The sequence below is a fragment of the Rhodamnia argentea genome, chromosome 5 (genome assembly GCF_020921035.1).
Source record: "Rhodamnia argentea isolate NSW1041297 chromosome 5, ASM2092103v1, whole genome shotgun sequence".
Classification (NCBI taxonomy): Eukaryota; Viridiplantae; Streptophyta; class Magnoliopsida; order Myrtales; family Myrtaceae; genus Rhodamnia; species Rhodamnia argentea.
Genome location: NC_063154.1, coordinates 23,943,387 through 24,015,475, shown reverse-complemented (window position 1 = coordinate 24,015,475; position 72,089 = coordinate 23,943,387). Strand labels below are relative to the sequence as shown.

General features: G+C 39.3%; 2 protein-coding genes and 1 pseudogene across 2 annotated transcripts; 2 read left to right on the top strand and 1 right to left on the bottom strand.

Annotated features, from left to right (window-relative positions):
• The first annotated feature begins 40,467 nt into the window (after nt 1–40,467).
• On the top strand, nt 40,468–42,456 carry LOC125315257. The gene is made up of 6 exons (XM_048279711.1): nt 40,468–40,546; nt 40,709–40,838; nt 41,305–41,474; nt 41,558–41,831; nt 41,922–42,076; nt 42,311–42,456. The coding sequence occupies exons 1-6, from the start codon at nt 40,483–40,485 to the stop codon at nt 42,454–42,456; spliced, it is 939 nt and encodes a 312-aa protein (XP_048135668.1). The 5' UTR covers nt 40,468–40,482.
• Nucleotides 42,457–50,150: 7,694 nt separating this feature from the next.
• On the bottom strand, nt 50,151–53,637 carry LOC125315256. Its single transcript, XM_048279710.1, has 10 exons — nt 53,564–53,637; nt 53,140–53,308; nt 52,980–53,042; nt 52,748–52,853; nt 52,489–52,593; nt 52,321–52,397; nt 52,103–52,217; nt 51,235–51,307; nt 50,924–51,025; nt 50,151–50,485 (listed from the first exon to the last, which is right to left on the bottom strand). Exons 1-10 carry the CDS (start codon nt 53,635–53,637, stop codon nt 50,317–50,319), a joined length of 1,053 nt encoding a protein of 350 aa, XP_048135667.1. The 3' UTR covers nt 50,151–50,316.
• A 277-nt stretch (nt 53,638–53,914) lies between these two features.
• LOC125315255 lies at nt 53,915–55,289 on the top strand (annotated as a pseudogene).
• The last annotated feature ends 16,800 nt before the right edge of the window (nt 55,290–72,089 follow it).

Sequence of the window (72,089 nt, the reverse complement as noted above, 5' to 3'; positions counted from 1 at the left end):
GGCTCTACCCTTCGTTTACGTTTAGCCTTTTACTTAAACGTTGCTTTTAAAAAGAAAAAAATAACAAAAAATAATCGATTTTTAATGCTGAAAATAAACGGCTCTAAACCCTTATTTTTGCCATTAGCAATAGTTAAAACCTCAGTTTTTCATCAACATATTAAAGACTTCAATTAATGAAAGAAAAGAATGGAGAAATTTTCTAAACCCACTCTACCTTGCCCCTCTTGCAAGGATTATTGTCATATTGTGGAAATACTATCATATATTATATGCGTAAACATTTTAAGATATTTCCACTACTCCCCATAAATTGCGAGAGTATATTTTTTAACTGACTGCTTTTTTTCTTTTTAATCCTAATGGAGATAACAAAAGAGAATTTTGTTGGAATAAGTGAACGAGGAAGTTCCAAACTTCCAGAAGAATATCCCAATTTAATTGGCTTTCTTTAGCTGGTTCTTTTGTTTTCTCTAATAGTAAAAGTATTAGTATGATTTTAGTGTTAGTATGAAGATTAAAAACGCACGTCTTCTAGAGTATCATAAACCGTCATCCGTATAGAAAAAGATTATGGTCAGGCTGACGCAACCCTTGATTTCATAATTGGCTCCAGCCCAAGATGAGGGAGAGAGTGGTGATCCGATTCCGAGGGGGTCTATCAAAAGAGGAATATATGATGAACAAGTAAACAGCCCCTCATCAACTTCAGCCAGACTCATGCAAATAAGTTGAATTCGGTTCTGCGAATAAAATAAGAACAAAATAAATTTAATGTAATTTCAACCCGACTCAATTCGTAAGTGCAAATGTAATGAATAATCTAATGTTCAGAACCCCGTGGACCGAATCTCTCTCTCAGGATATAAAGCTTCTTTTTTAAGTCAAACCCCGAAGGACTACAGCAAGACCAGTTAACAAACGCACGAATACTAGGCAACTTCTTCTTTTTCTTTTTCTTCAAACTGGTGTATTAACTGATGTGGTAGAGTGTAAGCAATCCTTCAAATAAGTTTGTCGTATTTAATGTCCAAAAAAATATGATTTACTTTATCAATGTACTGAATAAAGTGTAAGAGCAACTTCAATTTAACAAATGAGAGATATTTGATGTTTAGGAATGTCTATCGTGTCATAGAAGTTACAGATAGAGCGCATTGATATTTGTATATGACAATAATTCGATAAAATTTGATGTACATTAAATCGAGAAGAACTATAATTGAGTTTCCAAACATTACTAATTAGTTTTGAGCCCAGCTAGCCAGACAATGGGGCTTTTGCGACGGTAGGAATGGTCAAACTGAAAGACTAGTTCCACCGATTAATAAGGCTGCGCATGGCTAAGTTCAAAGCTTTCCACAACATGACATTACCAAGACAAGTCGGTCACACATTTGGGACAACTTGTGCTCTTCGCGATAAAGATATGGCCATCAAACGAAAAAAGCAACCCACAAAGAAGAGAAAGCAGGTAAATTAAAAGAGGAATTGTATGATGAACAAGTCAACAGCCCTCCTCAACTTCAGCCAGACTGGTGCAAATAAGTGGGATTCGGTTCCGCAAAAAATGGGGTCTTCCGAGGCTCCTCCAACAGAACAGGCCCTACTCATTCAAATCAAAGCTTATCGTACCTTAACCAATTCTGTTAAATCCGCAAAGATCAAGCGGAATAGGCCGCAAGGTTCTCTCTCCCTATTACCCTTTGCTCCTTGCTACTCGCTTGACATTAAATCATAGTAGAGAGCCAATTCGTTCACGTGTGCGTTTCAGAACAATTCATCCTCTTCTCTCTTGCGTTCTCTGACCCACCGATGCCTCCCTCTCCTCCCTTCGCGACGACAACCTCGACACTTACTGGCAGTAGTCTCCCTCACTCACTTTTTTTTTCTCTCTCTCTCTCTCTAAATTCTCTGCTTCAGGGAGAATTTCGAGAACGTTAGGTTTGTTTCTTTGGTGGTTTTCTTGGGAGGACTCAGATCCAATGGCGCGCAACCTCATCTGGTGAACGTTCAGTTCCAGAAGAAAGTGAAGCTCCAGGTTTGATTCTTCATCAATTTTTTTATTTTTATTGACCAAAATTTTCTGCTCGTTGTCATTGGCGATACGTTGCTTTTGAAAGTTACAAGTGTAAATTGTGCTCTTTGGGTCCGTGGATTTTAAGCTTAATGAGATTTATACGGCCAGCAAATTCCAAAATCTGAATTTTTTTTTTTTTTTGTGGGTGAGGAGATTTTGAGCTTGTCTTAATTGATTATGGGTAGTTACTTCAATGAGATGTTATTTTGATTATTAATATGCTTTGCCGGTAAATGTTTTTGCTCTATCTGGCGGTGAGTTCCGAAAGCACATGTCATGTTCCTCTAATTATGCAATGCTAGTCAATAATTCATTGCTTTGTCTGTATGATTTGATATTAATACGAGATCATGAGACGCAAGCATTTTCAAATAAATTTTAGATTGGAAGATAGGGTGTAATGTCCTGGAACACCTTTCTGCTGGTGGTTGTTGTTGGTGCCAAGCGTTGCCATGTAGAACTATTTGACCATGGTCTCTTTTATTGTCATGTGATGTAGAACTATCTCACGATAAGCCTAGCTACACATAATCGCCATGAACTTGTGGAAGCTCAGATACTTATAATGCCGATGATGAATGTGACCCATTCAGGTGAATTCTAATGCCATTTTCTCGTGTTTTAAATTCCGATATCGCACGCCGTTTACTTGTGACGCTTAAATTCGAAACTCGTCATTTCATTGACATCCCTATTATATTTGAATTTGGTGTTTGACATGTATGCTATCTTCTCATTGAATTTTGAATTTGTCAATGTCGTTCTCTCGTTATGTGCGCATTCTTGCCATGCCATTTTAGTGTCATGTTTTTTCCTTATCATATTGAACATGAATTTGCTATGTCGTTGCCACATTTGGACATACTTAGATTGAATTTGTATGTGGCATCTGGAGTTGACATTTTATTTGCATCAACAGTCTCTCACGCATAAATCCAACACCACAAACTAGAAAATGGCCTTGTGATCGACAACGATGTTAAATAAGTGTTTTGGCAGCGCCTGAAAATCTGGAACAAAATCGATGCCCGCTTGGGAAATTAAATCATGAATAAATTTAGTACATTAGGTAAAATAGAGCTTCGATACTTAAAGAATGCCATGAAGTACATCTTATAGTTAACCAAATCCTCAGATTTAGAATATCTAGTTTTTTTATTTTTTTTCACACTAACACTTGGAGGTAGCTGACTTTTCAATTATCACTTAAGTATGGTCATGTCTTTTATGATTACCTATTGGTTATAGGTAGCCATGGTAGTTAGGAATTAGTTCTCCAAATAGCCCGACTTCGACTAAACCATCTCGAATATGTTCTTCCATATTTATCTCTTTCAATTTTGATCTTTCATTGATTTTGAATTATAGAAAGGGGGGCGATGTTTCTACTACTAATTGGTTTCATCCACCCCTAAACATTTAAAAGGACATAACTACCCAAATAATGGGTCCCACTGGCCTCACCCTGGCTTCATGTTTTTCTTCCTCGTGACCTCTCTCTATCTCTGTCTTCACTACTCTCTTCTATAGCCAAATATCACTCTTGCCACCTCTTTTTCTTTAACCTCAACTTAAAGAACAACATGTGCGGTTCTAGGATTGTCCTATTTTTGGAACAAATTGGGACAAAATGTGTGGTTTCCAAATTGTCCTATTTTGGCAGAAAAAGGTTGCCATGTCATGATGCTTGCATTAAATAGGAAACCGAATTTTTTCAATTTATCTAAAGAGAGAGAGGGAGGCGGGGCTGTTTTAGCCTGAAACAAAGCCAAATGAATCCCAATACAGCGTCTCCGCTTGTTCATCGGGATGATCCTCGTGCTGGCGAGATCATGTCCAAGTGGAAAAAAACTACATAAACTCTTTTCTTAAAATTTCCTCACATCACGTCCCACCTGGATGTTGCCCACATGTTGAGGAGGAAATAAGGGGCTGGCAGAATTGGAGGCTGCTGTTAACATTAAAAAACCCGAATTTCAGGAGAAATACGAAGAGTTCAAATTTCTCTTCGACTATAGCTCACGAACCTTCAGGTCCAACATTGAGCAAATTGCCTCCATCTAGTCTTACACAGGAAGCAAGAAATGCAAAAGTCTAAAATTGTGGGTGATAAGTCGGTGAAGCTTGCTTATAAATAACAGCTCTTCCTTCCATTTTTAAGAACGATTGATGTCTCCAAACTCAAATAAAGAGGTGTCAAATCTAAAATAAGTACATGAAGAAGTCGTAAATACGAACTAACATAGATTATTAAAGGTGAGTTGCGCAATACGTCATCCTTAGGGACAATGCCAAATTAAGTTGTCTTGAAAATTTGCTGCTAATAGTAGACACAATGTTCATATCACTAGCAAAGCTCTGTGCTTTTCACACGTGCAGAGCCGTAGCTATAGTGTTGTAGCCGACACTTCTTGGTTGCTACCTAGGCATTCTAATTTCACAGCTATTAAGTCATGTAAGATGGCATTTGTTCCCAGCTTAGTGCTCACTGCTATCATTAGAGCTACCTTTAGATTCGGAAATGCAGTATTCTCGGAAGATTTATAATCTTCTTTTTGGGGGCATTCTAGTATGTCCTCTCAAGTAGGTCAATATCTTACTGTAAAAATTTTCTTGCATAAATAGAGTAATCTTAATGTGCATAACAATCAAGATGATTACTCTATTTATGCAAGAAATTTTTACTGTAAGATATTGAGCGACTTGAGAGAACGTACCATAATGCCACCAAGAAGAAATGGACATCTTCCGATAATACTGCACTTTCGAATTTTAGGGTAACTGGAACGATTGTAGCGAGCACCTGGCCGAGAACAAACCCCATCTACATGATTTAATAGTTGTGAAAATTAGAATGCCTAGCAACCAGCAAGTGTTAGCTACGATGCTGTAGCTATGGCACTGCATGTGTCAAAAGCATAGCGCTAATGATCTGAACATTGTGTCCACCGACCACTATGCCCGAAGAGGAGCAAGTCCGATGTTATTAGAAATTGTAAGCTTGCAGCCATATCTCATGAACATTCATGAGGGACAGCTCACTGCTTCTCTTTCAACAATCTAAAATGTTGGTCTCAAAGTGCCGTGACTTCTAATAAAAGAACAGTCTATTCAATTAATTCCGAGGAAATAATTCAGTACTAACTATTGAGGACAAACCATAAAAACCTGCTAAGATTTTCATTATCTACTTTGCCTAGCGTGGCAACTACGCCGATGACATCCTTCGATAAATGCAAGAACGGGAGCCTGAGTGCCGTCCGCAGATTTGTCATGCTTCGGGATTCGCTCCCTTGTTTCCTCCTCACCTCCATTGGAAAGGCTATTAGCTTCAGTGCTAGATGTTGCAGAAGAAGTCAGCTCTGTACTTTGTGGGGTTGTAGAAGTCTCTGGAGAACGTGCGTTGCCAGCTTGAGGAGAGAGGTTGCAATTAAGGGCCTCAGGCATCGCCATGGCTTCCGTCATCAGAGCAGACGAAGGAAGCAGCGACCAATTTGGCCTCTCCATCCATCAAGCAACCCTTCTCATCGTGAAGTACCCAAGCCGTCACACCTACCGTCGCTCCCGGGCTGAGGCTGAATTCAAGGTCTAGCCTTCTGATTTATTTTTACTTGTATATTGTACCACAAATGACCATATTGCAAGGTAAGACGCCCATATTTCAACCTCCGTTTAAAAAGCTCTGCAAGGTGTCATAGGCATTCACGGGCAAGGCTCTGATTTCAGATAACATACCTTACTTATCACTAATACAGTCCTCTAACATGTTTTTCAGAGCCTTCAGAAATCCTATCTTGTCCGCATGCCGTCTGATGTTTAGACCAAGAGAATGTAGATCACCTCGAAGTCTCTACAAAAATACAGAGGAATGTCAGTTGGATTGCCCAGTCCAATCCAAAATAAGATCTCATCCCTGTATTGATATGCACTAAAGTCAATAGAGACTGAGCGAGAAAATCATTGCGTGAGATGTAGATGAATGTTTGATTTATAAGACTCTCCAAGAACCTTAGAATTGTTAACTGACGTATCTGCCGGTATAGCACCTCTACTTAGCACATGACCACCAACCAGTGATGCCAATGTCATGCAGATTCTTCATTCTGACCACCAGCCACCGATGGCAATGACTCTGCAGATCCTTCAGTGTGATCAACGGAAAGCTGGAAAGAGGTGAACATCATCAACCATGAGAGGAAAAAGAACGATGGTGGCTGAGGAAAGTGGAACTTGGGATGTACAGCCAATTATCTGTTGCAGTGATCCGCCATGGAAGTTTGTTCTTGGTCGGTTGAGAATTTTAGGGACAAAGAGCAGTTTCAGAAAGAGATCTCTATAACCTCCTCTGCCCTTTTTTGTCGACGTCCACAAACATTTTTGGACCAAAGCGAAGGACGCCCTCCATCTCCCCTCTCTTGCCTTGCAGCCGCCAGCCTCTTTTCTTCTTTTTGCCCAAAAGTTAGAAAACCTAGGATTTACTCGGGTTTTGTGCCGTCGTGCCAAGTTGCATGATCTTGAAAGGCAAAAGCTTAAATCCTACGATATCAAGCATTTACATGATCGATCGACTTTTGAAATGAAATTTTTTTAATCGGACCCTGGATTCTAATTTTAAATTTTTATTTTCCAACCAAAGGTTGAATTCTTCGGTTTGGCCAAAAGATTAGCCTTCGACCAATTTTGTGAAAAATACGATATTAAAGGCCTGATTCTTATACCTATACTAAATCGACACATTCATGCAGTTGAGATGCTAAGTATGCTAACCTAATTTTTTTGGGTCGAGAAGCGAGATCGTGATCAAGGATCTTGAAGTTGCTAATTTTTAACCGTTTGGAAAATTTAGGTGTCTAACGGTTTCGAGAGAAAAATCTCATTTCTGTGTATATATCCTCCTCTCCTGCTGTTTACCTCAGGCTTTATGCAAAAGGAATTTTTTTCGACTATGGATTGATTTTTCAGTCAAAATCGGCCATAAAAGTCAACTCAAAAGACAATATTTTAGATTTTCTTGAAATTTAAATGCAAAAGAAGTGCCAAAGATAATTTTAAAGCTAAATGACACCTTTTGGCAAGAAAACATTTTGGATTTTCTTGAATTTAAATGCAAATGAGATGCAAAGGAAGTGCTAAGGCTCATTTTAAACCTAAACGACACTTTTTGGCAAGAAATGGGTTTTGCGCCCCAACTGCATCAAAAAACCGATTCTGTTAAGAGTCTCCTTGATCGAATTGATCCCCTTTTATTTGGTTATTACTTGTTTATTTATTTATTTCTTATTTTTAAAATAGCCAAAAAATTGTTTTGTTGTTTTTCTATCATTTATGTTTTGACTAATTAGTTACACACGCATCGTGGACCAAGTTGTACTCCCGATTTTGTGTTTCTTATAAAAAAAAAAATTTGTCATTATCTTATGTTGTGTCTATTTCTTCTTTTATTAATCTATCTTTAGTTGCACAAAGTATAAAATTTGGTCAAAACCGGTTATCGGTAAAATAATGTCGACATATCATGAAAATATTGGAGAAGAGGTACACAACAACGTCAATATCGACATATAATATGATTTATGATGGTCTCTCCCCTACCTCCAAAACTTATTGTCACGGCCCTTTGATGTACTTCTAACTTGTGTTCAAATTGCTTGCACTACTATTTAGACTGAAAGTTTAAGAGACTATGATATAACGGGAATTAAGATTAATACACATGCATGTCATACAAAGAAAAACGTAATTTGTACGACGAAACCAATACATTTTTGTTTTTTGTTCTTTTATTTTGGTCATGAGGAAATTTTCATTTCACATAAAAGAAAGGTACATGATATATCAAGACACAACATATCACAAAGCGTTATAATCCAATGCAAATCTAAAAAATAGATCAACTTGGTATAAGCTACAGCAACTCCCTCCTTTCATAGGAACAGATTTGTCATAGTATCATAGCAGAATCAGCAGCCGATCACGAAACTCAAATCATCAAAACCAAGACATTTTTTTTATTTATTAAAAGGTAGTTTTAGTCCTAGTAATGTAAGTAGGAATTTTAATTGAGCATATTAAAATAATAATCTATTTCTTTTAATGTTAGTCATTCAGTTCTCCACACGCAAGGCGATATTTTCGAGCTTTGAGTGTCAAGGGCTTTCGATTTTGTTATACCTCAAGGTTTTTCCCGAGAAAATCGTTTGTTGTTGGCAGATTTTTTTTTTTTTTTTGTGAACTTGGTAAAATCTTAGTTAGAACAATAACTTCAAATAAATGAAGTAGTAAATTCTACTTAGCATCCGTAAATCTCAGTGTTTGCCTTTCGTTTTCTCTAACTACATTGTTGATTGCAATTAAAGTCTAGCTTCCCTATTCGATTTCTACCGTTTGTCGTTGGTGAAAAATTCCATGTAATTTTGCCCAAAAAAAAAAAATAATGCGGCTAATGTGTTGATCATGTTAATTTTCTCTAATTATTCTCATTGAATTTGTATAAAAAATCAAATTGAAATTCTCAACTTGCTCCCCTTTTTTGGAGTTGTCCCTTCATGTGGCTAATCAGGTTATATGTTTCGATTGCTTCCTTAACCATTCACTCAACGTACCATCAAACTTAGCAAAAATGGTGACTACAATTGCTATGTCAACAAAACTGCTGGAGTGCTGCGAGCAACATGGCTTGTTACTTGCCAGCGGCCGTGGACAGCCAGATCTCAAGAGCCGGTCAAAAAGACATCTGAACACGAGACCGCCGGGCAGATCCGGAGAAAAGAGTGGCTGGAGAGGAAGAAGAGAAAAATTATATTTTTATTTTTTGAAGGCAAACTCAGTAAACACATGTCACTCAAATATTTTACTTGAGCAAAAAATGGAGTCCACGTCAATTACTGTGCCGCTTTGCATTTTACAAATTTAAGGAGAGGGGTGGTTAATTCATGGGTCCTTCACATGCGTTGAAGGGATCAGCACCTCATTTTGGACTTGGGAAATAATTCGATCCTTGAACTTCCACATTACACATGGAATTCGAACTTCGAACTCTATTTACAATTCATTATTTTTATCTCATTGGCCCTTTTGGACAAGAAGAAATTATAAAAACAGGAGGATTCGCTTGACCGACACCTTTGCAAAGTAATTTTTTTCAAAAAAGGCGAGTCAATTGGAATTATGTCAAGAAAGAAGAGTTGTGTAATTGAAAATATTAGAAGAAATTTCTAGTATCTTATACTGAAACAGATTGAATTACAATGGAAATATAATAAATATTTGCAAACTTTGTATAATCAATTTTTCCAAAATTATTCCCCATATTTCCGTTCAGTTCAAATGTCAAAGAGAGTAGTTCAAAACCCTTAAAAGGATTTTCTCTTTTAGGTTGTTTTCAATGCCGAGAAACCAGCTCAATTTGTCCCATAATGAAGCCGTAATGATAAATTTCTGATACTAGCCACAATTTTCAATAGAGGAAAATGGGAGATTGATTTGACCGGATTCAAAAAAAAAAATTTCACTTACCATTCTTTCTTTGAGATTCAAAACACCACCCCCACGACCAAAAATAAAAATTTTGCAAGATTTAGCAAAGCCCCAACAAAATCAAGAGCCCCATAAAAATCAAGAATCTAGCAAACAAATTAAAAACAAAATTCAAGTGCACCCGAAGAGTTCTAGAAGGTTTGAAAGCAACAGTGGAGGGTGAGCATGGTGGAATAGAGGCGATCGGCAACAGCTCGTCTCAGCAGCTGGGGCGGCTTCTTCACTAAGGAAGATCATAGTCATGAAACGCCCACAACTCAGGCATTGTTAACACCGCCATCAAGTTGGGGGTGCCTCGAGCTATTCGTTGACAGGGGCTGAAGAAGGTGAACATGAATGCGCTTTGTCGGAAAAATTGTAGAGAAAGTTCTAAACTTATTATGTGGCGACCAATTCAATTTTATACGTTTCAATTCAGCCAACTAAATTCCAATTTTTTTTTTACAATATTTCAATATAGTCATTTCGGAAAATTTTTCCCCAAAATCGCTACCATTACAATCTAGTTAGCAAAGACTATCCTATGTGGTATGGTTGGAGCTGAAGTGGATGATTTTTGCAATTTTTGAAAAAAAAAATCCGAGATATCTTCTTTTTTTTTCCTTTTATTAGAAAATAATTATTGGCCGACTGTAAAGGCTGGCCTTGACAATGACTAGCGACTAGCCATAGTTGAAAAGGAAAAGATTAAGAGAAAAAATATAAAAATAAAATAAAAGAATGAAAATGGAAGGAAAACGAAAGAAAAATGAATCAATAAAAAAACTTAAAGAATTACAAAAATTTTACACATGAGCGCCTTCAGTTGTGTTATGTCGGGGACAATGCTTGCATTAGCGATTTTCAACCTAAATTTTACACATTAGTGCCTTCAGTCGCGTCGGAACCCTCATTCGGTTGGAGCCGTAATTTACATGAATCCTAAATCAATCAGATGCAAACACAGAGGAGATGCATACCTTCTCAGGAAGTGTTGATGACAACTGACCGATGACTAATGATGGCGAAGGAGCGACGGCGATTAAGCTCGCGGGACCGATCGATTGAGGAGAGCGGATCGAACGACTATATTCGCACGAGAGAGGCACACCGACGAACGAAGAAGAAAGTGACTGATCGGTGTCGTTTTGGGAACTCACTATTACCCAACGTCATCATTTTCCCCATTCTTTCCATTCACAAGCCACGTCAGATGTCCACCGTGGCATCCGCTCTATAAAATTTTGCCACATCGGGTAACAAATTTAATTGTAAAATCCACGTAATTTTTTTTGCCGGATTTTGGCCAGATTGGCACTTAAATGAACGATTTTCTCCGAACTTAGCACTAAAGTGGTCGTTTTGAAAGTTTTTGCACTAAAGTGAGCGCCGTACACAAGTTTTGGCACTTGCGCTGTACTTTGGCCTCAAACTACAGATAAAATAGTAACACCGTAGTATATGTACACAAGCAGAATTATTCAAATTTGATGACAATCAAAATTTCCCACGCTCTACTAAAGATAATATCTCCAATGAGATTCCTCATGGCGTAAGGCTCCCTTACAGGCTCGAAACACTCGTGCATCACATCAACGGCAACATTCAGCTTGGAGTTAGTATCTATCGAATTAATCGGCACCAGTAGACCTTTATAGGGGTACATATCAAGTTCTCCACGCCCACCTGAATTGGCTTCCTCAAGAGTTTATTAAGCCAAAGAAAGATCTGCAAAAGTGATTCCTTATTCAATAGACGCTATAGCTAAGACTCCATCCCGCAACCGCCATATAATTGTGTAGCATGGTTTCTAAATTAAAATTTGCAAAATAATTCTTAGTTTCCCATATAGGAAATCAAATTTTGACTTTCTTGTTCCAAAGGAAAACAAACGGCTCTACCCTTCGTTTACGTTTAGCCTTTTACTTAAACGTTGCTTTTAAAAAGAAAAAAATAACAAAAAATAATCGATTTTTAATGCTGAAAATAAACGGCTCTAAACCCTTATTTTTGCCATTAGCAATAGTTAAAACCTCAGTTTTTCATCAACATATTAAAGACTTCAATTAATGAAAGAAAAGAATGGAGAAATTTTCTAAACCCACTCTACCTTGCCCCTCTTGCAAGGATTATTGTCATATTGTGGAAATACTATCATATATTATATGCGTAAACATTTTAAGATATTTCCACTACTCCCCATAAATTGCGAGAGTATATTTTTTAACTGACTGCTTTTTTTCTTTTTAATCCTAATGGAGATAACAAAAGAGAATTTTGTTGGAATAAGTGAACGAGGAAGTTCCAAACTTCCAGAAGAATATCCCAATTTAATTGGCTTTCTTTAGCTGGTTCTTTTGTTTTCTCTAATAGTAAAAGTATTAGTATGATTTTAGTGTTAGTATGAAGATTAAAAACGCACGTCTTCTAGAGTATCATAAACCGTCATCCGTATAGAAAAAGATTATGGTCAGGCTGACGCAACCCTTGATTTCATAATTGGCTCCAGCCCAAGATGAGGGAGAGAGTGGTGATCCGATTCCGAGGGGGTCTATCAAAAGAGGAATATATGATGAACAAGTAAACAGCCCCTCATCAACTTCAGCCAGACTCATGCAAATAAGTTGAATTCGGTTCTGCGAATAAAATAAGAACAAAATAAATTTAATGTAATTTCAACCCGACTCAATTCGTAAGTGCAAATGTAATGAATAATCTAATGTTCAGAACCCCGTGGACCGAATCTCTCTCTCAGGATATAAAGCTTCTTTTTTTAAGTCAAACCCCGAAGGACTACAGCAAGACCAGTTAACAAACGCACGAATACTAGGCAACTTCTTCTTTTTCTTTTTTCTTCAAACTGGTGTATTAACTGATGTGGTAGAGTGTAAGCAATCCTTCAAATAAGTTTGTCGTATTTAATGTCCAAAAAAATATGATTTACTTTATCAATGTACTGAATAAAGTGTAAGAGCAACTTCAATTTAACAAATGAGAGATATTTGATGTTTAGGAATGTCTATCGTGTCATAGAAGTTACAGATAGAGCGCATTGATATTTGTATATGACAATAATTCGATAAAATTTGATGTACATTAAATCGAGAAGAACTATAATTGAGTTTCCAAACATTACTAATTAGTTTTGAGCCCAGCTAGCCAGACAATGGGGCTTTTGCGACGGTAGGAATGGTCAAACTGAAAGACTAGTTCCACCGATTAATAAGGCTGCGCATGGCTAAGTTCAAAGCTTTCCACAACATGACATTACCAAGACAAGTCGGTCACACATTTGGGACAACTTGTGCTCTTCGCGATAAAGATATGGCCATCAAACGAAAAAAGCAACCCACAAAGAAGAGAAAGCAGGTAAATTAAAAGAGGAATTGTATGATGAACAAGTCAACAGCCCTCCTCAACTTCAGCCAGACTCGTGCAAATAAGTGGGATTCGGTTCCGCAAAGAATGGGGTCTTCCGAGGCTCCTCCAACAGAACAGGCCCTACTCATTCAAATCAAAGCTTATCTTACCTTAACCAATTCTGTTAAATCCGCAAAGATCAAGCGGAATAGGCCGCGAGGTTCTCTCTCTCCCTATTACCCTTTGCTCCTTGCTGCTCACTTGACATTAAATCATAGTAGAGAGCCAATTCGTTCACGTGTGCGTTTGAGAACAATTCAGGCTCTTCTCTCTTGCGTTCTCTGACCCACCGATGCCTCCCTCTCCTCCCTTCGCGACGACAACCTCGACACTTACTGGCAGTAGTCTCCCTCACTCTCTCTCTCTCTCTCTCTCTAAATTCTCTGCTTCAGGAAGAAATTCGAGAACGTTAGGTTTGTTTCTTTGGTGCTTTTCTTGGGAGGACTCAGATCCGACGGCGTGCAACCTCATCTGTTGAACATTCAATTCCAGAAGAAAGTGAAGCTCCAGGTTTGATTCTTCATCAATTTCTGGTTTTTATTGACCGAAATTTTCTGCTCGTTGTCATTGGCGATACGTTGCTTTTGAAAGTTACAAGTGTAAATTGTGCCCTTTGGGTCCGTGGATATTAAGCTTGGTCAGATTTATACGCCCAGCAAATTCCAAAATCTGATTTTTTTTTTTTTGGGAGAGGAGATTTTGAGCTTGTCATAATTGATTATGGGTAGTTACTTCGATGAGATGTTATTTTGATTATGAATATGCTTTGCCAGTAAATATTTTTGCTCTATCCGGCGGTGAGTTCCGAAAGCACATGTCATGTTCCTCTAATTATGCAATGCTAGTCAATAATTCACTGCTTTTATGTATGATTTGATATTAATAGGACATCATGAGACGGAAGCATTTTCAAATAAATTTTAGATTGGAAGATAGGGTGTAATATCCTGGAACACCTTTCTGCTGGTGGTTGTTGTTGGTGCCAAGCATTGCCATGCAGAACTATTTGACCATGGTCTCTTTTACTGTCATGTGATGTAGAACTATCTAACTATGAGCCTAGCTATACATAATCGCCATGAACTTGTGGAAGCTCAGATACTTACAATGCCAATGATGAATGTGACCAATTCAGGTGAATTTTGATGCCATTTTCTCGCGTTTTAAATTCTGATATTGCGCGTTGTTTACTCGTGACGCCTAAATTCGAAACTCGTTATTTCATTGCCATCCCTATTATATTTGAATTTGGTGTTTGACATGTATGCTATCTTCTCATTGAATTTTGAATTTGTCAATGTCATTCTCTCGTTATGTGTGCATTCTTGCCACGCCATTTTAGTGTCATGTTTTTTCCTTATCATATTGAACCTGAATTTGCTGTGTCCTTTCGACATGTGGACATACTTAGATTGATTTCTATGTTGCATATGGAGTTGACATTTTATTTGCATCAACAGTCTCTCAAGCACAAATCCAACACCACAAACTAGAAAATGGCCTTGTGACCGACAACGATGTTAAATAAGTGTTTTGGCGTTGCCTGAAAATTTGGAACAAAATTGATGCCTCGCTTGGGAAATTAGATCATAAATAAATTTAGCACATTAGAGAAAATAGAGCTTCGATACTTAAAGAATGCCATGAAGTACATCTTACGCTTAACCAAATCCTCAGATTTATAATATTTAGTTTTTTTTTTTTCACACTAACACTTGGAGGTAGCCGACTTTCAATTATCGCCTAAGCATGGTCATGTCTTATATGATTACCTAATGGTTATAGGTAGCCATGGCAGTTAGGAATTAGTTCTCCATACAGCCCGAGTTCGACTAAGCCATCTCAAAAATATGTTCTTCCATATTTATCTCTTTCAATTTTGATCTTTCATTGATTTTGAATTATAGAAAGGGGGGCGATGTTTCTACTATTAAATGGTTTCATCCACCCCTAAACATTTAAAAGGACATAATTACCCAAATAATGGGTCCCACTGGCCTCACCCTGGCATCATGTTTTTCTTCCTCGTGACCTCTCTCTATCTCTGTCTTCACTACTCTCTTCTACAGTCAAAAATCACTCTTGCCACCTCTTTTTCTTTAACCTCAACTTAAAGAAAAAAAATGTGCGGTTCTAGGAATGTCCTATTTTTGGCAGAAAAATGTGAGGTTGCCATGTCATGATGCTTGCATTAAAGAGGAAACCTAATTTTTTCAATTTATATAAAGAGAGAGGGGAGCGGGGCCGTTTTAGCCTGAGACAAAGCGAAATGAATCCCAATACAGCTTCTCTGCTTGTTCATCGGGATGATCCTCGTGCTTGGCGAGATCCTGTCCTAGTGGAAAAGAACTATATAGACTCTTTTCTTAAAATTTCCTCACATCACGTCCCACCTGGATGTTGACCATAAGTTGAGGAGGAAAAAAAAGGGTGGCGGCATTGGAGGCTCTTTGTTAACATTAAAAACCTTGAATTTCAGGAAAAATACGAAGAGTTCAAATTTCTCTTCGACTATAGCTCACGAACCTTCAAGTCCAACATTGAGCAAATCGCCTCCATCTAGTCTTACACAGGAAGCAAGAAATGCAAAAGTCTAAAATTGTGGGTGATAAGTCGGTGAAGCTTGCTTATAAATAGCAGCTCTTCCTTCCATTTTTAAGAACGATTGATGTCTCCAAACTCAAATAAAGAGGTGTCAAATCTAAAATAAGTACATGAAGAAGTCGTAAATACGAACTAACATAGATTAAAGGTGAGTTGCGCAATACATCATCCTTAGGGACAATGCCAAATTAAGTTGTCTTGAAAATTTGCTCCTCATAGTAGACACAATGTTCATATCACTAGCAAAGCTCTGTGCTTTTCACACGTGCAGAGCCGTAGCTTCGATCTTTGTAGGCGACGCTTCCTAGTTGCTACCTAGGCATTCTAATTTCACAGCTATTAAGTCATGTAAGATGGCATTTGTTCTTGGTTTAGTGCTCACTGCTATCATTGGAGCTACCCTTAGATTCGGAAATGCAGTATTCTTGGAAGATTTCAATGTTTAGAATATTCTTTTTGTGGGCATTCTAGTATGTTCTCTCAAGTAGCTCAATATCTTACTGCAAAAATTTCTTGCATAAATAGAGTAATCATCTTGATGTGCATAACCAATGATTACTCTATTTATGCAAGAAATTTTTACTGTAAGATATTGATCTACTTGAGAGAACATACTAGAATGCCCAGAAAAAGAAGATTCTAAACATGGACATCTTCTGAGAACACTACACTTCTGAATTTGAGGGCAACATGAACGATTGTAGCGAGCACCTGGCCAAGTACAAATCCTATCTGCATGATTTAATAGTTGTGAAAATTAGAATGCCTAGCAACCAGCAAGTGTTAGCTACGATGGTGTAGCTATGGCACCGCATGTGTGAAAAGCATAGCGCTAATGATCTGAACATTGTGTCCACCGACCACTATGCCTGAAGAGGAGCAAGTCCGATATTATTAGAAATTGTAAGCTTGAACTACCCCACTTGGAGCCATATCTCATGAACATTCATGAGAGATAGCTCACTGCTTCTCTTTCAACAATCTAAAATGTTGGTCTCAAAGTGCCGTGACTTCTAATAAAAGAACAGTCGATTCAATTAATTCCGACGAAAGAATTCAGTACTAACTATTGAGGACAAACCATACAAACCTGCTAAGATTTTCATTATCTACTTTGCCTAGCGTGGCAACTACGCCGATGACATCCTTGGATAATGCAAGAACGGGAGCCTGAGTGCCGTCCGCAGATTTATCATGCTTCGGGATTCGCTCCTTTGTTTCCTCCTCGCCTCCATTGGAAAGGTTATTAGCTTCGGTGCTAGATGTTGCAGAAGAATGATACTTCCCAAGAATGACTGAGAAATGACAAGTCAGCAATAAGCATGTTAGAGGATGATATAACAAATCAAAGAAGTGGGCACTGTGCTTGCTATTCCTTTGAGAAAATCTAAGATCTCCTTCCACTTCGTGATGTGCATATTATGCTAACTACCACGGATGAGGGTGCCTTCAAGGTCTAGCCTTCTGATTTATTTTTAGTTGTATACTGTACCCTAGGCGACCATAATGCAAGGAAAGACGCCCAGATTTCAACCTCCGTTTAAAAAGCTCTGCAAGGTGTCATAGGCATTCAGGGGCAAGACTCTGATTTCAGATAACATACGTTGCTTATCAATAATAGAGTCCCCCAACATGTTTTTCAGAGCCTTCAGAAATCCTATCTTGTCCGCGTGCGGTCTGATGTTTAGACCAAGAGAATGTAGATCACCTTGAAGTCTCTACAGAAATACAGGGGAATGTCAGTTGGATTGCCCAGTCCAATCTAAAATAAGATCTCATCCCTGTATTGATATGCACTAAAGTCAATAGAGACTGAGCGAGAAAATCATTACGTAAGATGTAGATGAATGTTTGATTTATAAGACTCTCCAAGAACCTTAGAATTGTTAATTAGCGTATTTGCCAGTATAACACCTCCACTTAGCACATGATCACCAACCACCGATGCCAATGTCATGCAGATCCTTCATTCTGACCACCAACCACTAATGTCGATGACTCTGCAGATCCTTCAGTGTGATCAACGGAAAGCTGCAAAGAGGTGGACATCGTCAACCATGAGACGAAAAAGAACGATGGTGGCTGAGGAAAGTGGAACTTGAGATGGACGGCCAATTATCTGTTGCAATGATTCGCCATGGAAGTTTGTTCTGGGTTGGTTGAGACTTTTAGTGAGATAGAGCAGGTTCAGAGAGAGATCTCTATAACCTCCTTTGCCCTTTTTTGTCGACGTCCACGAACATTTTTGGACCAAAGCGAACGGCGCCCTCCATCTCCCCTCTCTTGCCTTGCAGCCGCCGGCCTCTTTTCTTCTTTTTGCCCAGAAGTTAGAAAACCTAGGATTTACTAGGGTTTTGTACGGCCACGCCAAGTGGCAGGATCTTGAAAGGTAAAAGCTCAAATCCTACGTGATCGATCGGCTTTTGAAATGAAATTTTTTTCATCGGACCCCGGATTCTAATTTTAAATTTTTATTTTCCAACCAAAGGTTGAATTCTTCGGTTTGTCCAAAAGATTAGCCTTCGACCAATTTTGTGAAAAAATATGATATTAAAGGCCTGATTCTTACAGCTATACTAAATCGACACATTTGTGCAGTTGAGATGCTAAGTAAGCTAACCTAATTTTTTTGGGTCAAGAAGCGAGACCGTGATCAAGGATCACGAAGTTGCTAATTTTTAATCATTTGGAAAATTTAGGTGTCTAATAGTCTCGAGAGAAAAATCTCAGCTCCGTGTGTATATCCTCCTCTCCCATTGTTCATCTCAAGGCTTTATGCGAAAGGAATTTTTTCAACTATGGATTGACTTTTTAGTCAAAATCGGCCATAAAAGTCAACTCAAAAGACAACATTTTAGGATTTTCTTCAAATTTAAATGCGAAAGAAGTGCTAAAGATAATTTTAAAGCTAAATGACACCTTTTGGCAAGAAAACATTTTGGATTTTCTTCAAATTTAAATGCAAATGAGATGCTAAAGAAGTGCTAACGCTAATTTTAAAGCTAAATGACACTTTTTGGCAAGAAATGGGTTTTGCGCCCCAACTGCATCGACAAACCAATTCTGTTAGAGCCTCCTTGACCGAATTGATCCCGTTTTATTTGATTATTACTTGTTTATTTATTTATTTCTTATTTTTACAATAACAAAAAATTGTTTTGTTGTTTTTCTATTATTTATTTTTTGACTAATTAGTTACACACGCATCGTCGATCAAGTTGAATTCCCGATTTTGTGTTTCTTATAAAAAAAAAATTGTCATTATCTTATGTTGTGTCTTTTTCTTCTTTTACTAATCTATCTTTAGTTGCACAAAGTATAAAATTTGGTCAAAACCGGTGATCGGTAAAATAATGTCGACATATCATGAAAATATTGGAGAAGAGATACACAATAACGTCAATATCGACATATAATATGATTTATGATGGTCTCTCCCCTACCTCCAAAACTTGGCTTAAGTACACCCCAAGTGTCATAAGTTGTGTACGGCGCTCACTTTAGTACCAAAACTTTCAAATCAATCACTTTAGTGCTAAGTTTTTGTAACTTCGATCACTTAAGTACCAACTTCTTTTAAAAACGATCACTTTAGTGCCGGAGCTAACATGGATTGTCGAAAATTCAACACGTGATATTTTTTCTTAATATTTGAGATGACGTGGCTTGGTGAATTTGACACTAAAGTGATCGTTTTTTAAAAATATTGGCACTTAAATGATCGTTTTAAAAAAAAGTTGGCACTTAAGTGATCGTTTTGAAAGTTTTGGCACCGAAGTGATCGAAGTTACAAAAACTTAGCACTAAAGTGATCGATTTGAAAGTTTTGACACTAAAGTGAGCGCCGTACACAACTTATGGCACTTGGGGTGTACTTAAGCCTCCAAAACTTATTTTCACGGCCCTTTGATGTACTTCTAACTTGTGTTCAAATTGCTTGAACTACTATTTAGACTAAAAGTTTAAGAGACTATGATATAACGGGAATTAAGGTGAATATACATGCATGTCATACAAAGAAAAACGAAATTTTTACGACGAAACCAACACATTTTTATTTTTTGTTCGTTTATTTTGGTCATGAGGAAATTTTCATTTCACATTAAAAAAAGGTACATGACATATCAAGACGCACCGTATCACAAAGCGTTATAATCCAATGCAAATCTAAAGAATAGATCAACTTGGTATAAGTTGCAGCAACTCCCTCCTTTTACAAGAATGGATTTGTCATAGTGTCATAGCAGAATCGGCAACCGATCGTGAAACTCACATCATCAAAACCAGGACATTTTTTATTATTAAAAGGTAGTTTTAGTCCTAGTGATGTAAGTAGGAATTTTAATTGACCATATTAAAATAACAATCTGTTTCTTTTAAAGTTAGTCATTCAGTTCTCCACATGCAAGGCGATATTTTCGAGCTTTGACTATCAAGGGCATCCGATTTTGTTATACCTCAAGGTTTTTCCCGAGAAAATCGTTTGTTGTTGGCAGTTTTTTTTAATGAACTTGGTAAAATCTTAGTTAGAACAATAACTTCAAATAAATGAAGTAAGTAAATTCTACTTAGCATCCGTAAATCTTAGTGTTCGCCTTTCGTTTTCTCTAACTACATTGTTGATTGCAATTCAAGTCTAGCTTCCCTATTTGATTTCTACCGTTTGTCGTTGGTGAAAAATTTCATGTGATTTTGCCCAAAAAAAAAATCATGCGGCTAATGTGTTGATCTTGTTAATTTTCCCTAATTATTCTCGTTGAATTTGTATAAAAAATCAAATTGGAATTCTCAACTTGCTCCCTTTTTTTGGAGTTGTCCCTTCACATTTTTCCATCAGGTTATATGTTTCAATTGCTTCCTTCACTGTTCACTCAACGTATCATCAAACTCAGCAAAAATGATGACTACAATTGCTATGTCAACAAAGCTGCTGGAGTGCCGCGAGCAACATGGCTCGTTACTTGCCAGTGGCCGTGGACGGCTAGATCTTAAGAGCCAACCAAAAAGACGTCTCAACACGAGACCGCTGGGCAGATCCGGAGAAAAGAGTGGTTGGAGAGGAAGAAGAGAAAAATTAGATTTTTATTTTTTAAGGCCAACTCAGTAAACACATGTCACTCAAATATTGGACTTGAGCAAAAAATGTAGTCCACGTCAATTACTGTGCCGCTTTGCGTTCTACAAATTTAAGGAGAGGGGTGGTTATGACTGATGACCTTTTAATTCTTGGGTCCTTCACATGCGTTGAAGGGATCAGCACCTCATTTTGGACTTGGGAAATAATTGGACCCTTGAACTTCCACATTATATATGGAATTTGAACTTCGAACTCTATTTGCAATTCATTATTTTTATCTCATTGGCCCTTTTGGACAAGAAGAAATTATAAAAACAGGAGGATTCGCTCGACCGACACCTTTGTGCAGTAATTTTTTTCAAAAAAGGCGAGTCAATTGGAATTATGTTGAGAAAGAAGAGTTGTGCAATCGAAAATATTAGAAAAAATTTGTAGTATCTTATACTGAAACAGATTGGATTACAATGGAAATATAATAAATATTTGCAAACTTTGTATAATCAATTTTTCCAAAATTAGTCCCCATATTTCCGTTCAGTTCAAATGTCAAAGAGAGCAGTGCAAAACCCTTACAAGGATTTTCTCTTTTAGGTTGTTTTCAATGTCGAGAAACCAGCTCAATTTGTCCCATAATGAAGCCGTAATGATAAATTTCTGATACTAGCCACAATTTTCAATAGAGGAAAATGGGAGATTGATTTGACCGGATTCAAATTTTTTTTTTTTTCACTTACCATTCTTTCTTTGGGATTCAAAACACCACCCCGACGACCAAAAATAAAAATTTTGCAAGATTTAGCAAAGCCCCAACAAAATCAAGAGCCCCATAAAAATCAAGAATCTAGCAAACAAATTAAAAAAAAAAAAACAAAATTCAAGTGCACCCGAAGAGTTCTAGAAGGTTTGAAAGCGACAGTGGAGGATAGAGTGTGAGCCATGGTGGAATAGAGGCGACCGGCAACAGCTCGTCTTAGCAGCTCGGACGGCTTCTTCACTGAGGAAGATCCTAGTCATGAAACGCCCACAACTGAGGCATTGTTAACACCGCCATCGAGTTGGGGGTGCCTCGAGCTACTTGTTGACGGGTGCTGAAGAAGGAGAACATGAATGTGCTTTGTCGGAAAAATTGTAGAGAAAGTTCTAGACTTATTATATGGCGGCCAATTCAATTTTATATGTTTTAATTTGGCTAATTAAATTCCAAATTATCTTACAATTTTTCAATGTAGTCATTTCGGCAAATTTTACCCGAAAATCACTACCATTACAGTCTAGTTAGCATTGACTATCCTATGTGGTATGGTTGGAGCCAAAGTGGATGATTTTTGCAATTTTTTTAAAAAAATCTGAGATATCTTCTTGTTTTCCTTTTATTAGAAAATAATTATCGGCCGATTGTGGAGGCCGGCCTTGACAATGGCTGGCGACCAACCATAGTCGAAAAGGAAAAGATTAAGAGAAAAAAATATAAAAATAAAATAAAAGAATGAAAATGGAAGGAAAACGAAAGAAAAATGACTCAATAAAAAAATAAAGAATTGCAAAAACTTTACACATCAGCACTGTCAGTCATGTTACGTAGGGGACAATGTCTGCATTAGCGATTTTCAGCCTAAATTTGTTGGAAGGACTACATTGACCAATCGTAAAATAGTTTTGGCCAAATTAAAATGTTCAGAATTGAATTGACCATACAATAAGTTTAGGACTTTGTGGCCTATTTTTCTGTGCTGTGCAGTATTGTATTCTTCCCCAAGAAGCTTGAAGGCTTGTGATGGTGAGATTCAAGTGAAGTCACCAAATAAAAAGCAAGTGTGCGCGTTGAAATTATCCATTCCCCCAACATTTGAACCATCAAAACTACGGTTGGTTGTGTGAACGAGAGATTTTAGACCGAGGATGAGGTTTTTCTTTTTTTCTTTTTTGTTCGGGATTCACGATTAGATTTTTTCTTATTGACTTGTTATATTAATTTTGGAGCGGCTGGGTATATGATTTAAGTATACATATTCTCGATAAATTGTTGACCCCTAATTTATTGAAAATTCTTAAAATTGATTCCACGTGTGATGAAATGACGTGTTAGGATGCTAGACTCGCATGTTGTTAACATGTCTGGAGCGCTAATCACGTGTCGATTGCATACTGAAAAGTGTCGGAGAGTATCGGATACGGTAAAGAGGCTCCGGAAGAGTGTTGGTGCTTTTGAGGCTGTATGAGTGGCGTAGATTTACGAGGTTTGTAAAGGGATGGCCTTCTTGTTGTAAAGGGATTCTGATTCGTAATCTGTTTTTCCTGTCTCTTTTACCTGCGTCCGTGAGATATCCGGCGGCTGATGGCCTTCTTGTTGTAAAGGGATTCTGATTCTAATCAAAGCTAACTCCAGTATTTCTTTTCCTTATGATTTTATACAGCTCTAAGGGCGTATGTCCCTGGTCTCTTTTAAGCTCGCCGTCTCTTTTCCTTTGATCTGCAGGGGCGTTGTCTTAGGAGAACCGGCAAAGTGAAAACAGCGGCGTTATTGCTGGAGTAATTGCCGATCCAAATTATATCACGCGCTCTCTTGACAGGTAACGCTCGAGAAGGTCACAAACTTGGCGTATAAATTTGAATGATCTCATCTTACTTGTTCGTGTTGATAGAATTGAGACAACAGTAGTTAACTTAAAGCCAGATTGTCAATATTTGATCCGCTTGTATCTGTGGCTTGTGGATTCTTCTTTCTGTTCTCCAAAAACTTTGATGGCATTCTTTGATGATGTTCGAAGTATTCCAGGGTCTGTGAAGCTTGAGCAAGTTCTTCTTGGACTTGGAAGTCTTCTTTCTTGTTTACTAATGGGTTAGTTTTGCTGAAGATAGATTTGTGTTTGTAGTTGGTGGGGTCTTCATTCTGTTAAAGTAGATAGTGGCCTTTTTGTTGGGTCTCTTTTGAGTATATACTTCCGTACGCAAAAAATGACGTGATACGATCTTTGATTGGCATTATGTCCATGTTTCCCAGTTGGTTGCTACTGCTTATCGTAGTATTTATTGTCTTTACGTATCACCTTTCATATAAAGTTCACGGTCGCGTTCTTCCTAACATTTGTCCTTTCCACCGAAAAGATTAGACGATTTAATCTAAAATTACAAAAAATTGAAAATTGCAAAAAAAAAAAAAAATGAGAAAATGGTTTAAATCAAAGAACTTGATTGGATTGTTAAGTTTTCCTACTAGATTTAGCTTGGTTATATTTAGTTAGCATATACAGTTTAGAGATTTTAGTGAGGGCCTTTAATATAGTTTTTTTAGACGGATCTTTCAGATGAGGAATTGGATTCAAATTGAGTTTAGCTCACAAGGTTGCTATCCTGAAGCTTAATCACATGGTCATGTTATATTCTTTGCCCAACTCGTATCGGCTTACTTTGTTACACTGGATCTTTTACATGTTATTTAGTTACTATCTTTGATTAACTGACTGGAATTCTTTTATATTGCTTTTCGCTTTTGTGATTTGCTTGTTTTATTTGAATTGTTGGGTTACATTTTAGAATTACAATCAATGGACACTTAGTGGACAAGAACTTGAGGATCATAAATAGATAAAAAGATTGCATGTGACGCTTAGTTAACAAAAGATCAAGTTTAGGTACCGAAAGGGTACTAGTTAGACAACTAGTGTAATTTGGGTAAATAGGAAGTAAGTTCTTCTCCCATACTAAGTTTCTAGCTAATCCCAATAGTCCAGTAGAGCGACTTCTAGGATAGAATTCTAAATTAAAATGGTTCTTCCAATGCCACATGAGGTAAGGGCTTGGGAGAACCCCCATGCCGATTGAGTACTGATGTTCCCTAACTCAACATTATCTCTAAACCCGTCATCTCCCATATCACTACCAATTGGGAGAATAGCCACACTTGCAAGCGAACATGTTGCCTTGTTTGTGAACTAAACGGCTTGTACGTGGTAAGATTTCCAAGCTTTTTGTATCTTCAATCACAGTGAATTGTGACTTGGAACACAGTTTCACTTCCTCCTTCGACAATGTTGAGGACATCTAGGATCGCTCATTGTCAGAGCTCATCGCTTCCTTGCGATTGGCCTTCGAGCATGTCCTTCGAGGAAGTCCAAAAGGTTCTAGAAGTGATTCGAGAGGAGGTTGAACCGTGAGATCGAGCACCCGAGGAGCCAAAGTGAGTCATTTAAGAATGAGTTTGAGCATCTAAATTCGGAGAAACTATGCCTCGAGGATGAGCTATGAAAATGTAGAGCGAGTAGAGATGAATGTGCAGTCGCTAAAAGACCAAAAATCGCTGAGAACACATATGATGTAATGGAGAAAGTAGGGAGAGGAGGAGGAGAAACAAGTTTGAAGGAGATATTGGATGAGCTGAGAAGGAAGAACGATGAATTGGAGGGCACAAAGAGGAAATTGGAGAGTGTTTGGGGAAGAAATACAAGAATTTGGACTAGAGAGTCTTGCAGCTAGAAAGAGACACTTCAATGCGGAAAAATGAGGAGCAATGTGTTTCGGGCTACAGAGAAGGGGAACTAGTGGTTTTATGAGAGCATGATGGCTTGATCAATATGGATGCGTGTTGTGATCATGGCTCTACTTAGCATGGAAATAATTATATGGTTGACAGAACTATCTCCTTCATGCGCAATGTGAGCAAGAAGCTGGATTATGACATATGTGGTTGCTTGTAGCTGTCAACGGGTTTAAGGGGTAAGCCTATAGTGAAAGAGGATGAAGTTTTACAAGGTAAGTGAATTAAGCTCAAATGTTGGTTTGTGTCACGCCCCGACTCTCGAGCCCGCGACATCCCTACCAAATCGCCACTAGGTCATGAAGGATAACGTCCCAGGCGCGTTATCGACCTTACCATTATATACGCATGCGGAAACGGTTTACTCCCTGACAACATATAAACAAGCGGGGATAGCATAGCAGGAGATAGATACCAAGGCAAATCAAAAGGTAACATATATAGTCACCAGGCAACAGATGAGTCTTAACCCTACCGAGCTACAGAAAGATATACAACCCCATACTTCGGGGCGGCTCACTAGACCTCAAAAGGTTACTAGGTCGGATAAGGTTAACTTCTCATCTACTCCAAAAGACTACCCTCATAACCTGGCCTTGGTGTCCGCAAAGCTCCATCACTTGGGACCCGAAAGTGGATCCCACAACGGGGTGAGATATAAATCTCAGTGAATCAAGCCTAAGCTCGGTTAGGACACTAATTCACCGTAACCTCCTAAACACGAGGATTATAAAAATCACGATATAGATATATATCTAGCCATCATATCACACGGCAATAATCACCCACATGCATACTTACCAGCCTTCACCCACACATAATGCAATGCTTGACTCCACTCAACAGCCACATCGGACAACCAACTAAACACGCATCACACTCACAAGTATGCACTGGACACCACACAAGTCCATTTATTAACGATGATCGCGCTCTTGGCGCCACGGTGATGAGGATCCACGCGACCGGCGTGATCGACTCTCACAATTAATGCGATCCCGCATTCTTCCGGCAGGACCGGGCTACGTTCCTTTTCCCTCTCGGCAACGGCTACTACAAGCGGTGTATCCAGTGCACCCAGCACGGCACGGCAAGTAGGCATCCCTATACGGGGCTTCGGTCCATCACAAGCTGCGATCGGCATCCGGTAATCCCTTAAAACCGTACGTACCATACGGGGCATGAATTACCGTGCTTCCGGCAAGTCGTGTGGTTCCATAAAAATGGTACGGTGTGTACTATGTGTACGCACGAACTTGCCAGGAAAACCCATCATCGTTCCGTCATATGACCATACAAGACACCCGACACATCAATCAATTTATTCTCTTTGATTTAGGCCGGATGCTCACACAAACGTGCTCAAAGACTCGGCCCAAGGCCATTTTCATGCTAAAATATGTCTTTGATCTTGCACACGGTCATATGCATATGCAGACTACCGAATAGACACCGCAAAGATACACAGAACAATTAATTCCCAAGCGGACGCCAACTCACTCAACGAGCATCCAGGATACTCAAATCAACATTTCAACGTGGCGATCCGCCCAAACAAAGTCATCAATTCAATACGAATAAACCAATTCGATTCGGCCACATAAAGGCTCAATTTCGTGCCAGAGTCATTAATTAGCCAATTTGATTTAAAATCGTCAATCGATCGCTCGTCCTTAACCTATCGCTCGCTCGCGATCAAATCACCACATACAGTCAAATTCATTTATCAACAATTAGCCACAGACAATTCTAATTTAATTGATTATGGTCATCTATCCTAAACCGGGTTTCTAACTACTCCGACCATAATCGAATCTACCTAAATGCCCTATCGACTAGCTAACTAATTCTAGGCGCAATTAGCGCCCTAACCAAGGATTAGGGTCAACTCACCAAAAACGGTGGTCGAGGTCGGGTCGGGCACGATTTTTGAGACCGGGGCCGAAAATCACTATTCACGCCGAAAAACACTGTTCACGCCAGAAATACTGTTCACCGGCGGCACTGTTCCGGCGACACTGTTCACGGCCGAAAACAGTGACAAGTTCGGCTGTGAAATCGCTGCAAACGGTAGCAGCTCAGCGATTGGAGGTCCGGCGAGAGACGGAAGCTGAAAAACAGAACCGACAGAGGTAAAAACAGGGGAAACCGGGCTGAATTTGGGGGAAAACGATCTCACGGGCTGAGGCGAGGCTGGGGGAAGGCTGGGGGACTCACCTACAGGTCGAGGACGACCTTCGGGACCGGCTGGGGGCGGCGGATGGCGACCGGAAGCGGCCGAACAGCGGCTGTACAGAATCGCGCAGAAAACAGGGGAAACGGGCGCGAAACAGGGGAGGTCCGATCGGGGCTCAAATCGAGCTCTACGGGCGGCGATCGGTTTCCGGTGACTTCGTGGGACAACTAGAGGTGGAGGAGGATGGTTTTGGGTGGTCGGCGGCCAGTGGGTACGACCGATTCGCGGCGGAGGACGGCGAACAGCAAATCGACGCAAAACAGGGTAAGAGGACTGAGCGGGCTGTTCTGGGGCTGTTCGCGACTTCCGGGGCGGCGCGTGGCGGTGGGATGGTGTCTGGAGGTCGAGGGGAAGATGGTGTGGTGGTGGGTGGTGGTCGGAAGGGGCTCGGGACGGCCGGAGCAACTCGGGCACTCCTCGGACGCAAAACAGAGCAGTCCGGCGCCGGGGCTGTTCTGGGCTTTCCAGCGGGTCTGCGGCGGCCGGAGGTGGAGGCGGTGAGGTGGCGGAGGAGGTTGGTGGTCGGAGGAAGTGGCTGGAGGTGGTGGTGGCGCAAAACAATCAAGGGAGGAGGAGTTGTGCACGGTGGGAGCTGTTCTCGCGCAAAAACAGAGGAGGAAGAGAGATCAACGGGAGAGAGAGAGAAGAGGGAGGAGAGAGAGAGGTCATGTGGGCTGCTGAAGATTTGACCAAATTTGACTGAAAGTGGGGCCCACACATCTCATCCAAAATTAATGATTTTTGTCTCACATGAATAATATCCAAGGACGGTTTCGTAATTTGACAAATCGGGACCGATTGGATTTTTGGCTCAACCGATTGAGAATAAAATGTGGATTTTCACGGGCTAGGTTCGGTCCGGAAAAGTTTAGGCGCGACGAATAAAAATCCTAATTCACGGCGACCACGATTTCGAGACCAAATCGAAATCGAACGACATTTCGGGATTAGTCCAAATTCGTCACTTTTATCCTTGCGATCCAAAATTTGCACCGACTAAAATTCAATTCTCTTCCTTTTTATTGAATTCGGGCAAATTTACATAGTCGGAATTTCCCGGGTGTCACGGTTTGATTCAACAAACATATTATCACTACTGGTGATGATTTGAGTGTATCTTTGGCAACTTAATGAGGATAAAACATGAGCTATATTGTTGGTGCTACGGTTTGATATGCATGTTGGCAAGAAAGATGGCATAAAAAGAAGATAGATTCATTGGATATATTCTTCTTTATATTTTTTGATGGAGTGATGAATTGAGACAATATGGCCATTGCCTCTATTACAAATTAGTTACCAAGACTGTAATTGGTAAACTACTCAATGTGATAATTGATCCGGATTCATTTGTAGTTGATAATGTTACGTATTCATGGCCAATACTCATCATGTAATTTCTATGCGGATATTGTGAAACATTAGCATTTCTCTTTGGGGAGAGCAGCTTCATGGATAGTCCAAGTTTCACTTAGAACTTGGATCCTACCAATCGGAAACGATTCTCCAATTTTTGGAATGCTACCCAATTACTAGTTCCAAGATTTACCCAAATTCTACTTGTATTCTTAATTGCTAGATTGCAGTTAATTATCACTTTTAATTACCACTATTTGCTACTAAAATCCAACCACAACTCATAATTAGACGCGAAGAATATAAAACATTGAGAATGTAAAAATCTCAGCCATGGATATCGCCGGAAATGAAAACTCACACATCGGACTCTATGGAGTACAAAAAGGTCGCGCAACAAAATAGAAAAAAAAACACACAAACACTTAGTCCCATGTTCCGGGTTTCGGACCTAGAACCTAGCACCTACCCGTCAGAATAAGTTCCCTAATTTTTGGAACCTAGAACTAGACCTTTTTCCACCGATTTGATTCCCAAGTTCCCAGTTCCATCTTGGAACTATGTCACTCCTAATATTCTAAGCACATAATCTATAAATTATTTTGCTTTCATAATGATAAGATATTCTTATTTATCTAGATGATTTTAGACCATAAAATCTCTAGCTTGTGTTGTCTTTTTTAGGTGATGGTAGAACCCCATTTAGGTAATTAATATTGATGGTGGAAATTTGTTATGATATCATAAACCTATAGTTGACAAAGATGTTGGAGGGAGTAATCAAGAGAGGGGTCAAAGAGAGCTTAAAAGTATATGGGGTTTACGTCTCAATCTAATTAACGTGAGAACAATTACATACATGGCTTGGTGCTAGTGTAAGTAAGACTCAAGCTGATAGAAGGAAAATAAATCACAAAGTTTCCATTGAGCTTTGTCATTAGTTCCTATTTCTGATGGACTTGACATATTTTTACCAAATCTGTTCGGAACATGACTATTGTCAAACAGTATGAATAGAAAAATATTGAAGTTCAAACAAGTTAGCTCGAGTAAGTTAAACGTGTTTAACTATATGGCATATGAAAATAAGGTAGGCTTAGTTACTGCTAAACCAGACTACGACAGTAATTTTCATGGTAGAGGAAGGAAGAATGTGGAAGAGTTTTCCATATTTGGAAAGAGTTAAGGAGCTATTTGTGGAGGCTGTCTATGCTATTTGCAAACGGCAAAATTTAGCCCGAAAGGCACTGGAGAATAGCATTTGTTAAGATTCAAGCTGCGTAAATATTAATACCTTAAGACATGAAGGCGGCCGAAATCCCAACAAATGCTATTCTCCATTGTCTTTCAAACTAAAATTTGTTATCCGTAAAACGAAACGGACGGCCTTCATATATAGCTCATAATCTCTTTTCATATCTAAAAAAAAACTCTTCCACATTGTTCCATCATCTACCATGCAAATAACCCCAAACGTTTTTAACTATATGGCGTATGAAAATAAGGTAGGCTCGATTCTTGCTAAATTATACTACGATAGTAATTTTCATGGTAGAGGAAGGAAGAATGTGGAAGAGTTTTCCACATTTGGAAAGAGTTAAGGAGCTATTTGTGGAGGCTATCTATGCTATTTGCAAACAGCAAAATTTAGCCTGAAAGGCATTGGAGAATAGCATTTGTTAGGATTCAAGCTGCGTAAATGTCAATACCTTAGGACATGAAGACCGCCGAAATCCCAACAAATGCTATTCTCCATTATCTTTCAAAATAAATTTTGTTGTCCGTAAACGGCACGGACGGCCTTCATACATAGCTCATAATCTCTTTTCATATCTGAAAGAAACTCTTCCACATTGTTTCATCATGTACCATGCAAATGAACCCAATCGTTTGGCTTAGCAGTGCTTGAGCTTACCTTATTTTCATGTGCATTATAGTCTAACGCTTTTAACTTACTTGAGCCGTTTTTGAAGGCTTTTACTTCAGTATTCTCCTGTCCTATGCAGTTTGACAATAATCATGTCTCGAACATATTTGGCAATAAATATGTTAAGTCCTTTAGAAAAAGAGCTAATGAGAAAATCTGAATGGAAATATTGTGATTCATTTTCCTTCCATAAGCTTGAGACCAGGTTACACAAGCACCATCATAGATATAATTGTTCTTCCCCTCAATTAGATTGAGGCACAAACCTCTTTTCCTTTTAAGCTCTCTTTTCCGCTCTCCCTTAATTACTCTCGCCAAAATGTTTGTTAACTGTAGGTTTATAATATGGCAAAATCATTCCACTCAAATTTTCTTGACCAACTATGTCATCATCAATAATAATTAACTCCATTTCCTTTATTGGGGCTCTCCATCAAGTGAAAAAGGCAATATATGCTAGAAATTGTAAGTGTTAACGGTTGAAATCAATCTAGATAACTAAGAAGATCTTATTGTTCTGAAAGCATGATGGCATATTTAGTTTATACATAGAAATATGCTAAAGTTGCACAGTGATGGTTGAAATTTATTTGTTGCGCATTACCCACATATCATAAAAATATCAACTACAAATGAACCCAAATTAGCTATCACATTGAGACATCTACCGGTGACGGTCTTAGCAATTAATTTCTAATAGAGCTCCAATGCCCGTATTCTCCCAATTCATCAATCCATAGAAAGAATAAGGAAAAAACAAGAAAGTTTCGCTGGGTATAATATATACAACCCTTTTGCTTCTTTCGACATCATCTTCCTTTCCAGCATGCATATCATACTGTAGCAATAACAATATAACTCATGCTTATCTTCGTAAATTGCCAAAGATACACTCAAATCATCATCAGAAAAGATAATGTGTTTGCTGTATCAATTAACAACATCTAAGCTAATTCACTTGCCTCGTAAAACTTCATCCTCTTTCACCAGAGAATTTACGTCTGGATCTCGTTATTGGTGACAATCAGGCAACATTCTTAAATGACTCATGCTCGTCTATCAGGTGCTCGACCTTGTGGCTCGACATCATTTAGCATCGCTTCCAGAACCTTCTGGACTTCCTCAAAGGATACATGCCTGAAGGCCAATCACAGATGAGCGATAAACTCCAACATGGAGCGATTCTAGACGTCCTCAACGTTGTCTTTGGAGGAAGTGAAGCTGTGTGCCAAGCCACAGCTCATGGCTACTCAAATTATAAAAAGCATCGAAAAATTTCCATGCTCAAACTATTCGGTTCGCGAACCAGGCAACGTGTTCGCTCGCGAGTGATCCTGACGAGGGAAGCTTTGGAGGATTGAAAAGATTCCAAAGAGCGAAACACGATAAAATGCGGTTTTTGGGAGCTAAAAAAGCGAGCGAGCGAGAGAGAGAGAGAGAGTGCGCGCGCGCGCTTTTCCTTTCGGAAGGAGGAGACGAAAACGAAAATGAAAAGGCGATGTACAGAATTCAAAGATGGTGCAAAGCTTCTTTTACACACTACATTAGGCGATGGATATCGTAGATGTTTAGGCGAAGGTATCAGGGACGGGGCGAGGATCGTGGCAGCGGTGGTCATCATTCGATTTTGCGAGCCATAGAGTAGAGAGAGGGAGAGGTTAGGTGTGTTGGGGGACTTTTGACAAAAAAAAAAGAAAAGGGAAAGAGATGGGGGAAGACGCAGACGCAGGAGAGAGCTGAGAAGAGTGTAGAAAATGAAGATAGGGAGGAGGCACTGAAGAGAGGAATAGTGGGATCCAGGAGCACACGTGGCGCCACATGTCATCCATTGAATGGGCCGGCCCTATGGTGATGTGGAGGAGCCGATCTATGCAATATTTTCTAGAATAAACTCCTTCTTGCTCTTCCTTTACTAATTCAAGCTCATCCTCCCTTGCATGATTTTCAAGTGGGTTTTGTTTCCGGATTTAGACGGTCTGAACATGGGAATAAGAAAATGTTTGGCCGAGCTTGGTCTTGATTAGCTTCTCTTGAGCAATCCGTTTATGGAAGTTCCGGCCGGTGATTGGAAAATGGGTGAGGGGACTGGTCGAGGTGTGGTCAGACTCACATACCTGGTCTGGCCGGACCTCGAGTAGCCGCCTTCACCCATTTCCAGTCATTAGAAGACCTTGAGAGACGAGCTGCCAGGGTCGAGGTCAAGTTCGGCCGAACTCGGTCGGAAATAGAAAGGCACACACCCACATCATGGTGAAGAGAGGATCAATTCAATGGCTATGGAACGGCTTTTTGAAAAAAGGAATTTATCTGGTAGATCACGCAAATATGTTCAAGATCGATCTTTTTTGGCTTGAGTTATCCTGGAGAATATAATTGAAGCATTATAAGAAAATAATGCAATTTCCCCTTTTTCCCCTTTTTTAGATCGATCTTGAAGAAAATATTTCTATTTTTATAACCCCACGTACACTAGTAATCTTAACCTGACTCCAATTAGGAAAACCCCTCACTCCAATGTTGATGACGTCACTCCCCTTCCCAATTCCAACGGTAAACTATATATCCCTCTCTAACCACCGAGTCCATGTCGGCGTTTTTCTATTATTCTCTCCAACGTTGTCTTCTCTCTTTAGCCTCTCTCTCTCAATTTCTCTGAACTGTTGCCTTTGTCGTCCTCCCAAAGTGCTTTCCTGTATCTTAAACCAAAACCCCATGAAGCTCATCGATTTCTTCGGCCCCAAATCGCCTCCCGTAGGCGGCGTCCTGAGAGGGGTGGTTCACTCGCCGCCGTCGATGGACTCTTCGGCATGCGTTTCTTATCTGCACGATCGTGAGGAGAAGCCCATTAGCGACCACCTGGGAGGCGAGGTCCACTTGCTGCAGTTGACGGACTCGTCGTCGTGCCTTTCTCATCTGCACGATCAGGAGAAGAACCGCGACGAAGGGGCGACAGATGATGTTTCATCTGCAGTAGAGTTGGTGACTCGCAACTTCTTCCCCCTCACGCCTGATCCCAAGGGTTTCTCGGACGCGAAGGTACCGAAGAAAGAGGCCTGGGAAGGTGAAGAAGAGGAAGAGAGATGCAGTGGCGTTTCCACAGAGTTGACGCTGCTCTACGACCCTTATAAGATCAAGAAAAAGCTTATGAAGAGCGATCTCGGCCACCTGTCGAGGCTCTTGATACCGCGGGCGGGCGTTTTGAGCCACGTGCTCCCGTGCATGAGCAAAGAGAGAGTGGAGCGAGTCGAGAGCAAGGAGGGTGACAGAGTCGTCGTGTGGGACGCGGACACGCGCTCCGAGCATCAACTGGTGTTTGTTTACTGGATATCGTCGAAATCCTATGTGCTGAAGGGGTGTTGGAACAAGGAGTTTGTGCAGCGGAAGGGGTTGGCGGACGGCGATGAGATCGGGATGTATTGGGATCCTATCGCGAGCAGGTTCGTTTTCAGTCTTCTCCGCAAGGCGAATTAGCGTTTCGTGAAGCTGACTAGCCATCAACTGAGTGACCGAATCATTTAATCATACTTAATCTTGCATTAATATTTCTTACCGGCGGGAGTCTTTTTTTTTTTTTTTTTAGAGAAGTTTTACTGATGATGGGATTTTGCTGTTATATGGAATTAGGCTATCTCTACTTTCTCTCGGAATCTCAATTCTCGGTGAATGTTTTCTGGAGGCGTTTCTTTTCTATTATAGTGATATACGAAATTTTATGTTCCATTCTTAGATATCTATATACACATGAAGGTATACTTTAGATGGGCAAAAAGTTATCCTGGAATTTCGCCTTTTTTAGATCGATCTTTTTTAGCTTGAGTTATCCTTGATTGATGCCCATGGCTACGTGTCATGTGTTGATAAGCCTAACGGTCACCTTTTGACTGGAGCAATTGACTCGGCTTCTTTCCCAGCTGAGGGGACTCACAACCGGCGGCAACAAAAAGGAAAAAAAAAATCCAAAGAGAGGAATTGTTGAAGATTAGCAACGGGATTGAGCATCAGACAAGATCTTTCCCTTAATTTCCTCTAATTTCACGATTAATTATGAACATCAGATGATAATATTTAACTTATAATTTAACGGTTAACCGCCGCTTCTCGACTCACAGTCGATGGACATGGTCAATTTCAGTTTTCTTTAATTATATGTAGTCTTTGCCGAAAAAGCAAAGCTGTTAATGGTAAGCGAACCAATTTATTTTGTACATGGGTGCAAATAAGAACCCGATGACCAAGACTGAAGTAGCCCATTTCGGCTGGTTCTGCCTTAGGACTTATTTTGGGTCACGCCAAGAATTTTGCGGTTATGTTCTTTGTTGACTAACTTAACTAATTGGCTAATTTCGCGCCAAAGAGTGGATTCTAAGGGTGAAAATGATCCACGGCAACAGTTTCTGGAAAAGTTTCCATGTTCAGTAATGGTTAGTAAGGGGCTCTATAATTCCACATGGATTTAAAGTTTTGCTCCACTCAAATCTAAGTGTGGGAATCTCGTTGTTTTAATGGAGCTTACGCATTCTAGAGTAATCCCATGTTAATCGCGTCATAATTATATGTTAGATTAGTAATACCTTTTAAGAAATGAAAAGGAAAAATTAGGTTTTGGGATATACTCACTAGAAGTCTTAAAACTTATCACGAAAGTGCAATTGAAGAAAATGGTTGATTAAATAGGTTACAAATTGGGGAATCGAAAGAGCGACAATTTGCTACATTAGTGCACACCGTACATTGGGATTGAGCTAGCCACCATAATGAAGTAGGAAGACTTGCTCACGTTATTCTTTTCACGTCCACATAAATCGAATCGAAATCAAACTGGTTATTTTTTCATTATCCAAACCAAAAACTGAACCGAACCACAATGCATGAATTTTTTTGGTTCGGTTTGGTTTTTTGGTTCCGTTCTAACACCCCTGCAAATTCGCATTATGTATATGAAATGGTTAGACATCCTGAAAGTTAAAGCTATCAAACAATTAAACTCCATACTAGAAATAGGAAACCCATTCATATTCGGAGATAACTATGAAGAAGGCGATTAATTTTATGACTAGCAGACAAGGGCTTGTCATTGGTGGAGGAACGGTAAGAGTTTAGATATCAATTTCTTAATTGGGATCTATTTACTATAGTTCGACATACTTGTGTTCGACTAGAAATCATATAGGAATCTATGGTTAATGCATAATTTGGATCCTCATTGAGCTAATTCACTGTGTTTTAAGTTAATATCGTCAAGAGTGTTTACTTATGGCTTTGTTATGACCAAACTGATTCATGGTACGCGCTATTTACTGGCACATTGTGAGGTGGAGAAAGAAATTCAAAGAGCTGTTTCGAATGTTAATTCCAAAGTATTACCTTCCTTGAAAACAAAGTATTATGTGTATTCATTGGTTGCTTGTGTGTTCTATGTTGTTGCTCCTATTAGGTAATGTGGGAAGAGGTGTTCTCAAATTACTTCCAAACTGCGATTTTCCAATTGTATTTTAGTTTGAAACCTAACACCCTCTATACTGTTGATAGTACTCTCTTCCGTGAGGATAGATTCAATTTTTTTTTTAAATGCGCCTCCTGGCCACTCTTGAAGATGCTATCCGATATATACGTAAGAAAAAGGCAAAATAGAGGTCATGCCGAGGAAGACAAAGCCGATAATGAAGACGATGGAGGCGATGGACGGCTTGGACACGGCACCGGCAATTCCGCCAATGGCAACGGCGAGGGAAGCGTGGAGCTCGAGCAGGGTGATGTGTGAGGACGCGATTTTCCGCCGATTAAACTTATAAGCGGATTAGCGTACACACTCGGTTCAAGTCTTTGGCAAACGAGCTTTGAGGGGATTATTATTATATTAGTATATTGGCAAAACTTGATAAAGATGCCTTTGTAACTACAATTATCAATTTAAATATGTTTTTGGGATAGTCGCTCAAAATCCTATGCAAAGTTTGAACTTTAGCAATGTTTCACAATAGACCGTTAAAAGAGAAATTAACTTTAACACATTTTGCATTATAGCTCCTGGTTGTAGTCGCAAAATTTTCTATTGCATAGTAATTAATGACAAGAAAAACTCTATTACATGAGTAATAAAGTTAAGAAGAAATTAGAGAGGATGCATAGTCAATGGAGATAAAAAAAAATATTTTTTTGTTATGGAAAACGAGGTAATTCATCTTTTTTTTTTTTGGTAACTCATAATATCTATGAAGAGAAAAAAAAATCAGATTACAAAATTTAAGAAAGATTGTGCAATGATGCCTCAAATCGAGGAAATAATCTGTAACTTTTAAAAAGTCGGGATTACGATTATGATGCAATGGTGGCAAAGTTTGGGATATCATGAGCGATTTTCGACTGAGCCCAGAGAATGAAGAGAAGTTTGAATATGAATCAATCCTATTCCAAACCACAGTTTCAGTTCTGTTATCTCTCTACTTCCTCAGTTTTGTAGCTACATGAGTGGGATGAGCGCCACACTTCAAGGCCATCGTAAATAGTAGCGAAAATAGAAAGTCATACCGATACACACTCTCAATCACACGACGAGCTTCTGTCTCGCCACAGTACACAGCTAAATAAATCGCACCCGTTAGTCAATAGTGAATTTGGTTTTTTCATGTAGTCATATAATTAGTAACTGCTGTAATCTCTCTTTGTTTCCAATCTGAAGTTTTCTGCACTCTTGCCCTTGTCTTTGCTACTTTGCAGCTTATAATGTATGGTTGAGTAGCTCTGCCAGGAGCTGTGGTTGGCCGTCTTTCATGCTGCTGAAAACGGTTCAGGAATGCCTGAGGGATGATTCATGTGTAATTGAAGCTGAAGTCATGGTGCTCAAGCACAGTTAGCAAATTGCCATGACAGCAATATATGCACTACACGTGTTCATAAACAGACAATCACGGATAGCTCTTTCCTGCGGGACAACAATTCATGGGTTGGATGTGTTCATGCATTTAGGTCTATGCAGGCTTCTCTGCCTTTGGTCAGATTCTCCTAGAGATTACTCATTAGTCATGTTGATACTCGTTGAACAATTTGCAACTATTGGCATTTTTTACCTCAGTCTCCATGGGGCAAAGCCGAAAGTGCAAGTTGTCGACAACTCAGATCCGCTTGCATCGTAGGATATCATCAGCATACAAGGATCGGTCACGCATCCGGTGCATTGCACCCAATGCAGGGTTGCTACAAAAGCCGAAAACTCATGACCTAATCGAATCAAGCTCGACCAAAACAAACCTGCTTTGAGGAGTCAAAAGAGTCTTGTTATTCGGTGAAACAGCGCACATCCTCTGGATAAAACGATTGACATTTGAAATAGTATGTCGATGATGACCGTCATCTTAGGAGTCTCTCTGGGCCCAACAGTCTCAAAACTTCCCAAGCACCCTTTAGAATGAAAGGGCGTGATTCCCAAATCTGAAACCTAACGTAGCGCCCATCAGAATCAGCAAATGCATGCATTGGTAGAAATTGGTTGGGTTGAGAGATTCGCATTTTTTTGTAATGTTAAGTAAAAAATGCAATAAATTCCCTCGTCTATCACAAAATTATAAAAAGGGTCTTCGTAAGAAGCGCCTCTCGACATTGGTTAACTATACCTAATAAAGATCTATTTTAATCTTAAACAGCTAAAAGGACCGGTGCCGTTGGTACTTGGCAGTCAGAACATTCTCCATTAGTATGTATAGATATATGTATGCACATATCTGTACATAACATAACGGCATGATAAACTATATATGGCTCATAAACATACATACATTTTACACTGATACATTTCATCTAATAAATTTGTATTTAAAAGGGAGAAAAACAAAATAAAATCGAGGGAAAAAAAGAATTATAGGATATAAAGAGAAATCTATCAATCTCTCTCTTTATCATCATAGTTGTCGCTGTTATAGAGTTTTGAATAAATGTAATGTATTTTGGCATTGTAAGTTCATGAGCTAATAATGAAGTTGCACATCATGCGTTTTTACTTTACGAATCTCAATTTAAGCTATATATGGTAACACTCCAGAAAAAGTATTTCTGTTCCCAAAGTATTTCCGGAATACTTTGGAAACAAAAACGCGTATGGTAAAAACGTATTCCCGGAATACTTTTGAAAATTAGAAACACTTTTGGAACAGAAACAAGAAACAAAAAAAAAACTTGTTTCTATGTTCCTAGAACATTTTTTAGAAACACATTTAGAACATTTTTTAGAAACAATTGGGAACAATTTTTATTTTGAACACACTCTCTTCTCTTTTGTTCTTGTACGATGTTGACAATTGATTTTTGATCATTTTATTTTAAAGAATTAATTAAAAATACCAAAACAATTCATAAAATTACAAAATCAACCTTGGAAGTTTTGGTCAATTTTGAACAAAAAATAATTTTCGTAATTTTTGACATTTTTCCGATTTATTTTAATTATTAAAATAGTCAAAAATTAGGAAAAATAGTATTTGTGGTCAAAAAAGTACGCAAAAATAATTCATTTTTTTATTTTAATTCCCTTTCATTTTGGCTCTTAAAGTTTTGAAAAATCAGTTTGGGACCACTTGCTTCTTCATTGAATATAATCCTAAGTTGACTAAAAAATTTCATTTTAAATCATTTTAGCTAAAATTTTTTACTTTTAGAGTCATGACATGAGACTTTGTTACCCCGCATCCGATTTCAATCCTCATGTTTGGAAAAATTGCACAATTGGACTAAAAGGACCTAAATGCATAAATATTTTTCATTTTAGTTCTCGGTTTCGCTCAAAGTGCAATTAATATTTTTCTAGAGGTCCCCGTTTAAAGGTAATCATATTTTTAGCTACTTGGGAACATTTACGTGTGACTTATAATTGTAATTTTTCTCATATATAAAAAACATATTTGATGTTCTCGTTGTCCAATTCCAATTCATCTTCTCTTTTAGTTTTTTTTTTTTTATAGTTGATCTCATCCGTATTGTAATTTGATAAATCGTGCATAAATTACTTATATATATATTGGTCTAATTTGATTTAGTAGATTGAACAAATGAGATTTAATTTGATTTAGTAAGTTAAAAAGATAAAGACATCCTAATTTTAATATATAATCCCTTAATTAAATAAAAAAAATTAGGAACAAGTTTTTTGCAGTTACCAAACACATTTTTTTTTTTTGTTCGAGGAACATAAACTTTATACAATTATCCAAAAATCGTTGCCGGGAACAGAAACAAGTGTTTCTGTTCCAAAAGTTACTCCACGAACAGAAATGTTACCACACGCAGCCTTAAATTATCTAATAACTCTTTTGGCGTATACACATATCGAGATGCCTATCTACGCGACTCTTTTATGAAGATATTCTACTTTTTGGAAATAGTATCGTACTTCACGTAGCAGAAATTATTATGCGAATATTCTGTATACACAAAAAGAATCAGGGTAAATATTTGTTTGAAATAATCGCTCAAAACCCTCTTCAAAATTTGGACTTTCGCAAAGTTTTCCAATAAATCTGTAAAAGAAGTACAAATTATCTCTCTTAACTTAAAAAGTTTCCAAACCCCAGTTTCAGTTCTCTATCTCTCTGCCTCTTCAATCGTGATTTCCTCATACGGAAGCGGCTGAATTCTTGGGGAAAAACAAACAAAGTCTGTTTTCCTTCCGTTTCCTTTCACACCACCTAAGGCCATCGGAACCATCAAGCATCCTCTGTACTGTAGCTACTTGAAGAACCATACAATGGCAAAGAGAAAAAGAGAAGCAACAGATTTGAATGCTGCTGAAGTGGGGGACGAAGATGATGGTACACTGTACAGTTTCCCTCTTCGAGTTTCCCACTCCCCCAAAAAAAAAAACAAAGAATGCGATGTGTCTATTGATAATTCTTCAGTTGGTTTCTTTTTCCCTTTCTGGGGTTTTTGTTGTTTCAACTGTTTGTGATTTTGGGGGGGTTTGAACTGAGCAGAGATAACAACAGCGACGAGAGAGATATCGCCGGCGCATTATGTGTTCAAGATCGAGTCTTTCTCTCTGTTATCAGAGAACGACATCACCATGTATGAGACGAACGACTTCAAAGTTGGTGATCAGACGTGGTATACCAACAATCTCTCTTTGCAAGCACAAATTTTTGTGCTGCTCCATGCTCGTTCTGTTCTAGGTTCTATTGTTTCTTTAAATTGACAGTGAATATCATGGTACATACATTGTTATAAGAAAGGCTTGAGGGTGTCTTTTAGGTTGTCTTGTTCTTTCTGATTGAATCGACATTTTAGGAGGCTCAGATGAATCTAGTGTATCTGGGTTTCCAAGTAAAGATGTGGTTAATGGGGGTTGTTTCATGCGATTATTGGTAACTACCCAATTGCTTGCTATGCGTAGTGATGCGGTCCTTCATTGAAAGAAACAAAGGCTCCAATCGTGTTCGTTGAGGATAGAGAGTTTGCTCAAGGGTCTCAAAATTGAATGTCTTTTAATGGGCAAACCTGTTGTTATTCAGCTAACAACGGAAACTCTTCATGCGTATATGTTTCTTCAATCTGATGTTTTGTCATTTTGTAGGAGATTGATTATCTATCCTAATGGAGACAAGAGTAACGAGGGAGAAGATCACGTGTCCCTGTATCTGACTGTTTCTGAGGCCAATCCTCTGAAAGTTGACGGGGAGATAAATGCAACTGTTAGGTTCTTTGTGTTCGATCAAATTCGCGATGAATACTTGTTAAGAGAAGGTACGTTTGTTCCCATAAATTTATGAAGGAAAATTGATTTACACCTTTGGTGGCTTGGAGAACTCTCGCTTTATATGTTGCAGGGAAAAACAGGAGGTTTCATGCAATGAAGCCCAAATGGGGTATTCCAAGATTTATGCCGCTCAAAACTTTCATCAATCCGTCAAACGGCTACCTTGTTGATGACACTTGTGTGTTCGGAGTGGAGGTTTATGTTATCAAAAGTTTAGGTCTGGGTGAATGCTTGACGCTAGAAGCGTGTCCTCAGCCTGTTAGTCACAAATGGAAGATATCAAACTTCTCTACTTTGGGGAATGATCGCTACTCTGGCATTTTCACTGCAGGGGATCACAACTGGTAGCTCTTATATTACCCGTAGCCCTTTTATTTTATTTTCTTTGCATATTCCTTTGTTCTGATTTTTCTATCACCATCTCGTGTGTTCAGGAGGTTACAACTCTGTCCAAGGGGTGACCAGCATAACATTTACAAAAACATTTCCGTATTTCTTTGTTTAGTAGATTCGGGTGATCAGAAAGTCAAAGCCACTTATACCATTCGGTTAAAAGGGAGAGCTGGCAAGACGCATCAGATGACAGGAGGTAACTGCGGATCTAAAATGGATGGCCAGCGCAAAATCTTTAGCTAAGCTCAATTATATCGAAATGGAATGCAAAGAAAGCTGGAATGCCGATTATAACGAAACATGTTATGGTTCTGATCCTTCTTTCTTGCTGTGGCATAGTCACCCCATGTACTAAGTATAAGCTGGTATATTTGGTTCGCCACCATTATTGCTGAGCTTAAGATTGATACAGCTCATTCTTCTTTTGCAGGTTTCTATTGGTTTAGTGGTCCAAATAAAAAGTGGGGTATGCCCTCCTTCTTGCCACTGACTACCGTTCAGGAATACTTAGCTGGTGATGAGTTTGTCCTGGAGGCTGAAGTGCAAGTTCTTGGCACAGTGAGGAAACTACCATGATTGTTGTGAGTTCAATGATCAGACAATCACTCACTAGCGTTTCTTCAATGGGTTGAACATGTCTTTTGTTGGGTTTAAATTCAAGCTGTTGAATTGTTTTGCCTGTTTAGTTTTAGTTCTTTTTCGCAAGCCCGAAAGTCAGTGTCACGTTTAGAATTGCAACAGCCAGCTGTGTCTTTGGAACTGCATTTGCGCATCCGCAATCGAGTGGGTGGATCTTTTGTGTTGTCGACAAGGAAAGAGCATAAAATGGTCTGTAAATAAGAATCTAGTTCTTGTCCTGAATATCTTTGGACAGGTCAACATCTCTACAATCAGATGTTCTTAATTTGAGGAGTGCCTTAGTGTTTTTAATTTGAATTAATAAGAGAATTTCTTGAATAACTTCTTGAGGATATAGAACGCTCTTGCTTTCTTCTTTGTGCTAATTAGAAACATTATCAATATCCTTTATGACAAAATCTGACCTTGGTGTATAGGCTTCTAAGCTATTATGTACTGTTGAAGCTGAAGTCGAGAGAATATTCGTTCTTGTGCTCGATCGCTAGGTGACACTTAACCATTCAATCAATTAACATCAGTTTAGTATATGAATAAAGGTGTTAATTATTGAATATGACAATCGAAGAAGGAAAGTTGCAACTTATTAGTAACATGTATGTTCACATTTCATTTAGTTTTACTTATTTTCTCATTTTATGATCGCTAATTCCTAATATGGCTTCTATCGTGTGAAGCAAAACTCTGTGGCGGCACTCTTTGCTCCGTCAAACCAACTCCAACCAAGAATTGGCCCCTACATTCTTTCATCTTGGGCGGGGCGTTTACTTTCTTTAGTCATTCAAAAAGAAGCGAAGATATGAGACAGGCTTTCATCTTAGTTTCAATCCCCGGTCGCTCAATTTCAAAGCAGCTCTCATCGGCAGACTTTTAATTTCTCTGCATCCTCAAATAAAGTGGTAAAGGCTCGTCCAAGCCCTAACAATCCATTTGAGACATCCGAATCATAAGTAAGCGCATGTTGTTTAGCAGAAACTAAATGTTAAAATTATCTTGTCCAAAATCCACTTAATTTGAGATGGATTTGAACATTTGTTTAATGAGAATTATGAATGGAAAATCTTGAATTGGCCAAATAGGTTCGAGCACAAGGATCTCTTTCTCGCTATAAATTGGGGGCTCCTCCATTTATTTTGAGAGGAGGGGATATATCGAAAGTAATTCCAAGCTCGTGATGTTTGACTTGAAATTAGACCATCAATGCCCTCGAATTGTGCTTGAGAGGAGAAAGAATAATCGCATTTTGCATAATTACTTTCGATATTGTAATCATAAATTGAAATACATTGAAATTAATACAATTTATGCACATGCTCTGATCTAGAGTTGGATTTGTGTAATTTACATATGTAAAGATATCTTTATGGACATATGCTTGTGCAAAGTGCTAGCCAAACAATAAATATATAGTTAAAAATAGAGTTAAGGGAATGTTCACTTATTTTCTCACAATATACAATTTCATTTATCTCTATGATAGCCATGTGGCAAGTCAAATGGTAAAGTTTTACTACCTGGCCCAAGCTTGCATCTCTCATTAAGTTTAAAGTATAAGGATAAAAAAGAAAGCAACTTAAGTGATATATTTTATTTGATTCTACTAAAACTATGCAACCATGAATGAAACAAGTAATTCGATATATTTCAGTTAACAATATACGCCCCTACTAAGAGTAAAGTATATTCATGAATGATATGATTTTTTCTGACGATATACATTCTCTTTAATGAATACCAAAAATATTTAGCTTCAGACAACTTTTAAAAAAATTATTGTCGCGAAAATGCAATTGATTCTTTCAGAAACAAATGAACCCCAAAGGATGGACAAAAAAGCTCCAAAAGAGAACTGGAACACAACGGAGGAGACGGACTAAAAAAAAAGAAAGAACAAGAAGATCGACCAAAAAGTTTCCTCCTTTTCTCCGTGGTTGAGTTGCTCGTGGCTGGGTCCAAAGACGACAGAGGAGGTGGCGATTGGACACAGCCTGAACCAACGCAGGAGACTGCTGTGGAAGGAGGAGTAGGAGAGAAATGGAAGGTTTTGTAATATTTATCCCACGTCAGTTTGCTGCTGTGCCACTCTTCTATAAATGTGCCGAGTTTTTAGTGGTCCTGAGAAAAAAAAAATTCGTACCACGTCAGCGCCGGTCATACCACCTGTGACGTTTGGTGTTTAGTCAGCGATTTTCGGTAACAATTAGTTAGATAGACTCAATTGGTATCAATGCAAAAAGGTTTAGGACTGAATTGGTCCAATTAAAAAGTTAAAGATTGAATCAGTATCAATTCAATAGGTTTAGCAATTTAAGATATATTTTACTAAGAAGGAATGAAGGATACTGCTTATTTAATTCGGAAAAAAATAAGAAAATATAATTACAACTTATTTGAAATAACATATTACATTTCATTAAATTTTATTTTCTACTTTTGCAACTTTTTTGTTGAAATTATCTCTCGAGTTTGAGCTCGTTGACCAAATCCGACCTAAATTAAATTATGTATTAGCACGGTAAACCAATGGTCAAAATCGAACCTTTCGTAATGTAGAAATTGCGTCCGGATCAAGAACAAAATATTTCCCAGGGAGAGTCCTGTTAGAAGGATAGAAAGGATGTTTGAGCCGATTACAGAAAAGTTTTCAGGTCCGCGTCCACCTGATCTCATTCCGTGTGTCTTGGCTTGGGTTTACTTATTTTTTGGTGTCGACTTCATGTCATTTTCATTTCAAATGGCCTTGGAAGAAGAAATGTCTTGGTGAATGGGGGGCTGTCCCCGCAATGCATTTCGCCATTTAAGATAAATGATGGACACCCCACAGATCTGCTTCTTAAAGTCAACACCAAGGTAAATGGGCAAGGCCACAATTTACAAGCTAACTAGATTTCTGGCTCTGTTCCTAGGCTGACGTTTACTTTTGGCTGCTTGGGGGAATAAATTCTTTGTTGGCAATGGAGAACTGTTCAAGTGTCCCCATAATATGTGTCTAATGACGGATAAATCAGATGATATCATATAACCATGCTAATACCCGATCATATTGATCAATAAACAAAGTAAATCAACGCTAAGATTGTTATAGTGAATATACGCAAATACAATTCAGAGGACTGCAATTCTAGCACGACCTCACAATTCACATGACAGCATACATTTATGCAGAAAGCACACAAGATTCTTACAGTGAACATACGCAACTCGTCATTTATAGTTTGCTTGCAGAGCATGCACATGCACGTTTCTCCTGACCTACAACAATTTCCCGATATTGTTCAACTCACCCATCATTCTTCAACCACTTTACACATATTTGCACTATCAGAATTCACATATCCGCATCATAACATACTCAGAGAGCATATATTTTTGCTTTCACTGAGAACACGCACACGCAGTGGACATCAATACATGACAAGTAAAACCGATGCAAATGAATAGACGAGGCGGTGGTTTTGTGAATGAAAACTCTCCATAAGGAATCACCATAGAGAATTCAAAACACCAATATCACCTTCGTCGCTCGACTAGTGAATTTCACATTGACCCAATTAAAATATTTGTATTTCGAGCCTTCTCTATACCTAATACATCCATGGAGTCTTCTCTTGGGATTCAATCGAGTCCAAGATATTATTCTTGAACTCAATAACCCACAATAACTGTAACATTCGCCTTCTCTACTTTGTTGAAACAAATCTAAGTCGCTGCTGAAACTCGTACCCTGTATTTGCAAGTTTGGGTTGTTTGGGAGCAAGCCGAAAGAGGGTGTGAATTTGGGTTCAACTGCCAATCAGGCTTTGAAATTGGGCTTTCTCTTCCAATTGTGTGTTTTAGAGTTCTTATTTGGGGAAGGCACTCAACGATATCATTTATGCTTTAAATGCTCATTGGACCCTCTGGTGAGTCAGATTTCTAGCCAAACAGATCAAAGTTAGCAATTAAAAGATTGTTTTTAAAAAAATTTGGTACTTAAGTGATCAAAAATAACTTTTGACTACCTTACCAAAAAATAATAATAATAATAATAACTTTTGACACTAATGCAAGTGTCGTACATAACTTTTGACACGTTTGGTGTCCTTCTCCCGATATAATCAAAGAGACCAAGAAGAGTGTTCAATGTCCTCTGGTGCATCCCCGATTATGAAGGACAAAGGTTGTAAGAGAAACTCTAATATCAGGAACTAGTTAGAGGAAAGCACACTAGATAGCTCGAAAAGTTTGCACGTTGTTCCACCATTAGCTATTGGGAGAATAAATATTTCATTTTCTACGCTCAAAAATGTGCTCGCAATTGCTAACACGATTCGACCAAAGAGAGAGTGATTGAAGCTCAAAGGCTCTCAGAAGACATTAGTCGGGAGCTCTATCTGGAATAAATCAAAAGCATCTTTAGAGAGTGCGTGCAGCAAAAGGATAGAGCTCGCGACATAAAAATCTATCCTCCCAATGCATGCACTCTCTTTACTTGCTTTTGATTTTTCCCGAGTGAGCTCACGACAAATATCTATGTAATATTAGAGCTTCCATCACTCTCTCTATGGTTGAATCATGTCTATTATTGTGCCTAGCGTTCGCATTTCTAAGCTCAGAAAAGGAAGTGCTTACTCTCCCAATAGCCAATTGTGGAACAGCGTGCAATTTTTTTGAGCTATTTGGTGTGCTTTCCTCTAACCAATTCTTACACTCTTATTGGTCTCTTTGATTATATCTTAGATATCTCTATTTTCTAACAATTTTTTTTTTTTGTTTGGAAATGTTTTAATTTGTATTTCTTGTTATTTATTTATTGAAATAGGGACTCGGGCCTTTGGGTTGCTGCAAACGGCAATTCAGAGGACTGCAATTCGAGCACAACCTCACAATTCACATGCCAGCATACATGTATGCATATTTCTCCTGACCTAAAACAATCTGCTTTGTTCTCTTTCCCAATATTGTTCAACTCACCCATCATTCTTCAACCATTTTTGACATATACTTGCACTATCGGAACTCACATATTCGCATCAAAGATACTCAGATTAAACATATATTTGCATTCATTGAGAACACGCACACGTCAATGGACATCAATACATGACAAGTAAAACCAATGGCAAATGAATAGACGACACAGTGGTTTTGTGAACAAAAATTCTCCATAATAGAATCACCATAGAGAATTCAAGACACCAAATTATTCAGGTCAAAATCAGCGGCATCACAATAAAAGCATTGGCCAACAGACATATGCGCATTCAAACTGACCAAAACACCAAATGCAGCTTCTAAGTCAGTTTCATTACCGTGAAATTCCAATCCATCCACTTCTACTAACAATGGCAATTCATAGCAGGGCAACGCAGATTGATGTGTCGAACATGCTCAAAAAGTTTAAAGATCATATTTATCAAACTAAATATTCAAGAATCACATTACATATTGAGTTAAAGTTCAGAGACCATATTGATCAAATTAAAAGTGAATGGATCACATTGCACGTTAGAGCAAACTTTAGGTACTAATTAAATATATTACGCATTGAGTTAAAGTTCGGAGACCATATTAGTCAAATTAAAAGTGCATGGATCACATTGCAGATTTGGGCAAACTTTAGGTGCCATTTACGTCATGATCCCAAAAATGAATTGAAAAAAATTTTGAAAAAAATATGATGATTTCTTATGTCGCTTGACATTATTAACCAATCAAAAATATTCACATTGACAAAAACTTATATTTAAACACTTTCATAGACGACAAAAAAAATTTTCTACTTTTATAATAGATATAAGCAATTATTTTTAAGAAAATTTTTCAAATTATCCATTTTCCTCAAAAAAAAAAAAAAAAAAAAAATGTTTGTGTTCATTGCAATTTAATTTCACTATTTAATCTTGGCTTCATGTGTCCGGTCCATTTTAGTTTTTGATTGTCTCACGAAAGTACACATTTTAAGTGTGCTACTACGATCTAGACAGCATTTCACACCTTTACAACTAAATCGTATCCAGTTCTTCAAACATGTAGTAATCACGAAAAACTTCTCGAATCGTGCCTTTTCTCCGGGACCCCAATCCAGGGGCCTATCCGCTCACTATGCAAATTCTTAGCATGAGTAATTGAACCCTTCATCTCTCAATCGAATCTATCGGCACATCTTGCTGAACAAACAAGCCTGATTTGTACGAGTGAGGATCACAGGAATGCCCCTCCAGGGTCAAACCTTACAAAACTTTACCATCAATGTACAGAGAGGAGGCAAAACAGAATCAACAGAGTTCTTCCTGCAAACAAGTTTGAAAAACCGACTGCTTGGGTCTCCAAACGATGACCAACCAAGCACCGTGAGCGTAAGCAGGCACGCTAACAGTTGGGTTCACCGGACCCACGACTCCCCAGCAATTGCATTGGCTCAAGAATAATAGATCGACTTTCAAGTGCTAGCTCGCCCCTCCCGCTCTAGCAAATCCAAAGATATTTAAATGCGGATGATAAAGACAGAGCTATAGTTCCCCTGAACATCGGTGCAGATTCCTGAAGCACCGAGAGAAAAGCGACATGTCAGAGAACCATTCTGTGCTACCGTACATCTTCAATGATTCCAGGAGACAACAATGGAGTTTACGGTGCCAAGCCTATCCAGTAAGCACCAACAAGCGATAACATTAGAATGAAATTGTCCTCTTTCTTTGTCAAATGCACAATCACATGTTTGGAGTTCGTCAGGTTATAGACTTCCGAGCTAATTTACATTGACCAGGTGTCACAGTTGATTGACGATATAAATAGGAAAACCTATCAAGCAGTTACTCCTCAAGCAAATTCCTTTCCTTTTTTTTAAATGGATGGAGAATACATACTTCTGTAGAGGTCATCTGGTGACAGAACCTTGAAGAAGATACAAGGCTCTGTTTCGAACCTGCACAGCATGAAGGCGTCTTTAGAGACGAGATCTTTAAAAGCAGGCAAAAATGGCATCAGCAACGCATAACATACCTTTGCCGCATATGATCTCAAATCTGTGCTGGTAATTAGACAGGAACAGTTCCTCAGATAAAGACCCCACATTTCCCTGATGACTGCTTTATCTTCTAAAGTTGAGTTGAACAAGAGCCAATTCTCTGCTAAAACCAAATAAATGTACATTCTGAAAAGATCACAACCTTTTTCTTTCACATTAATGGATATGAGCGAAGTCAGGATTTCTTCATCTGCAACCTGAAGAAAAGTACCAGAGTAGTAAATGGGAAGATTCTAATGGCCAGAAGCACACGAGATAGAATGTGATATAAACAATTTGGTGCCACCATGGTGCCATCCACCGCAGCCTCCTGAGTTTTGTTTTTCCAAAGATTATATGGTTGAAATGACAATGAGCGAAGAAACATCACACAGCACAGACATTTAATATCAAACCCGATATGCATTTAGGAAGACATCAATGATATCATGTCTATCCTACCAAACCATATTATATGTTAAAATTTCAATGTGCAGATAAAGCATCTAAAACATGCTCAAGATCTAAACTATCTTTTGCTGGTTTGTCAACTAGACAAGTTTGAACAACCTTTATTTAATGATATTCGTCTTCAGTACCTGTATTTGTTGCCTCACAAGAAAACTAGGAACAAAAGCAGACTAGAATGCATCTGCAACCAATCTGCAATTTTTCATCATGCTGAACATTTATATGCAGGCATGACAATGAAAAGCAAATGCAATAAGGTTGTCTTTGAGCTTCTTCTAAAGCACATTACAATCAAAATGACAAATAGATAGGGCTAATTAAAGAGCTGTGTCGCTATTTACTCATCGAAGCATGTTGGCTGCAGATATTAAAGAAGAAAGGCGGCCTGCCTCATGATCGAGGAAACTTGCAAGCAACCGATAGGCAACTTCACTTCTGAGGCACTTGCTACGAGCATCAATGCCAGAAATGCACTCAACAGCACGCAAGCAGTTCAGGTCCATAGATAACCTGCATAAAAAGGCAAAGTGTAAAAAGGTCAGAACTGTGTATGAAGGCAATCAACATAATACAGAGGTCAGAGAGTTAGAACAGCCATTATCAACCCCCAAACCGTTTTTCATTTAAACAATAAAGACAAAGCGAGGTATTGGCTTCACGTCTAAACAATAAGAGCAAGAGATACTTAAAAAACAAGCAAACTAGGCATGAATGCGTGATTGAACCGGAGAGGATGTCTTAAGAGGAGGAAGATGCAAAATGAGATTCTGTTACATACGATCTTCCACATTTTTCCTTACTGAAAGAATAAATCTAACTATTTGACCTAGAAAGAATAGTAGAGCAGTGGCCAGTAACTTGCTAGCAAGAGATTTAGCTACTTTCTTGTAGCTGGTGCTCCATTCCTCATGGGTAAAGTAACTGATTACTGATAACAAACATTCATACAGAAGCATTGAAAGGCCTTCAAGTCGGCGGTCTAGAAACAGACAAATCAACACTTTAGTTAATTCTTCGGCTTCTGAAGTTGAAAACATAGGCCATTTACTCCTGAAAAAGAAATGAAATGCAAGCTCAAATAAGAAAATAATATCATCAAGATCAACTATTAAAATCTATTTGATGGCCCAAAAATATGGGTTAAAAACTATTTGCTAGATTTCCCAGTTACTTGTTTTCAAGAATGTAAAGACCCTTGTCACACTAAACATATGGCTTCTAGAAATGACTGACTCGGATGAGAATCCAGAATGACTGACCTTACTTGACAAGAAGCAGCCACAAATTTGATCCAAGCTCGAATATTCAAAGATGGGCCAGCATGCTTGGAATCTGGATAGAGATACTTGCAAAAAACTATTAAACTAAAGATCATATGTCCATATTTAGTAAATAAACTAATGATTTAAGTTGCAATCACATACATGCAAAGGCATCTAGTAGAGAAGATAAATAAGTCGGTCAATAGGAGAAATATGACTTTGCTTCAGAAGAGAAAAGCTAATATCTAAACAAATTTGAACTCTTGACATCCTCATCTAGCATTCTTCTTCTGATAGAAGCACCAGCAAAAACAATCCACAACCCTCTAACTTTGGGATAAGAATAGGAGGAATGCCATATCTTTTGTATGCGGTCACTTGAGCGCCATAACTTTTTTTTTTTTTTTGCTTACTTAAGTGCTTGTAAAATTGATCATTTGAGTGTTATTTCGGGCAAATCGTCTTAAGTGGATTTTTATTTAATTTTTTATATTGACGTGGACATTTTTAATTATTTCTTGTCTTTTTTTTTTTTTTTTTTTTTTTTTTTTTTTCCTTTGCTAGTGAGGGTCACAGGCAACTCTCACCGGCAGTGAAGGCCTGGGGCGAGGACCTTCGTCCGAGGGCCTTTGTGGCCGCAAGCGAGGGTGCAAAGGACCTCGCTAGAATGGGCAAGGGTCGCTTGTCCATGGCCAACGGGGCCACAAAGGCCTTGCCCAAGGCCATCGCGGCCTTGCTAGATTTGGGTGAGGCTGCCTTGCCCAGGGCCGGTGGGACCACAATGGCCTCGCCCTGCACGAGGTTAAGGATAGACATGTCGACTATTTCGTCCGACTATGCAATGAACCTAAACTTTGGAGCTTACCCATATCAACAGATCGTGCGTCAGATAAGAACAACATGAATCCATATATGCTAAGGGCTCTTTCCAGTTCAGAATATGTAGGGAGCCAGTCTATTTTGATGGGTGCAGAAGTTCCCTAATAAGCAAAGGCCAGGAACAAGGAGAACAATCAATAAGCACAAATCTTAACATTGAGCACGAGAAATTTGCTTGTTGTCAAGAAGAAGCAGTAATTCAACCTCATTTTTGCCTGAGAGTGCATCGCACCAAAGATCGCACGCCAGAGTTCTCAATCTCTCTTTTGATGCAAACATCACTGACAGAGGAAGATCTCCAGATATATTAAAGAACAAGACGCAGAACCGGATATTTGCAGGATCTTAAAGTATGTAAAGATATAAACTCACATAAATGGAAAGTCCATTTTGCAAGAGCCATTTCAAGATGACCACTTAATGTTATGAGCTTGGATAACCAACCATTGACCAGGAGTCCTTCCAAAAAGTCGGATTCTGCACCAGTGTAAAATCTACCATAAACATCTTTTCCCTCACCTCACTATCCGAACCCAAAATTGCTGAATCAACTTGTGGACGCAGCTGACCCAGATTCGAGAAAAATGCCATTCACTGAACGCAGCTGCAGAATGGAAAACAACAAGAGTACCTTCTGGTTTACTGACTTCCACCAATGAATTATGTTTGCTATGACCAAGAGACTGGAAAGTAGCACAGCTACCAAGCTCAGGTAAAACTACAGCTGGTGGACTTTTCTGAAATAGAGAGGAACCAAGCATTATTGATTATGCCACTATGTCCTATAGCATCAACAACCTATTGATATTTTGAACAAAAAGGGCATAAGTACATTGATGTTAGATAATGCAAGAACGAGAAACCTGAACTCCAAAAACTTGCAGTCCCCACTGGGATAATTCATCTTCACCACCCATTTCCTTCATCTGCACAAATAAAGAGTATAACCGTCACACATCCCGACTCAATCCAAAAGTTGAAGATGATACTAAGATGCACGGGAGGGGAAAAAGATCCATCCACCTGTTTTTGATACTGATCAAGGGTATGGGACAAAGTTGCTTCTCTGGCGTCATCTTCCTCGTAGGAGTCATGCTTTAGCACCCTTTTCCGTTTCGCCGCTCCCTCAACACGTTTCCCTTTCTCTTTATAGAAGTCGCTCAACAGATCATCCAAGCCAATGACCTTCTTACTGCTCGAGGCGATGATATTATTAGGACATATATGATCCGACCCATGAAAGCTAAACTGTAACTTAATATAGCATGCCATAATCATACTACGCATCAAGTGCATCAGACGCAACAACTTGACCCATAGAGGTCCGTACTGAATAAAGCTAGTCGCTCGCCGTACCCTCATCGAGTGGATTACAAGAATTCGAAACACAAACTCAGAGCTGATAAAAGAATATCAAAAGGAGAAATTATGGGGTGGGAGAAAGGACCTTTTCTTGGCAGGAGCGGAAACGAGCGGATCTTCCAACTCGAATTCAAGTCGAGAACCAAACTCGGACTCCATGGCAGAAAAATGAGACCACCCCAACAAGACCGCCGCTGCTCTTGGTGCCCTTTTCTTCGTTCACTCCAAATGAACCGAGGCCACTTTGAGAAGATACACAGTAAATGGGCCGGGCCCACAGATTCTTCGCTACGGTGACAATTTGATAAAAATTCGCCTGCCATCACTTCTCTCTCCATGGTCGTTTTCTTTTCTTTCATTTGTTTGATGGCTGATTTAATTTCAGATTTGGATCCAACTATTTAAATTGTAGTTAAAAAATTTTGATAGCTAGGTGATGAAGAATCTGCTGGACTTTCAATGGGTGCTTGGTGTTTCATATGGCTGGTTGTTTTTGCCTGTGTAGTAAAGTTCCTTATCGGCTTTACGCGATGGTCACGTCAGGCAGTCCTGGAACGAGCCAAAGCGAGTGCATGGCTTGGAAAAAAGGCGATGGTTAAGGCTTCATTTGCTTCCGGTGTTGTATCAGCGGCCATTGGAGATGTCGGCACTTTGTGGGAAAGATGTCACACCTTCTAGAGTAGATGCACTTGCTGGAGAAAAGATGGTTCTGGTGTGACTGTGTTCTTAAGGTAGGAAAGTATACGTCCCCGTGGCTATACCAGAGATGTGAGCATGTATGTCACTTCATGCTATGTGAAGATATGTCATTGATAATGTTATGAAGAACTTTCTGGGTGCAAGGACTGAGGATACAAAATTATTTGGCTGGGGCTATTCAGCTGATGGTAGGTCAGGAAAGATTGGAGGTCTACGTTGGAATCTACTGCCAGTATGTCTGCCAGAGAAATACAGGGTCTAAGTTCAGCCAAAGAAGTTGCAGAGGAGCGGGTCTTAGAAGGCATGGACAAGGAGAAAGATATGCCAATATTATTGGAACCTTGTTTAGTTGAAGAGCTGAGCGGTGTTGAAGTTTCGGACATTGCATGTGGGCTTGACCATTCCGTAGTTCTTAGCATTAAGTAAGAGTTTTCCTCATTTTTCTCTTCTTAAGTACATTGAGTTGAGAGCAGGATGAGCCGACAATTGAGCACAAATTACTTAGTGAGGGTGGCCTCTGCCAACTGGCTTAAGAGTTAGCTTCATTTAATTTTTATCCACATTCTTCAGTTTAGATGAATGTTGATCTTGGATGGTGTCTAACAGGAAAGGGTATGTCCCATATCGATAACATCAGGTCTTGGCTATTCCTTAGCAATTTGCAAGTATGCATCATTGGATGCAGCCTCAGAATCCTCGAAAAAAGTTGTTATCCTGGGGATGGAATCAAAGCTGTCAGCTTGATAGGCCAGGGCCCGAGAACCTTCTGCTGGTGGTCGACGGATTAGCAGGGGAATGCCCAGTGTCAGTTTCGGGAGGGCGCGTACATTCTATTGCTCTCACGTCCAAGAGACAGGCATGGGTATGGGGCTGCGGCAGAAATGGAAGACTTGGATTGGGAAGCTCCAAAGACGAGACCGAGCCAACTTTCTTAAGACACTTTAGAAGGTCTGGAAGTTCTACAGGTTGTGTCAGGTCTTGATCATAGTCTAATCCTTGGAGCTGAATGATCTTTAGTTTGAATGAGTAGCTTAATAACGTGGCTAGTAGTTTCTGTCTTGTCCTGCTCGGCGTCTCCGCTATGGAATTGTCTAGCTAACTCGTTACCTATAAGAGCGGAAGTTGCATTTGAAGCCCCGCGGGAAGTTACACCTTAGCAGACATTGTCTCCCTTCCGATTCCTGATCTTCGAGACAAGAAGAATGAAGAGACAAAGAAAATATGTGTAAACCCTTGATCCAATCCCGTGGCCATGGACACGGACTATCTTCTGACATATGCTCGGCGGATCTTAATGTTTGCATATCTATTACTCGCAGCTGCACACATTTCGCTTTCACGTGCATGCTGATCCTTGCAGAAAGTCCTCATGTCCATTCCAAGCTGAAAGAAATTTTCTTGACACTATTCTTTTGTTAGCAAGAACATTTGATCTGTGCTTGGCGTGGCGGCGATCTACCACTTCCATTTTGAATTGGTGGTCATGGGATGGTGGGTACTCTTGTTTGAATCCATGGTTGCGCCGACCATAAGAATCCGATTTGAAGGGGACAGAAAAGGGCAGCGATCAACCGTTTCAATATTTTAGCAAAACTAAAGAGGGGACACATAAAAGGGTTGTGAGGGTCCACTTGAGTTTTATCGTAATCTATTCATATGTTTTGTGACTGTATAATTTGATAATGTTTTAGAAGTGCGTAAGTTCTCATTGTAGAGATCTTACCTCGCAATGGTGAATTATTGATCCTTTTAATTCTATTCAGTGTAGTGCTTCTTTTAGTATTTTTAAATTTTCTTTTTTCATTATCAACTATATTTGTTTACATGCGTCCGCAGTTTTTACTAATTTCAGGATGGAAAGGAGAAGCAGGCAGGTCCTGTTGTGCAACTTAACCTAATACACTTGCTAGCAGATTTTGTGTGCTCCTATTTGCAAGTCTGAAGCTGTGGATACAATACTCTAACTTTTGCTTGAAAGTTTAGAACAAGGCGGTGCTGCAACTCTTGATTTACTGGGGATTCATTTACAGACCTCTCATTCAGAGAGCTTACTTGCTCGTATGTAATTGCAATTTTACCCATAAGTTTGCTTTATAAGACTGCAAGGTTCCCTTAATAGCCTAGTTTCTCAAGCTTTTCTTCTGCCTTTTGCTGCTGCTGCTTGATGATTTGTCTCATATAGGGAGTTTAGGCTTTGAGAAGTCTTCTCGTGAGACCATGGTTTTGATGATGGTTGACACCTAATTTTGTCGATCAAGCTAGATTTTTCTTATAAAATATTAAAAAGGCCAAAATAGAAAAAAAAAAAAAATTAAGACAAGAATATATAAGTAGGCAATTTTCTTTTCTTAAAAATAAAAAATGAAAGGAAAAGAATAGCCGGCGAACCAGACCGCAAACCAGCCCTCAGACTGGCCTGCAGACTGAACCGCAAAGGGCCCAGCCTGACCCTTCTTTTTCTCACTGGTTCAGCCAATCCCATCCCACTAACGTTCACTTCCTCCCTCAAGTACACTTCACTCATTCCATCTCCTCGCTATCACTGGACATCACTTCTTTCTAGAGGTGTCAATATGGGTCGTTGACCATTTTTTATTCACTCGGATCTAGATATGAGCGGTTCTCGATCCGATCCGATTCTCATAAAAAATTGAGAACTGGACTAGTGGTCCCGATTCCCATTTTTCGGAACCGCGGACCAAATCGGCCATCCTCGGAACCGGGAACCGGACTGGACCATGGATCCGGTCCGGTTCCGGGGCCGTTCCAAGGAACCTGTGTTCGTAAAAAAATTATGTATTTGTAACGTTAAAATCTCAATAGCAATTCAATAACATTTCACGATATTTGATGGGGATGGACGCATTATGGACAATGCATTGGACAGTAACATTCGAAGCTCAAAAAAGAAAGCAAACCCTAAGCCTAAACAAGTAAACATTAGGTTTACTTTTAAAAAAAAGAATGGTCCGATTCGGTCCTAGGCCCTAAAATCGGGAACCGGATCACCCGGTCACCGATTCTAATTTTAGGAACCGATAATCGGACCGTGTCCTTCTAAAATCGAGAACCGGACTATCGGTCCCTTTCCGGGCGGTCTTTTTTGCTCATCGCTATTTGGGTCAAATATGGGTTCAGCAAATTTTAAAAATGAGTCAAAATGTGGGTCTAAGCTTGCGAAGCCTATTCAAATATGAGTCTTAACTCAATTCATTTTCGGCCCATGGCTTGCAACTTTCCAACCATCACTTGTAAATAGGCCTCAAGTATGTTAATTTTATTTTTTTTTATTTTTATAAGTAAAAGAAAAAAATTAAATTAAGAAATGTAAAAACTTTTTTTCGACCCACTGCCGCGATCGCCGTCTCTGGCCTCGGGAGAAAAACGAAAATAAAAATAAATAAAACAATAATTTTCTTAAAAATAAATAATAATTGTAAAAAAACTAATTTTAAAAAAAAGAAATTAATTGGTTCTAAAAAAATTAAAAAATTTTAAAAAAATTCAATTGCATGAAAGTGTTTTAACAATAGCATTTTTCTTAATAAATTGTACGAAACAACTCTTTCATGATTTACTTAAATATCAAAGTATTTAAGTAATATTAGTCGGGTGGGGTATAAGTTGGGTTGGGTATGAATCGTTAGATTTGTACTATATGAAAATGGGTCAAGGCGAGTTAAATGGGTTAATATGGATCAAACCATATATCGACTCAAATCAAACCTGACTCGACCCAATCCATCTGTTTGCCACCTCTACTTCCTTCACCACCAAATCTCACCCACTCCACTATTCTCACGTTCGCATTACCTCCGGGCGTCCTCTCACTTACGATCACTCATCTCTTCGCCCACCACCATCACTTCCCTCATCTGCTCTCATGTACACACGCAAGAAAGTAGAAGGAGAACAAAGAGGGAACGAACAGGGGGAGAGAAAACAGAGGGAGAAGGAGAGAAAAATTGCAATTTTCGCGAACTTCCGGCTAAAACTAGCCAAAACTCTCAAATAGAGAGTGAATGTACACTCCAAGTCCAAGATATTTACAACCATAGTTTGTACGTCCCCTATGGATGTCGGGAAGCCCTCCAAAAGCCTCCCTGTTGAACTATCATATGCTACTCGTGGGTCAAGGTAAAGGCCTGAAATTTTTTCGGGGGTTGGGTGGCTGGTCACCGGTGAGGAATAGAGAGAGCTTTTAAGGAAAATGAGGGACATCTGAGGCAAACCGTCACTTTTGGGTTAAACTATAATACACCTAGTTTAAGAAGGTATCGTCAATGTGGCAAAATGCAATCCGAGATTATGCTTTTGGATGCAAACATAACACCTTCGCGGTCAGTTTTCTTCCTTGCAGAACTCCTATTCCAGAGTTGAGGAGACCAACTTTGTGCGACTTTAGGAGGCAATTTCTTGGTTTCTTTGGCTAAGAACCGCGTGACGCAGAAAATAGGAAGCCAGGTAAGCATCACAGATTTATATTTTTGCTCAATTCTGACAAGGGCTTGACCATAGAAAAGCTTGAGAAAAACCTACGAGCCTGCGTTATGCGGTGGCCTGTCCCCGCCTACTCCTCGAGGATGCACTCAATGATCATGAGTGATGCCTATGTCTCTCTGTCTACCTAGCGGGTGCGATGGTTGCCCGAACCCAATGAACCCCCTGTGGGACGAGTGGCTCCCATGTTCCCGTGGTGCACCCCATGGTGAAAGTGGAGTTCCATGTCACGGACAACGACGTGTTCGGGGCCGAGCTCATTGGGGTCGTGGGGATCCCAATGGCTAAGATCATGTGCGCCAACATGATCAATGACTGGTTCCCGCGGCAACTTCGGGAGCTCCCTCAAGCTCTACTCAGAACTTCACATCTCCATTCAATTCAGGCCGGTCAATGACAACCCCTTCTACAAGGATGGTGTTGGGGCTGGGCCCAACTATGCGGGTGTCCCAAACACATACTTTCCACATAGGAAAGGTGGGGATGTCACGTTGTACCAAGATGCTCATGTCCTTAAGGGCAAGCTGCCTCAGATTTTGCTTGATGATGGAAAGATTTAGGAGCAATGCAAGTGTGGGAGGACGGGTGCCATGCCATTTTGGAGGCCCACCACTTGATCTTCATCATTGGTTGGTCCATTTATCATCCTGTGAGGCTTGTGGGAGAGCCCACAAGAGAATTGCCCAATGGAGGAGAGCTTTCTTTGGGGGGAGCTCCCGAAGTACAAGTCCGAGGAAAGTGTCCGAGCGGTCGTGCTCATTTGGGATGACGAGACTTCACACGACATGTTCCTCTTGGAAACGGTATGCTTAACCGTCTCATATGTAATTAAGCATTGCTAGAATATGGAAATGTCCTCATGGTTTTAGGGATGATCGAATACTGCTGGGTCGAGAACTCCTATTCCAGAGTTGAGGAGACCAACTTTGTGAGACTTTAGGAGGCAATTTCTTGGTTTCTTTGGCTAAGAACCGCGTGACGCAGAAAATAGGAAGCCAGGTAAGCATCACAGATTTATATTTTTGCTCAATTCCGACAAGGGCTTGACCATAGAAAAGCTTGAGAAAAACCTAAGGATTATCGGTTTATTAATGGTGCACAGGATGGACTAATCGCTCTTTCTTTCGGCTAGCCTTCACAAAAAACAATGGGAGGATATGTTATGTAGTGGCTTTTTTTCTTGAATGAGTATCCTAATCTATGGTGCAACCCAACGTTTCGCCAAATTTCAAATCCATGCTTTTTTGTTACAGAAAATCTGTACGTTTAATAACTTAGGAAAGATAGTTCTTTATTGAGATCTCTCCTCATTGAGACTCGGCATGTGCCATGTCGTCACGTAGGATGGTGTGATGCAAACACATGACGAAGAGACGAAGAAGTTTTTCTGTCATTCTGGCATCCGCTATGTGCTCACTCCTCGTTATGCAAGCACCAAACTTAACATTTTCAAGCAACTGTTATGTATCTTTAGATGTTTAGGTCAATTCGTAATCAAAATCTCACCGTTAGATTGCATAAAAAGCACTACTTTTGTTTTATATTACCTGATTATTCCAATCGGGTACAATTTCATAGAAAATGTATGCCTTTCATCAGACAATCTACCAAAGTTTATTGATCTGTCTCATGCTGTCCTAGATGCATATCATATGTTTTCTGTCCTAATAACATGCATTTAGGACAGTTCTAATATAGTTCATGGCGCTATTCATCAACAATAAGTGGTTTCTGACTCCGGCATCTTGCAGATAGACAAATTAGGGTGCCATGCATGGAATCTACATGTCCTACGCCTCCAATATCTTTTTTTTTTTTGGTTCTATATAAAGAGGAAGCCGCTTTAAATAAGTAAATTATGGATTCATGAAATATCTGAGTACCCTCAACGATGGGGTAAGACACAAGTCAAAACACCGGATGGGTGATCCGGACATGAGATTATCGACACCAGCAATGTACGGAGTCCACACAATCATGTCTACGCATTAGTGGCTAACCCAAGATGAGGAAGTGCCTGTGATCTTTTGCGCAATTAACTACAATACTATTCGTTTTCTAGCTAAGGGTTAAAAATTGGGGTTCTTGCATATCTAATAGATATAATAACACAGTTAGTGGAATAGATGAACTTTTCACGAGCGGCATTAATAACCGTGTGAGCATCAGTTTTCAAGGTAGATTATTACGTTTATGTACAGTCATAGGATAATCAAGGTGTTAATTCTCTAAAAAAATTCAATTTTAGTTTTTTATTTAATTCTTCTCTGAACTTTTTTATTTTGTGTAAAGAAATCTACAATCTTCACTCTAGTCCTAAACCTGCCCATGGGTAAAAAAATAAACTACTATATATTTCTTTTGTACTTTTGAGTACAAAAGACATGCATCCTCAGTCAATCCCAAACTCCCCGGCGAGTTGACTAAGGAGATCAAGGAGTTCAACATCATAAAGTAAACCATAAGTTGATAGCAGCTATTTCGCCGATTATTTCTACTCTCTTTTCAGGTTTATTGTCAATGAAATCTTCACAAAGCAAGTATTGTCTAGAGAAAGAAGAGAGAGATCTTGTAAATCGCTAATATTAAGAAGAGGAGCGATTTTCAGTTCGGTTTGGTTTGATTAAAATGAACTGAACCGGAAAAGACAATTTATTTTTCCACCATCTGAACCGAAAACCAAACCAAGCCGAACCGAAATGCGTAAAATCTTTGGTTCAATCAGGTTTTCACTTCGGGTTTTCAGCTTGGTTTTGTCACCCCCATCTGTGACCATGACGTAGGTAATTAGTCCATTAAATAAGAAATATAACATATAGAAACAATTCAAGAATTTCTAGAATGCCAACGGTAAATTTAATAAAGCCAAAGTTACTGGTACAACCAAGGAAAAAGTGTTTATTTCATGAACTTTCTTAAGTTGGTAAAAGTGTTCATCACAGCGAGTTCGATAAGCACCAGAAGCAAATTTCCTCCATAACCACATCTCGCTATATTTCTACTTCTCCAGAACAAAACTAAAAATGAACCACATTATTCTCCAGAAACAAAGTAACTAGAGTTTGCGGGCCAATCTAGATGCAACCAGAAGCCTAAAGGATGCTATTGGTGGAAACGAGAATTTCCTTTTCACCTTTTTTCTCTTCAACTGATCATCCTGATCAGCATGATCATCCTCTATTTCCAAATCCGGCAGATCACCCAACCGCTGCAAGGTTTTTTGAAGGAGAAGATTCATCTCCTTTTGTATGTTTACTCCATAATCCTTGTCGGTCAACTCCCACAACTTCTCTTCAATAGGGTCATAGATCTTCTGCACTATGAAACCTGGGCTCTGTTTTCGATCAGGGATTTGCTTGTGAGCTGGAATGTAGTGGACGAGACACTTGTGCATCACAGATTCTAGGGGGAACGTCGTTTTGATGGAAACTATAAAAGAGTTTCCTAATGTCAAGCGACTGCCGACTCCCCCACCTCCCTTTATCTTTGCCTCTTCAGGTCTGTAGAGCCAGCGCGCAGTGACCATCATGCTTCCGTTTGTCGTTTGTATAATATCCTATATATATAATCACATGATGGGTAACCAAATATTGCTCGTGAAAACATAATAGCAACCATGGGTACAAACTTTTCTACGACAATTGTAAAAGAAACAAAGTTTTTACAAGATAATAAAGAGAGAAGGCATTATTTAAAAAAAAAAAAAACAACCAACCACCATAACTCACCACCTGTAGAACTCCTTGATACAAAAGCATCACGAATACTTATTGCATCGTAGAAGAGTGATATGTTTGATATTGTTCAAGATTTTGTGTTTTTGTTCAACATGGTGTCGTCCATCAGAACTTCCTATGCTAACTCACAATGATAACCATTCGGAAGGAAAGTGGAGAAAATTAAATTGGATTAGCATGTTCACTAATACTTTTCACGTAACTCGAATGAGATTTCTGAGCCCAAAGAGGCAATGTACAAAAATGGATAGTTACCTTGATAATAGCCACATACGGTTTATGACCTGTTTCAATGGGATTCAGAAGTACAGTATCCTCCTGAATGATAGCCACAATACGAAAAGAAGAAAAGTTAAACTAAAGTCTGAAGAAGTAGGAAAGTAAGGACTTCCAACTTTGCTTAAAGGCAAGAGGTGAAGATTCTTTTTCCAAAGAGGATCATAACGTTAAGTTGTCTAAGCATTTATCCTGGATTAGATCCTATGGAAAAGGAGATGGAATTCAATTGCCAATTCATTGGGAAAAGACTCACGAGCTTATATTGATCTCCCTTGTAAATGCACGCAATGTAATGGCTTTTCCTCGCCATCGCCTTGCCGGAAAACTTCACCGGCTTGCCAACCGGCTTTGCATCCTCACCGGCTTCCTCCTCCTCTTCCTCTTCCTCTTCCTTCACGTTCTTTGCACTCTTCTCCTCTTGCCCACCCTCCTGATCAGCCTCGGGTTCACATCCGTCTCCATCCTCATCCTCGTCCTCATCCACAAGCTTCACCGGCTTCCGCCGCTTTCTCTTGGACCCGTCCTCGCCCTCCACGTGATTCTTCGAGGAGCAACCGACTGGCTTCAAAGGATGCGGCTTGTCCTCCTCGTCATTGCTCCTCGGCAACTGTTTGAGCCTCGGATTCTTCGTCATGGTGTCGGATGGACAATTTATTTTGCTTGGACTAGACAATTTATTTGTGAGGAGATGTTTAACGACCCTGGTTAAGATCATTTAGTACCCCAAGTTAACATCAATAGTAATTACAGATACTGAATAATATACAAGACAGAAATAAATAAGATTACCGAGTGAACCAGTACAGTTGTCATAGAGGAAGCATAATTAGATCGTATTAATTGGCTTAATTAAATCATCCAAAATTACGGACGAAAGTCTAACTCTCAGAACAACTAAAAAGCATGTCGATGATCAAAGTAAAAGTGAAATCATTGAGACAATCACGAAATGACTAGAACAAGAACATCTCAACAGCGCTGAAATTGCTTCGAATTAGACAATGTACATGATGATTTCCTCCCCAAACCATATCAAGGAGACCAAATACAGCCTACAACTGCGCAATATTTTGGAACGAGGATATATATGTATTCTAATCGTAAATTACGTCAGCAGAAAAAGAAACTACGGAATGTTACAAAAAAACAAAACAAACAAATGAAACCGGTCAAAGCAGTTTTCGTATTGGGTCGGATATCTCGCATTTTAGCCCGCTTCTTACTTAGATGACTGACATTGAAGCGATAGGGGACAGAGTGCGAACAGAACGTGACACGACCCCTCATCAGTACCTACACTAAACCGTTGAGCAAGGAAGGTCACGATTGAATGTCTAGGTGCTTATACGGGTCTAACATACTACTTGGATTTCCATACTTACAACAACTAACATTCATGAAGAGCGTTGCTATGGGAGTGTAATTTTTCTTCTTTTTTCAAATTCTCGGTCTCGAAGACAAGCTCTAATTTCACAGCAAAATAGGGATGAATAGAAAAGGAAAATAAAGAAAAGATAGAAATTTTAAGCACCGAGATACTTTGGGTCCTTTTAAGTGGACACTAATAAAGACAAACTTACAAATTGTCCGTTGTTAATGATACCATGAAATGAGGTTTTCGTCAATTTCATTTGTTTTGTCTAAACACGCTAAATGAATTACTACGACTCCATCACTTCATTGCAAAAACCCCTATTTTTCCATCCAACGTAGTTTGCACGCAAGGTAGCTTATCCTACCCAAAGTCCTCTTGGCTCTTACCCCTCGCGAAACACAAACCCAGAGTAGCACCTACCTCTTCTATTAGTGGTTACGCATGCACGCGCGTTTCAATTAAATGCAACCAAAATCCAATTAGTGTTAATTGTACGTTAGTATAGGTTGTTCCTCGGACAAAAAAAATTCTACATCCGAACACGGGTAGAAACCTAACTGCACCTGCTCAGTCATCGATGGTAAAAAAGAGATCAATTGACGACAAAACAATGGGAGAAACGGAGACCAAACGAACACTTGAGATTGTGAATAAAACTCGAATGTGCAGCCTCTTAAGAAATTCATACCTCAAACTTAGAAAATGAGACAACATGGCTAAGGTTGTTTCTTGTCGCAATGTCTTCACTGGAGAGACCACAGCTTATCCGTATGAGTGATCACATCAAAGTTTCATTGTTACCGTGTTATATTTCGTAGTCTACCTGATTAAGCAAATGCTGAATTTAAACCACTTTTAATTTGAAAGACGCAAATCTGGTCGTCCTTATTCTTGCACAACCCGTGAACCTACCTAATTCTCTCCTACAACATTCAATTATACACTAAAGCAACTGAAGACTTTTTCAACCTAAGGGGAACTTTTTCCTAGGCATTGCTTTTGGCGTTCCGACACACGTTTGCCAAATGAAGAAAAAAGTCAATTACCCGCAGGGAGATGACGTGGTTAAAGCTGATGGCATTTCTCAATTTAATGAGATGATGGATAATGCAATGAGCTAAATAGCTATAAATGATCTCAAAACTACCTTGGCTAAAGCAGACCCAAATGGAATGTTTTGCCAGAAATCCGGCAGGTGTGTTCGTAGGTAGTTGATAGAGGTAGAAAACGAGGTAGTAAATAGAGGAGGAAGAGGTAAATGGACATTTATCTTACCCACTATGTATCCTATATGCATTTGACTTCATCAAAGTTCAACCTACCTAAGTTAGAGATGAACTCACCTTTTTGTATGTTAACCAGACGATCAAATTAGAACTGTAACTTCAAAGAAATGAACTAACGTACCCACTTCTCAGTTGTGAAGCAAGGGAAAACAGTGTTCCTCGGACTATCCAATGATAGGAAAAAGAAGGATGGTGGCTGAGGAAAGTGGAACTTGGGATGGACGGCCGATTATCTCTTGTAATGATCAGCCATGGAAGCTTAGAGACGTTTGGGGAGAGAGAGTGAGCCGGTTCAGAGAGAGATCTCCATATCCTCCCTCTGCCCTTTTAAAATAATAAAATTTGTTATTCAGTTCTCTACGTTTTCGAGCTTTGACTTTCAAGGGCGTCCAATTTGTTAGACCACAAGGATTTTCTCGGGAAAATCTGTTGCCGTTGGTAACAACTTCTTTGACTTTCAAGGGCGTCCAATTTGTTAGACCACAAGGATTTTCTCGGGAAAATCTGTTGCTGTTGGTAACAACTTCTTCTTCTTCTTCTTCTTTAATAATGAACTTGGTAAAATCTTAGTTAGAACTGTAACTTCAAAGAAATGAACTAACTTCTACTTAGCATCCACATAAATCTCAGTGTTCGCGTTTCGTTTTCTCTAACTACATTGTTGATTTGAATTCTAGTCTAACTTCCCTATTCGATTTTCACCTGCTGCTGCTGGTGAAAAATTTCATGTCATTTGAGGAAAAATCGATCACACGGCTCATGTCTTTATCATGCTAATTTTCCTCGATTATTGTCACCGAATTGGTATAAAAAATCAAATTAGAAATCTCACCTTGCTCCTTTTGTTTGGAGTTGACCCTTCACACTCTTCGATACGCTTCGATTGCTTCCTTTATTGTTCCACTCAACGCATCATCAAACTCAGCAAAAAGGGTGACTAAAATTCATATGTCAACAGAGACCAATAAAAGCTTCATCATTCATCCTCATTTTTTCCATTTCACTGTTTTTTGTTTACGAGTTGCATTGTCAAAAGAAAGCGACACAGGACTTCAAGACTAGCCTTTTGATCTGGGCTCAGCCGAAATTAGATTTTTATTTTCTAAATTCAACTCAGGAAACAAATGTCAACCAAATATCGGACATGAACAAAAAATGTACACCAGCTCAGCAATTAACATGCCGCTTTCCATTCTACAAATTTAAGGAAAGGGGTGGTTATGACTTATGACCTCTTAATTCATGGGTCATTCACATGCGTAGAAGGGATCAGCACCTCACTTTGGGCTTGGGAAACATCTGGGCACTTGCATTTAGACGAGAAGAAATTATAAAAACAGGAGGATTCACTCTATCGACACCTTTGCATAGTAATTTTTTAAAAAAGGGACGTCTATTCGAATTATGTCGAGAAAGAACAGTGGTGCAATCGAAAATATTAGAAGAAATTCTTAGTATCATATATTAAAACCGATTGGATTACAACGAAAGTATAATTACTATTTTGAAAACTATTCCCCACACTTCCGATCGGAACCTAACTTTTGGCAAAGCAATGGCGATCATTATTTAATTGATAATGAATAATTGCCAACTCAACAAAATCAACAAAGCTTGCATGTGGAAGTACTGTTAGCGGTCTTCCCTAAGAACTAATCAAGGTTGATATTCTAATATTAGTTGTGGATTAGGTAGTGTCGAAAAACGACATTCACTATACTTATGTAGTCATAATGTGTTGCTAGAGACCGCTTATGACTTGTGGGCCAAAAAGAGTTTTGAGCACACTGCTAATGTTTAGTAAACCTATAGGGTCGCACACAATAGCAAATTGAGTTCATATTTTCTACGTGCCTTGATCTACTTAAGAAGTAGATTTTAATTTATTCTCCTATTTTAAATATTTACGCGATCGTGCATGTTATGAGATAACGATTAAACGCACGATTGGAGATAGACGGTTTGGCGGACCCGAATAGCCCGACATCACTTCTTTTTTTACGCGTAAATATTGAGGCTATATATAGCCAATTATAATCCCTTGAGATAGAGGGAAAAAAAAAATCCTAAACCCGAAGGAGAAAAAGACAGAGAATCATTCTCTGTTTTTAGATATTTGAGAGAGTGTCAAAGATCAAAGGCAATTAAGTAAGATGAGCTCCAACATCTATAAGCTAGTACTTAGATAGTTGGAGACTTCATGTGACATCCTGAATTCCGACCCACTTTCGAAGCTTTGAATAAATGAAAGGTCTCATTGATGCATTTCAGTCTAATCTCACTCGGAGTTGATCCTTCTCGAGCAGACTAACCAAATAGGAATGACTAGCTAGGAAAATCAAGTACGTTGACCTAAGAACTTGATCCTGGATTGACTCTTTGGCCATGAAAATTGTCGAGGGAATATTCTGAACCAATATAGGCCGATCCTAGAATGATTAAGGAACGATTTGGATAATACCCTACGCTTGGATCACGGGTGATTCCGTTTGACCTCGTATAGGTTCCGAATGTCCCTAAATTATTTTCTAACGATCGTGTCCATCGGGACTAGTGATTGACCCTCACAATTGAATGACAACCAAGGTCGCCATGGCTCGAGTAATTCTTAAACGTGATTTTAATCACGGGTCGATCTGCGGAACTCCTAAAAGCCGCCCGTTAGTTTGAGATACGCTGAAAATTCTATTGATCGAGATTGATTGCGAATCGAGCTTCAAAATTTGATGTCGAACCTTCAGAGGTCTCAATAAATAAAATTTTAGACGTTTCCTCATCCTATGTGCTATTCCTTCGTGGTTCGCCCCAAAAAGGTTCGGGAAAACTATATTTGGACTGGAAATGGGAAATGACCCATTTGCCATCGAAAAATACCCCATTTTTCACTTGGAACGAAGGGTATTTTGGTCATTTTCCCTTTGACCGAGATTGACTAGTCTTGGTGGGGAGGAAATTATTTTTTTTTATCCCTCTTGACTTTATGGATCCAATAATTATCTTAACTTATATTAATTATTATTTTGGCCCCCTTCTTCTTCATTTTTTTCAAGAGCACACTCTCTCTCTAGCTCACTTTCTCTCTCTACCTCATACTCCCTCACTTGGCCGAATTCTCTCTCTCTCACCCTCCATTGCCGAAAATTCTTCAAGCCGCCGCCGGTGTCGCCTTGGACCGTCGGAGCTCAACCTTCTACCGTGAGCCACCTTGGACCGCCGGATTTTGTGGGTTTTAGCCGATTGAGGGAGTCGCCGGAGCCGCCGGATTGGAATCAAATTTTCTCTCATTTTCTCGCCGGAAAATTCGCTAGAATTGTGGTAAGTTGGTCCCTAACCTTATATTAGGTATCTAGGGTGCTAATGGACTTGAGATTTGGTAGATTTTGGTGAAAAATTGGTTGTTTTTTGCCATTTTTATGCCTTGGCCGAGAATGAAGATTGGAGGAGAGAGAGAAACCATGTTCTTGAATGAATAGTGAAGTCAAGAGGACTTGTGTGGTCAAAGTTGGACCATGGTTACTTTATGCTTAACTATAGTTACTTTATGCAATTAATTAATCATGGTTAGGTTAGTATTTGACTCTAGTTAATTTTTGAACCATGGTTAGATTATATATTAACTAGAGTTACTTTTATGTGGCAATGTTGTTATGCCATGATGCTAATTAAATGTGGCATGATTACTATAGTTTAGTACTATAATCGTAAATTAATTTCACGTTAGAAAATTATTATTGTTCGGCCATGATAAATTCCCACGTTAGTATAATTTTAATCGTACATTATTTATATATTGCTACGTTAGCATAATATGGTCGCATGGCGTGGATTGAATACTATGGTAGTATTAATTGATCGGGTGGTCTGGATTAATCTTTGGATTAGTGTGAATTAATCGGGTAGTCCCGATTTATTAATTCTCTAACGTGAGCGAATCACATGGTCCCGATCTATTCTCAGAAAATATGAGAGTCGTATTCAATCAAGTCGTGCGAGGCCAAAGTGAGCCGTATTTGTCCGATTGTCCGAGATCGAGAAAGTATGAAAGTCGTGTTCAATTAAGTCGTCCGAGACCAAAGTGAGTCGTGTTTGACTAATTGTCCGAGACTTAATCCGGTCGTGTTCCTATGTGTCCGAGACCAAGATTTATGGGTCATATTCAATCAAGTCGTCTGAGGCCAAAGTAAGCCGTATTTGTTTGATTATACGAGACCGAGAAAGTATGAAAGTCATGTTTAATTAAGTCGTCCGAGACCAAAGTGAGTCGTGTTCGACTAATTGTCTGAGACTTAATCCGGTCGTGTTCCTATGTGTCCGTAACCGAGATTTATGGGTCGTATTCCTCTATGTCCGAGACCCTAGTATATATATGGAATCGTGTTCTATAAAGGTCCGAGGCTCAATGTTATGAACTTGTATGATGGCGGTGGAGTAACGTGGAATATTTTTGGAGTAACGTGGAATATTCTGGAGTAGTGTGGAATATTTTCGGAGTAACGTGGAATTTCCTATGACAGCCCGATGCTTTAAACGCGGGCTTTAGATCAATGTGGATATTTATATTATGGCCTGATGCGTTCAATGCGGGCCCGAGCACGTGGAATATTTTATTGTCAAACCGAGGCGTGGAACGCCAAAACGGAGTAATGTAGAATATTTGAGAAGGTGTGGGAATTTTCGGAGAAAGAACGGAATTTTCTGGAATTAAATTGTGGAATTTTTAGTAAGAAAGAAGAGTTGTTGGAAATTGTTCATTGAAAATGTGTCCGAGGCACTAGGGCCCTAATATAGGATTAGGGGCTAGCTTACTGAGATTTTATCTCACCCCGTCGTGGGTTCGTTGTTTTTGACCCTCCGCCGCAAGTATGAATGACCCGCCTCAAAGGTTCGGTATTCCCGAGGTCATGGTACCGGGAGAAGATGGGGAGGTTGTAGAGCCATCGGATGCGGAACAACCACTTGAGATTGACGAGGATGAGTTGGAGGCGAGAGATGATATAGTACCGGATAGCGAGGACAAGGCCTAGGGTAGTTGGCCTCTTGACTTTTGCTAGCTGTTTTATTTTGAATGTATAGTAGGCTTCGATCACATAATCTTTTTTGTTCTAGTGGTTATAGACTTGTACAAGTGGCCTCCGAAGCCGTAGGTTTGGAAAATTGTATAGAACATGTGGATATGTATATAAGTTTGTTTTTACTGTCCCAAGTCATCGTGATATTAATTGTTTTGTACGGGGATTCGTTTTTGCTTCCCATGAATTTGTTAGCCTTTGGATCCTGAAGAACTATACATAAGCGTGGCCAGATGGGATGTCGACGAGGCTCGCGGGGTTCGTGTCACGACCCGAACCCCGCGAGCTTGACGACATCCCACCTGGCCACACTTATGTACAGTTCTCCCGGATCCAAAGGCCAACAAATTCATGCGGAAGCAAAAACAAATCCCCGTACATAAACAATTAACATCACGATGACTTGGGACAATAAAAACAAACTTATATGCATATCCACATGTTCTACACAATTTTCCAAACCTAGGGCTTCGAGGGCCACTGTACAAACCCGTGACCACCTATAGAAAAAAGGTATGTGGTCAAAGCCCGCTACACAACCAAAATACAATACTCTACAAAACTAAGAGGCCAACTATCCTATGCCTCGTCCTCGCTATTTCAAGCGGCTACTCAGCATCCGTAGGCTCCACAACTTCTCCATCTTCTCCTGGCACCATGACCTCGGGGAATACTGAACCTTTGAGGTGGGTCATTCATACTTGTGGCGGAGGGTCTGAAAAACAACGAACCCACGACGGGGTGAGATAAAATCTCAGTAAGCTAGCCCCTAATCCTATATTAGGGCTCTAGTGCCTCCAGACACATTTTCAATGAACAATTTCCAACAACTCTTCTTTCTTACTAAAAATTCCACAATTTAATTCCAGAAAATTCCGTTCTTTCTCCGAAAATTCCCACACCTTCTCAAATATTCTACGTTACTCCCGTTTCGGCGTTCCACGCCTCAGTCCGACAATAAAATATTCCACGTGCTCCGGGGCCCGCATTTAACGCATCGGGCCATAATATAAATATCCACATTGATCCAAAGCCCGCGTTTAACGCATCAGGCTGTCATAGAAAATTCCACGTTACTCCGAAAATATTCCACACTACTCCAGAATATTCCACGTTACTCCAAAATATTCCACGTTACTCCAGAATATTCCACGTTACTCCATCGCCATCATACAAGTTCATAACAATGAGCCTCGGACCTTTATAGAACACGGCTCTACTTATATATATATTCCAGGGTCTCGGACACAAAGGAATACGACCCACAAATCTCGGTCTCGGACACATAGGAACACGACCGGATTAAGTCTCGGACAATTAGTCGAACACGACTCACTTTGGTCTCGGACGACTTAATTGAACACGACTTTCATACTTTCTCGGTCTCGCACAATCAGACGAATACGGCTCACTTTGGCCTCGGACGACTTGATTGAATACGACCATCACATTTCCTCGGTCTCGGACAATCAGACGAATACGGCTCACTTTGGCCTCAGACGACTTGATTGAATACGACCATCACATTTCCTCGGTCTCAGACAATCAGACGAATACGGCTCACTTTGGCCTCGCACGACTTGATTGAATACGACCATCACATTTCCTCAGAATCGTTCGGGATCACGTGATTCACTCACGTTAGAGAATTAATAATTCGGGATCA

Excerpts from the sequence above, each read along its gene's own strand:
- LOC125315257 (XM_048279711.1), top strand. The coding sequence starts at position 40,483 with ATGGCAAAGAGAAAAAGAGAAGCAACAGATTTGAATGCTGCTGAAGTG. Across the intron at positions 40,547-40,708 it reads AGTGGGGGACGAAGATGATG|AGATAACAACAGCGACGAGA; the intron begins GTACACTGTACA and ends TGAACTGAGCAG. Across the intron at positions 41,832-41,921 it reads ACTGCAGGGGATCACAACTG|GAGGTTACAACTCTGTCCAA; the intron begins GTAGCTCTTATA and ends TCGTGTGTTCAG.
- LOC125315256 (XM_048279710.1), bottom strand. The coding sequence starts at position 53,637 with ATGGAGTCCGAGTTTGGTTCTCGACTTGAATTCGAGTTGGAAGATCCG. Across the intron at positions 52,594-52,747 it reads GGAAGTCAGTAAACCAGAAG|AATCCGACTTTTTGGAAGGA; the intron begins GTACTCTTGTTG and ends ACACTGGTGCAG. Across the intron at positions 52,398-52,488 it reads AAAATGGACTTTCCATTTAT|TGATGTTTGCATCAAAAGAG; the intron begins GTGAGTTTATAT and ends TTCCTCTGTCAG.